At 48.5% G+C, this 71,072-nt stretch overlaps 1 protein-coding gene across 1 annotated transcript; it reads left to right on the top strand.

The window, feature by feature from the left end:
• Positions 1 to 28,027: 28,027 nt before the first annotated feature.
• LOC311607279 (uncharacterized protein) lies at positions 28,028 to 59,807 on the top strand (the record flags this gene model as incomplete). The annotated part of the gene is made up of 19 exons (XM_084798952.1): positions 28,028 to 28,109; positions 29,679 to 29,792; positions 32,966 to 33,060; positions 33,793 to 33,900; positions 34,731 to 34,784; positions 36,183 to 36,236; positions 36,792 to 36,845; positions 37,441 to 37,548; positions 37,631 to 37,684; positions 37,763 to 37,816; positions 38,728 to 38,835; positions 40,278 to 40,331; positions 41,012 to 41,047; positions 42,803 to 42,856; positions 44,991 to 45,246; positions 46,042 to 46,154; positions 50,316 to 50,384; positions 53,882 to 54,115; positions 57,155 to 59,807. The coding sequence occupies 19 exons, from the start codon at positions 28,028 to 28,030 to the stop codon at positions 57,299 to 57,301; spliced, it is 1,848 nt and encodes a 615-aa protein (XP_084655078.1). The 3' UTR covers positions 57,302 to 59,807.
• Positions 59,808 to 71,072: the final 11,265 nt, after the last annotated feature.

Genomic DNA, 71,072 nt, shown 5'->3' on the forward strand with positions numbered 1-71,072 from the left:
CTCATTAAAACTGGGAATAGTACTGCTGGTGCATGATCCTGAACACATGGAGAGCTGTGGAGACATCAGAGCCCTGCACAGATGCCTGGCAGCCTCAGACAGTCAGAGTGCCTACCTCATGGACTTGTTTCTACAAATCTCTAGATATTGATCCATTTGGTTGTCCAACCTAAAACTATAAGGACAAAAGCCACGTACAGGAGCTGGAGTGATGGCTCATTGGTTAATAGTATTTGCTGCTCTCTCCAAGGTTCAACATGGTGCCTAACAATCAACTATAACAGAGGATTTGATTCCTATTTGGATTTTTGCTGGAGCTGCATGAATATGGGAGCAAAGATATACAGTAGTCAGAACACCCATTCACATAAATAAATATAACTCTGAAAGCAAACACCACACCTAAGGCAAGGATCGAGAGCATCTACACAAAGCTATTTCACAACTTGACTTGGAAGGTCATTATTACAGGATATTTGATGCCCTTTGAGCCCTGAGACTGTGAACTGTAAAAGCCTGCTTCTTGTTGGTGTGGCTCATCCATAGCACACACCTTTAATCCAAGAACTTTCTTTTTATTGTACACAGGTGATTATGATGGAGATCAGCCCTAGCACACCTTATAATCCAAGAGCATTCTGTACACAGGATTTAATAAAGACCTCCCCTAGGTCAAGAGGGAGAGTAAGAAACCAGCTGACAGGGATTGGTAGATAGGAGGGACTTTGAGAGAAGGGCATTTAACACAGTGTGGAGAAGAAGGAGCTCTTTAGCTCTTGCTTTTTACCTCCTGGGCTATAGGCATTTTCCTCCTGGGCTGTCAGCTGAACTAGCAAGTTTTGGCCTTGGGCTTTTGGCTTTTCATTCAGGACATAAGCTGAGCTTCTGGGGGAATCTCTCACTGCAACTGCTGTGGCAGGGATGAGGTAGTCAGTCATGGCCTCCAATCATTTACCCCTGCTCTCAGTGGCAGAGGATGCTCCAGAGACTCTGTTCTCAGATTCAGCAAGACCACAATAGCATAATGTGGTTCAGTCACAGGATGGGCAGGGTGTCCCTGGGGAGTCCCAAGAACCCTTGCTCGAGCTGGAGGTGCTGCTTCCATCTCTGAACAGTGTGTCTGGGCTCACCCCAGATTTCCTTGTGTTACTCAAAGGTCCAGGGCTGTCTTCAGCCTCTTGGCTGTAGATGGTGGAAAGCCCTGGGCCTTGAGCCCAGCCTTCAACAGCAGGTGGGTTTGGCCTGCCTCTTCAGATGAGACCTGACCCAACAAAGTTCTCCAGGGAAACTGTTGTAATTGGCAGGATGATGGCCCTGGATGAGGAAGGCCTGTGTCCTTGCAAGGAAGAGGATCAACGGGCAGATGCAGAAGCTGCTAGCTGTGATGAGGAAAGTGGGTGTAATCTGCCAAGCATCCATGAAAAAAGAGACACAAGCCACAAGAAAGCACCTCCCATTGCTATGAGGTCCCAGCCAGAGGCTGACTCAGTGGCTTGCTTCCAGATGTTCACAGACAGGTGGAGGGGACCTCTGAAATATCTGTGATCACTGCGTCTTGGTAGTTCTTGGTTTCCCTTTTGTCTGTGTTATGTTTCTCCAGCCATTTCCATTGCAAGCTGCATGGTATTGGTAATCAGAGTGCTAAACTCATCATGGTGCTCAAAGACACTCAGCTCACCAGGGCTCACTACCTCTGGAGCTCCTGTTCATGGCTCTTTGCACATGTTCAAGGTTTATCTCATCATCCCATCTTGTAGGTGAGGGATGGGCAAGAGAGTAGCTGCAGATCAGGTGCCTCATGGCTAAAACTGTTTCTGAGGTGCACACTGCCTCTGTGTGATGGTGGCTAAAAGCACTCAGTGTGTGCCCAAGTGCAATCTGAGGGTGAAGGGGCTCCTGGTGTGTCCTGTGCCAGAGAGAGGCTCCAAGAAGCTTGTCTGTGGATGACAGTGGGCCTTTCTGGACCCCAGGGGTTGAGCTGGCAGGGAACACACTGTCCCATGATAGTGCCTGCCAAGGTGAGGTCTGGGGACCCCTGGTGGTGGGGATGGGGATCCCCCTGAGCATCACAAGGTAAGATGAGCTGCCTGCTGTTTTCCCTAAGAAAGCTGGCCATGCAGGGTGGAGGTGTAGAGGTCTACACAGGTGGGCGGTCAATGGGCTGACATGCTAGATACAGGCTCTTGTGAAAGTGCAACCAGCCAGGTAATCCTGGAAGCCATCCTCTTAGAAGAATGGTTTTGCTTTGAGGGAAGCAAACAACAGCAGAGGAACAAGTGCTGAAGAAGCAGGCCTTCAGTGTGCTGAGGCTGAGAGGGACAGGGCGGGGTGGCCTAGCAACTCTGTCCTGAGTCTTCAAGGCCAACGACCACTTGGACCCTGAAGCTAGATAGTGTCATAACACCCCATCGAGACTGCACTTAAAGAATCAGGGTTTCTTGCAGACAATAGTGTAGGCAGCCCTGGTGGTAGCTGGAAGCACTGTTCTTGGTACTAAGAACTCTCTAGAGTTTTCCAAGGGAGCCTCCACCATGTTGGTATTGCCTGAAAAGACCCCAGGCAACTGAGTTTGGAGTGAATGTGTTATTTGAATGTGAGATCCCTGCTGTGTCTGCTGTGCTTGGAGCCCCAGCTCCCTTCCTCCTCATCTGTACATGGGAGCTATAGTCTGCTGACCCTCAGCTGATTGGCATGGCAAAGGGTACTAAAGCACAGAAGATTCCCATTGTGGTCTGTAATGGAGGAGCAGCCTAGAGTATCTCAGCCTGTTCTTGTCTGTCCTTAGAGTGTCCCCAGAGCTGGGAAGGCACCTCCTATGTTCTGGTCTGGGGGTGAGTTGGAGCAGACCATTCCCTCCCCCTCTCTCTGACTGCCTTCTGGGGCGGCGGCGGCTGCTACTAGGCATGTGTGGCATTGCTTCATGGAGTGCTTGCAGCTTGCACGCACTGGCCTGAGGGGAATCTTCCACTGGGACTGAGTCGGGGTAATAGATGATGAACTATTCTGGAGGATTCATGCAAGACTGTGAATGTCTGTGCATGTGATCTTGACAAGGTGCATGCTAGGGACTCATGAGCATTTACACACATAAGCTTGTGAGCTTGTGTGCATGAGTCTGAGCATGCATGCATATGAACCTGGGAACCTGTGTGCTGTGAGCCAGTGAGCATATGAGCTGTAAGTCTGTGGATGTGTGTGCTATAAGTTGCATATGTCTGTGCATGCATTTTTTGTGAAAATGCCAGGGGTCTCCATCAGAAGAGAGCAGAGGCTTGACCTCGCCCACCCCCTCTCCTCTAGCCTAGAGTCTAAATGCAGCCCATTCCCATGCAGGATGAGGCCTCTTGCATGTCCAAGATGGGTCTCATCTGGACCTGTCTGCTGGGCATAGTTTCTGATGGACCCACCCAAGGGCCTTAGAGGGTAAGAAAAGACACCTAGGGGACTGGTGTCTGGCTAAAGTTTCTAGCACCTGCATGTGTCTTTGACAGCTTAGAGAGTTGCATCACTCCTGGGCATGAGGTCCTTGGTCACAGCTGCTTCCCCATAAGCACACCAGGGGCATTACTTGCTCCTCTCCAGGGCATAAGGAATTTGTTTTTTAACTTCATTTCAAGGCAAGGGAACTGAAACTAGAGATTGTGTGTGGGGTTATGCAGTAAGAGCCTGTCTGCCACTGTCAGTGGGCTCTGCCTGCTCGCAGTGCCTGGCATCCTGTTTCCTCTAGCTGGGCTCCAGCACACCAGGGGGAAAAGCACTGCTGGTCAGCATAGAGTGGGGCCAGGGGCCACACTGTCGTCATAGCAGTAAGGACATGCTTGCAGCAGACGTCTCTTGGCTTCAGTTTCCCCTATGTGGAAGAGATATTTGCAGGTGACCTCTTCTTGTTATAAGAAGGTCATTCAGATAAAAACATTACAACATGGAAGGCCAAGTTAAGAAAAGCATCTTCATTCCTGCTCCCCAACCTCCCCAACTCAGAACAGCCCCCCACCTCCTGCTCACCCACAGTTCATCTTTATGCTTGATTACAGGTGTGAAGCAAACAGCCCTGTATTTCATATTTCAGGGTGGGAATACAAGAGAAATGTTTAATTTATCACATGCTCCAGGAACTGGGAGGAAAAATAATAATAAAAACTCTGTCTTGAGCACCTAGCACATATTATTTACAGCCCCAAACTGTCACAGCAATTTGAATGCAAAGCAGGATACCTGTATTATAGCACAATGTCCCAATTGCAAAGAAAGGCATCTGTGAGAGAAAGAGCACTTTCCTTTAAACTGATCACTGAGAAAACTGGAAGATGCTTTGCTTTCCCAGGAAGGCTGTGCACTGCAAATGTGCAGCCACTCAGGCAGAGAGAACAAAAGCAGATGAAAACAGCAGGTATTGGCAGCCCCCTTCTTTCTTTTCATTTAAAATAACATTTCTATTTATTCTTATGAATGTCCCTATGAGACTGAGAAAGGAGCTGATGCCAATAGAAAGAGACACCTGAACCTTTGGTGGCCTGGGTAGCATCCAGCCTGCATTGTTTCCACCCTGAGTGGAGTCAGAGAAACTCAGGAGACACAGTTTCCCCACTCTCAGGGACAGAAGCAGCCTTTCTTTTCTTAGGGCTTGAGGTGATTAATGAGGAGCTTTGAAGATGAAAACTCTCCCTTCTGTCCCAGGGATTAATCATCGTACCATTTAATGTGTGTTCCATAGAGCTGTGGCTACTTAACTCCCTACAGTCATCAGAATGATTTTCCTCCTGCACCTCCCAGGAGAAACAGCCCTGCCTTTTTTGAGCCCCAAAGCCACAACCCAGATTCTCATCAGTGAACTTAAGTTTCCCATGGCCACAGAGAAGCTGAGGGCTTTCAAGGATTGAAAAACAAAGAAGCTCAAATAGAAATGCCTACAATCTCAGAAGGCAATCTCAGAAGGGGGACGATATGGTGGGTACGGGGCAGAAGTGGCTCTTTGTCACTTGAAGTGTCCCTTAAAGTCATTGAAGGTGTCCTTGGTCCATCACACAGATGGGCAGGACATAGGACACCTGGGATGTTCACAGGGTTATTCCCTATCTTCAGCTGGCCTGTCCAGGCTCAAGATCTACTACCAGCCTCTCTCCCCAGCTCTGGCCAGTAAGGTAAGGAACTGTCCCTATTGGCCCTTCCTGAAGCTGTGACTACTGGGTGTCCATTCTTGCTTATTTGAGGCCTTGTCACTGAGAAGTATGGGTCAAGGCCTATACTATTTAGTTTATATTATCAACCTGACAGAAACTGACCCCATGAAAAGGGAACATCAGATGATGAAATGACTCTATCAGATTGGCCTGTGTACATCTGTGGGACAATTTCTTGAATTGCTAATTGATGGAAGAGGGCCTGGACCACCATACATAAGAAAGCAGACTGATCATGATCAAGTACAGACAAGGCAGTAAGCGGTGTTTCTCCTTGGTTTCTACTTCGTGCTTCAGCCTTGAGTTCCTGCCACCACCAACTAGTCCTCAGGGATGACCTGTAACCTGTAAGCTAAAATCAAGCCCTTCCTCCTCATTTTGCTTCTGGTCATGGTGTTTATGGTAGCATCAGAAGTCAAAGTAGAACAAAGGCTTTTATCATCTGTGAAGGAGTGCACTGAGCTGGCATGGTTGGATAAGGAGCTCAGTGGGCCTGAGCCAGACCGGCACTTCTCTTTGTGGCCATCTGTACTGGTTACTTTTACCTCACTCTGACCCTAATTCCTGGCATAATGAAGACTGATGAATTGGTTTTGAGTCACTGTGTCAGTGGGTTTCCATCCATCACAGCAGTAGCAACTCCATTTGTGACAGTAGGAGCTTGTGGTAGAACTGTTCACATCTTAGATCCACAGATGGGAACGGAGAACAACACACTCCCATGAACCTGCCTCTGACAACCCACTGCCACCAGCCAGGCCTCACCTCCTAATGTTCCCGCCACCTCTAGGAACAGTGCCACCCACTGGGGATTCAGAGTTCAAACCGCAGGCCTATGGGGACATTTCACACTCAGTTCCTGGCACCATCCTTTAATTCAAATTGGCCCTTGGAGGGACCTGGCACTTCAGTGTCCTGGCCACCAGATTAGGGAGCATTTGGGTGCCTATCAAAAATTAGATCAATTATCTTTTTATTTATTATGTTTGGCCACTGAAGGAATAGACCCCACTGCAGAGGGTTTGGAAAGCAAAAAACTGTAACCCAAACAAGAGAGAAGAATCACCCTGTTTTCTGGACACCCTACAAACATTTCTGTCTTATCTTTTTTGTAGGCACTTGTTTACCCCACATAGCTAAGATTCGTCTGGCTTGACCATCTCTTAGCATTGAAACAGGAAACTTCTGAGAGAGGAGAGATAGGCTCAATGCCTGCCCATCTGCTGTGTGGCTTCTGGTCATCCACACACCTTCTCTGAACTTTGATATTCCATCTGAAGAACACGGCTGAGGCTGCTGGAAGGAAGGCCAGGCAGCCTTCTGGGATAAGAACATATGCTAGAGTTTGAGTTGTGGATCAGCTATCACTTTGTCAGTGGTTGCCTCGACTCCTCTATATCTTGATGAGCACTCTGTCCCCTTTTGTCTTCTCACCCCATCTTATCTTTCTACAAGCACCCAACACAGAGCATGCTTTGTGTTTGCCTCTACTCCCACTCCCAGTGCAGGGAGAAGTCAGGAAGTTTCTAAAGTGGGCCTGCTGATGGCATTCAAAGCTCTACCTCTGAATGCAAGCTCAGGTTAGTGCTCAGTAAATGTGGATGACAGTCCAGCAAAGAGGACAGGGGCAAGTAAGGGCTCCTTGGGAGGGGGTTTCTGGGTCATAGTAGAGAAAATCACACACAGGAAGAGGCATAGAGACCTGGTGGTATGGCTGGAGGAGGCTGCCCAAAATGGGACCACATAGCTGTATGTCCGAATAAGTGTGTGCATGGTGGCAGCAGTAAGTCCTTTCTCTATGCCATATGACGATCAAGGCCATTAGGAATAGAGTCTCTCTGCATAGACAACCCTACTGGGGTCTGTGAGAGATACTGTTGAAGAGCTGTTCACTGGGAGAGAAACCACTCACCTGAGATGAAGAGGTTACAGCTGTTTGGAACCTAACTGTGACTGCAGAATCATGTCCCACCCTACTCCCCTGTCCCTGTATGGTGGTATTATTATTATTATTATTATTATTATTATTATTATTATTATTATTATTATTATTATTATCCTCCTTCTCCTTCTTCTCTTCCTCATATTCCTCCTTCTTCCACTCTCCCCTTCCTCCTCCCCTCTCCCCCTCCACTACCTCTCATTTCCCTTCCTCTTTCCCCTTACCTCCACCTGTTCCATTCCTCCTTCTCCTCCTCCTCTCCATTTCCCTCCCCTCCTTCCTCCTCCTTCCCCTCCCTCTCCTCCTCCACCATTTCCCCCTCCTCCTTCCCCCTTCCCCACTTCTTCTTCTGAACCAGCTTGGAAGCTGTCACAGTTAACCATGATGTACTCAGTGCTCTGAACAACTTGTGAGAGTGGCTGGCCAGCATCCTGCATGCATCTGGAGCCACTGAGCTGAGCAAGAACTCCAAGTTGCCTGACTCTGAACCTTAACTCTGGATCTGGCTCCCAGAACTAGCCAGGTCCAGACATCACAGCCTCATCTGCCCATGCAGGTTACATCCAACCTTGCTTTCCATCCTTAGTGCCATAGGACTCCTCTAGAATTCATTGTAGTGTCTCTAACTGCCATTTGTGCTTCTTCCAAAAAACAGGGATAGGGAGAAATGTTGTGAAGGTAGTGGACAAAACAGAGCCATTGTCCTCATCTGGAACCACGTGACCTAGTTACCACCAAAGCAAGATCTATTCATACTTTTAGCCCCCTGAGTCATTTTCAGGCATGAAAGGACCTCTTAAGACAAATCTCCATCATCCATCCATCCATCTGTCCACAAATCCACCTACTAATCTACCTGTCCACCCATCCATCTGTCCTTCAGTCCATCCACCTACCTACCCAGCTATTCACCCACCCAGCTACCCAGCTACATACCCTCTCATCAACCATGCATTCATCCACCCACCCACCACCAATGTGTCTCTATCCATACATCTATCTCTCCATTCATTTACCCACCCATTCAAGTACCTACTCATTATCCATTTAGCTATCTCCTCACTCACCTACATATCTGTCCTAGTTAGGGTTTCTATACCTGTAATAAAACACCATTACCAAAAGCACTTTGGCTAAGAAAGGGTTTATTTCAGCCTTAAAACCTCATGTCATACTCCATCACTGAGGGAAGTCAAGGCAGAGAACTCCAGGTAGGAACCTGGAGGCAGGAACTGATGCAGAGGCCATGGAGGGGTGCTGTTTACTGGCTTGCTCTTCATGCCTTGCTCTGTTTACTTTCTTATACAACCCAAGATCATTAGCCCAGGAATGGAATAGCCCACAGAGAGCTGAGCCTTCCCACATCAGTTATCAATCAAGAAAAGTGCCATTGGCTTGCCTACAGGCCAATCTGGTAGAGGCATTTTGCCAATTGAGATTTCCTTTTTCCAAATGGCTCTAACCTGTGCCAAGTTGACATTAAAAACTAGCCAGCCCCCTGCTCCTCCTCTCACCTACCCATCTACTTCTCCCTACTGTTTAGGGTCAATTGGGTTCTTTTGGGGCAATACTAATCTCCTTCAACAGCAAACACAGCAAGTAGTCTCCTCTGAGTTGCTGCATTGAAACATTTCTCTCTGTGTATCTCCATCTATCTCCAAACTGCCACACTGCTCACCTCTGGTCTCTCCAAACTGCAGCCCACATGCCACCCTTTCTCCAGGCTCTTTTATTTATGTCCCACAGAGTAGTAGACCACACTCATCTCCATGCCTTAGAAGGCAAGGCTGTTACCAGCTGGCAAAGACCATACCCTGCAGGAGGCAGTTATGATCTGTGGACAAACTAAAGGCCAAACTAAAATACCACATTTGGGGTTAAAACAAAAAGATATTTACATAACATAACTGAATTTACAAAGAAACCAAAACTTCCATTTCAAGCTGGGTGAATGATGCTGCTCCTAGGCCAGGATTCAGGGTTCTCTCCCATATTCACTGCTTAAGGCAAACTAGAAGTGACAGTGGACTTCTGGGCCCCAGGGCAATGAAAACCAAAGGCCTCCTTCTCTGGACCTCAGAAAGTATGTGCTGTGATGAGCAGAGAATTCCCTGGCTAGGCCTAGCATTTGCCAACAAGATCGGGACAAGTTGAGCTGCCTCTGGCGAATTCCCCTTTTGACTATGTCCATTGCTAACATGCCCAGGTGAGGCACTCAATGTTACCCTTGCTTCCAGCACTGCAGTTTGGCTTCAAGAGAATCAGGAAGAGATCTTGGAGGGAGAGTGGGGTGACTTCCATCACTGGCCCAGCCCAAAAGCTCTTGGGACTTGCCCTTTGCTGAAGCTGAACCCAATCTCTGATTTAGGAAAAAGACAGTCCACTTTGGAAGACAGGCTTGGAGGTCTTCCAGATCCCCCAAAGTGCCTAGCAAAAGGCTGTAGCATAGGGGTAGAGGTGCTGGGTAGAGAGCCAGGGACAGGAACATGTCTGGATTTAAGAGGCCATTTCTTTGGTTCCATTGTCCATTTGGAGTTATGTTCAAAGGGAGAAGTGCAAAGTGCTCTGTCCAGATAGGCTGAAGTACCAGGCCTTACATGAGCTGTGACAGGGGCTAGAGCCTCACACAGGGAGTCTTACTGGGGGATAGAAGGCTAGCCCGCATGACCACTTTGGGTAGCCTCTATATCCTTAAAACAAGAGTGATGGACACTCCTCTCTGTGGGCTAAAGAAGGGGCTTTAGTTATGGGAGCCATCCTAACCCCTCACTGAACACCACCCACTCTTCTCAGATCACTAAAGATAATCTATATGTCAAAGATGGTTGAAAGGTATATATGGAATGTCTCCTGCAGGTGCCATTTCTCTGCAGCAACTAACCATGTTGAGGCTTCCTTGTCCCTACATAGGTTCAGGAACAGTGTCTTAGTGATTAAACAAAAGCAACTTATGAAGGCTACTCACAGTTCCATAAAACAGTACATCATCAAAAGCAGTGAGGTTTGGAACTCAATCAGGGTAAAAACATGGAGACAGAGCTAATGCAGAGGCCACAAAGGAAGGGGTGCTGCTTCCTGACTTGGTCCCCATGGCTTGCTCAGCCTGCTTTCCTGGAGAACCCAGGATTACAAGCCAAGGGATGGCTCCACCCACAATGGGCTAGACCCTCCCCCATCAACCTGTAATTAATAAAATGCCTACAGGCACACCTGCACCCTGGTTGTATAGAAGCATTTTCTCAGTTGAGGTTCTCTCCTCTCAGATGAGAGGCAGCCTGAAGCTCTTCATCATGCTTCTAGGGGTCATGAGTCCTCCTCTTCACTCATTACTGCAAGTTACTGGGGGATTCATGAGTTGCTGAGGCTACAGTCCCCCTACTCAGAAGGGATACAATGGCTACTGTTGCTGCACAGGATTGACACAACCTCCCCTGCCTTTTTTATGACTTTGTGTAGAGAGGTAACTACAGTGAATTCACAGTGTGCAGCTCACCACTAGTCACAGGGCATGCCCACCATCCAGTGCTCAGAAAGAGGAACCTGTCACCAGCTTGCACATGGCTGGCATACACCAGCAATTTCCCAAGGGTGTTTCAGCTAAGCCACCTGTTAGAGTAGAGATATCTGGGTTCTTCTCAGGAAACCACAGGGCAGACCAAGGCCTGGTTTCAGTTATTTTTTGCTTGTCCTTTTGAAATGTTTGTTATTGAAAGAGTGTGTGGAAAAATTGCAGAAAAGTAAAGTGCTTGAGAAAGAAGCAGTAGCTTGCTTGCTTAACTCACTAACCAGGTTTGGAAATTTCTGGACGGACTCTCGGGTATAGAGAGATCAATTATCTTGGTTTGTGCAGGACTGGTGGATTTCCTAGATTAAGGATTCCTCAACAAGTGAGTCAGCCTCCTCTAGTGTAAGCATTGCCTTCTCCACAAAGCTCCACGCCTATTCCGTTCAGACATGGTAACCAGCCAGTCAGGGTCTTCTCTAGGATTTTTTTAACCTACAGTGCGTCCAATTCCCAGGACAGGATGGAGCCCACACAAGTTACTCTCTAGCCTGCAGAGAGCATGTGTCTAAAGAGCCTTGGCATGGACTGTGCTCCTGCATGTGTATGTACACCTGTGCGTGCACGGGCCTGCAAGCCCACACACCTGTCCCCTGAATGATGGGGTCATTGTGCTAGAAGAATGGAAGCAAAGCCGTGTGGCTAGGCCTGTGCCATGGCCTGTGTTCCACTCCACAGAGACACAGATGAGTTCCCACACCTCAGAGATGACTGGAGAGATTGCATTTCCATCCCATAAATGTTAATTGCTCCAGTCTTTCTCCCATACAGTGAGTTCATACTGGGACAAGCTTTGTACATTCTGCCCATGTCATAGTCCCCTTCAACAAGGTTAATCCTGTCCTAATGCGAGTTTTCAAATTAAATCCACTTCCGTGAACAAATGTCCTGCACAGCCCCAGCCCACTCCTTTATCCAGAGTAAATGTGTTTCTGCAGTGCCTCTAAAAATGAAGCTCCAGGGCAGATGGCACTCGGGGTCCACACAGCTCCAAGTTCTCTATCCCTGAATACACTGCTGCTTGGCTCATGCATTATATATGAAAGGCATGCTCCACTCCTGCCATGCTGCATGCATGCAGGCAGAGGCCTGTCAGCATGTTTAAATCAAGAGCAAAACAGATTGTGTTCTGGGCCCTGGGAACAAGAGGCTGTGGATGGATTTGGTGTTTTAAGAATGACTATGTTTACTCAGGTGGGGACATGTTCCTGGATTTTTCTGGTTTGTTCACAAGCTTTAAAAACAGGGAGAACTAAGCAAGAACTATCACAAAGAGGAACAAAACCCCAGGAAAGTGGCAGGCTCACTTGTCATATTTGACAAGTCGACACTTTAGAAGGTAAACATGACATTCAACCCAGGCAGAGGCAGAAGAGATTATCATAAGATTCATTTGTTCTGTACTGTCCTAAGGCTTGTAGACTCAATTAGATATTAAAAATAGGATGTGGGGAGCAAAGTTCCTCCACAGTGCTCTGTCTTTTGTGTCTCCAGCGAGCAGCCCAGAACAGACTTCCAGCATTTAAGGGAACATAGGAATCATGGTGTGAAGAGATCCCTGCCTCAGGAGATATAAATTCCAATGTTCTGTGACACAGACTATTATGCTGCAAGCACTGGTCATCTGTCTTTGGGTGCCTGGCATGTACTCTATATCCCATTATTATCTCTGAGAAATTAAAACAGGCCCGGGGTGAGGAATGCTTCCTGCTGAGCCCCAGGTGCATCTGTCTCATGACCTGGGCTGATCTTGGCAAGTCCCACTGGTAGTTTTGCTTCTCTGAGGCTGGCACTGCCTGGTACCTTCCCTCATATTCTCTGTCCCCAACTCAGAGCTGCTGAGCCCTTCCCAATACTACAATGCTGGAAAGTGGCTTTCCAAAGGCAGGGTTATGACAGCATGGGCTCCTGACAAAGGAAGGTGAAAAAAAGACAAGAGAAAGGGAGGGGAGAAGGAGGTGGAAAGAGAGGAAAGAGAGAAAAGAAAGGAAAGAGAAAGGAGATGGGAAAGAAAGCAAAAGGTAAACTCTCCTTGAAGAGAGTGACAAAAGGCAGCACTCTCTTCAAGTCTTCAGTATTGGAACTTGGAAGAGAGCTTAGCCAATAAAGTGCATGATTGCAAGCATGTGTACCTGAGTTCAAGACCCAGCACCTACATAAGGAAAAAAAGAAAAGAGCTGGGTGCTGTGCTGTGCCACAGCCCACGGGATCTTCAAATGGAACCTAGGAGGGGGTGCCTTGTAAGGCGCGACCACACCCGATAATGGCGGCGATCGTTACCACTTAGTGGCAACTGTTACAGTTGCTACAGCTCCCGCACATGTGCAGACATAAGCCCTCTCAATGCACCCCTCCCGACAGGGGTATGCAAATGAAGTACTCCAACACAGCCTCTCATCTGCGGGCATGCTAATGCGGGCATGCTAATGAGACATGCTAATGAGGCATCCAAATGTAACCAATGAGACATTGACACGCCACATCCAGACAGTATTTAAGCGGCATGCTCGCAGGCATTCGGGGTCTTTCGCTTCAGCTTCAAAGGATGCTCCCAATAAAGCGTGATTGAGAAGGATCCTGGTGTCTGTGTCATTCCTGCCGGCGGGAGGACGCAACAAGTGGTGCCGAAACCCGGGAAAAAACAGCAAAACAGCGCACAGACCATTCGACACCTGCGAGGACCCTCGGGATCAAGAGACCCCGGGAGGATTCAGAACTCAATGCGCGGAGCGGCGACGGTACCGGTAAATCTCCCCTCAAGGGCGTGCCTCCATTTGGCATAGACCCCCTTCTGGACGCTGGGTTGATTTTGCAACTATGTTGCTGTGCTGTTTCTTTTTGAGCTGCCGTAGCCCCGGTAAAGAGTAAAGAGTGCTTTTGTTAGGAATAAGAGGCCTGACGAACCAAGGTAAACAACTCGCCGGGCAACCCTTTTGTTAGCCGCTTGTCAGCACTCTACAATTTTCCTCAAGCCAGTGCAGGAGCTTCTTAAACAATGCAAACTGAAAGTCTCAGAACAGACTATTCAGGGATTGTTACAGGAAGTACAGCAAGTTGCCCCCTGGTTTGAGGCCTCTGGCACTTTAAACCTCGCTAGTTGGGATAAATTGGGCCGAGACATAGACAGAGCAGCAGAAGATCGAAAGCTGCGGGCAGGAATGAAACCATTATGGCGCATGGTACGTGCTTGCCTAGCAGACAAGAAATGTGAGGATGTCATCAAAAACAGTCAGCAAATGTTAGCTAATCACCAAGATAGTATGTCAGAAACAGAAGGAATTAACAGGAAAAGGGAGAGGAATAGCAAGAAAAAGGATAAATATAGTCGAAGAGCAGCTCAGAAAAAAGAAAACGAAAAGCAGGAGGAGAAGAAAATTAACAATAAGCTGTACCCAATACTCGATGAGTTCACTGACTTGCATTTAAGTAGTGAATCAGAGGCCGAGAATCATAGTGGAGAGGAAGAGCTAAGTACTGAAGAAGAATAAGATTTGGAGGAGGCAGCTGCTCAATATGAGCAGGAGAGATATGGGCCGTACGGAATAACCCCGTCAGCACCCCCTCCATGTAATCCTCAGTTCATTAGTAAGCAGAAACACCCTAAAGGTGGGCAATATTAGCTCAGCAAGGCATTAAGTCTTGCTAGCCCACTTTGGAAAAATACCCTGATGTCATTATTACTCCCTACAACGCTCAGCAACTGCAAGTGTGGTTAGCCACCATTGATGATTGGGCAATTTTGAGAACAATCTTCCCTGGTAAGATTGACAACCATCTCCCCAAGGACCCATTGCTACATTTTGTGTCTACTCATCCTTTCATTTTTCCCCAGATGACGGCTAATTCACCTATTCTGAATGCTATTGACATTTTTACAGATGGGTCAAAGACAGGATTAGGGGCCTATATGGTATCAGGACAAGAGCCAGTCACACTTCAGTTCACTCCCAATACTCCACAGTTGGTGGAATGTCAAATGGTTTATGCTGTTTTTCAACGGTTCACTGTACCGTTTAACTTGATTTCTGACTCCCACTATGTAGTTAATGCAGTGCGCATGCTAGAAATGGTGGGAAACATCTATCCCAGAAGTCCAATAGCACACCTCCTAAGGGACCTTCAAAAGATTATATGGTCCCGACGCCACTCATTTTTTGTACAACATATCAGAGCACACTTAATGATGCCTGGGCCTATGGTTGAAGGCAATAGATTGGTGGATGCTGCTACCAGATCCACAGCCTTTGTAGTGCTAGACAATGTCAAGGCAGCCAAAGAATTTCACTCCCTATACCATGTACCTACAGCAACCCTAAGAAAGAGATTTCAAATCTCCTGTGCCACGGCAAGGGATATAGTCACCAACTGTGCTGCCTGTGTGCCTTTTCATCACCCTCCTCACACAGGAATTAATCCCTGTGGTTTACATCCTAGAGACCTCTGGCAAATGGACGTAACACATGTCCCACAGTTTGGGCATGTCACTGGGTTACCATACAACCTTCAAGGGCAAGGCATTGTAGAAAGAGCAAATCGGACCCTAAAGGAATTGTTACAAAAACAAAAAGGGGGAATAAGTTCCGGGCTTACCCCCAAGAATCAATTATCACTAGCCCTATTTACTATTAATTTTTGACACTTGATTCTGCCGATCGGACGGCAGCAGAACACCATGGAGATACCTCCTTTACCAAATTCCCTTCCGTAAAATGGAGGGATGTATTAACAAAACAATGGAAAGGCCCGGATCCAGTAATCACTAGATCCAGGGGAGCTGTCTGTATCTTTCCACAGGAACAAAGTGATCCAGTGTGGGTTCCAGAAAGACTTACAAGAATCATCAAAGAGGAGGAACAAGATGCTATGTCACAATACATCAAAGACCAGTCTCCTGATCCTCCTGGTGTTCCTGACAAACCTGAGACAACACAACAGGAGGAGATGAGGGGTGGCCCTGGTTCCAATGGATGCTGAATAACGATGCCGGAGCGTCTACGGACATTTCCGCATTATCGAACCTTTTTGGTCCCACAGAAAGACGTAATCAAGCCAGGCTATAGAACATAACTTATAACAAAAGGAAACTGGACGCTGGAGGCTGAAGAGCTATCCCGACAACTCTTGAGCCAAATCAATCACCTGAATGGAACTCGATTGAAACCTTTGACCCTTGGAGAATTTACCTCTTGGCTGCATTCTGCATTTTCCTACTTTAAGGAATGGGTGGGGGTAGGAATTTTTGGAGCCGTCATGGTCTGTGGCAGTGTGTTCTGTTTCTGGTTACTATGTCGGATGAAAAGAAATCACACCCGTGATAAGATGCTTATGGTCCAAGCATTGCTAGCGGTTGAGCAAGATGCCTCTCCTCAAGTATGGCTTGCAAGCCTAAGAAAATGAGCCTCCCTCTTCCCTTTCTCCCTTGTGTGGCCTTTGCACCCGGCTGAGCCTTGTTGCCATTGCACGCTGGAAGGCACGCATTCCCCTACAATGCTCAATGGCCATTGCACTCCGCGGGGATTCTGCCCATTGCACACGGGATGGCATTGAGTGTTACCCCCACATTGGTCCTCGATCGGATGGCCATGATAATGGTCCAGCCTTGATCGGACTGATTTCCCTTTGCTCATTTCTTATAAAATAAATAAGGGGGAGATGTAAGGCGCGGCCACACCCGATAATGGCGGTGACCGTTACCACTTGGTGGCAACTGTTACAGTTGCTACAGCTCCCTCACATGCGCAGACATAAGTCCTCTCAATGCACCCCTCCTGACAGGGGTATGCAAATGAAGTACTCCAACACAGCCTCTCATCTGCGGGCATGCTAATGCGGGCATGCTAATGGGACATGCTAATGAGGCATCCAAATGTAACCAATGAGACATTGACACGCCACATCCAGACAGTATTTAAGTGGCGTGCTCGCAGGCATTCGGGGTCTTTCACTTCAGCTTCAAAGGATGCTCCCAATAAAGCGTGATTGAGAAGGATCCTGGTGTCTGTGTCGTTCCTGCCGGCGGGAGGACACGACAGTGCCGGAGTGAAAGATAGGAGACATGAAGAAATGAGGGCAAGTATGGATCCTGACCATGCCCCATTTATTGAAAATTTTCACAGGGCTTTTATAGAATTTCAGAGGGGCAAGAGCAGGGTTGCTATAGAAACCTAATGGCAGCTATTCTGCCCTCTAGCCTGGTAGTAAAAACTTCAAGATAAGAAAGTAAGCAAAGGTGATAAGCAAGCGGGTACCTGCTACCTAATGAGGGTGTTCTGCTATATTTCTCAGTAAAAAAAAACTTCAAGGATTGGAAGGTTAGTTCTGAGGAATGCAGCTGCAGAGATAAGGTAAGCAAGCAGCTTCCAGGGACTGGGTAGTGTGGCCTCAGGCTGACCCTCAGCTTGCTATGTGCCAAGCAGAGATGTAGAAAATGGAGCCTATAGGCAAAGTGGAATTGCCTATGTTTTAATCCAAGAGCCACTAAGGGTGGCCCCCCCACAGTGCCACATGCCTATAATCCCAACACAATGGGCATGAGGGCAGGCAGAGCCCGGGGCTCACTAGGCAGTCAATAGAACTTACTGGAAAAACTTCAGGCTTAGTGAACGAGTCTATTTCAAAAATACAAGGTGGTGGCCAGCAAGGTGGTTCAGTGGGTAAAGGCATTTGTCATGAAGTCCAACAACCTGATTCAATCCTGGGCCCACATGGTAGATGGATAAAATCAGCCAATGTCCACAAGTTATCTTCTGAACTGGTAGGAACAATATGGTATTTGAAAGCACATATTAACTCATGCACATTCACACACACACACACACACACACACACACACACACACACACACACATTTATCTAATTTAAAAAAAACAAACAAATAAAGGCAGGGCACTGCTGTACGTCTTTAATCCCAGCAGCCAGGAGGCAGAAACAGGCAGCTCTCTGAATTTGAAACCTGCCTATTCTACATACCAAGCACCAGGCCTTCCAGAGTACATAGTGAGTCAGACCCCTTCTCAAAACAAATAAACAAAAACAAACAAACAAGAAATAAAAAACCAAGATGAACTGAGGAATGACAGCTGAATCGGACCTCTGGCCACTATATGTCCATGACTACTTGTGCATACATACACCACACATACATGAACACTCATGTCTGTAGTGTCTACAGAGCCCTGGCTTGGGTCCCCAGGCCTTCAGGAGGCCCTCTATCCACTTCTTTACAGTCTCTCTACTCTTTAACAGCTGTATTAAGACAGAGTTCACCCATTTGAAATGTTCAGTTCAGTAGGGTTTTGTGTCTTTTGGAGTCACGTGACATCACCACATTATACAATATCATAATAATTTTGTAATTGTTCATCACCTGAAGGACACATCCAGACCCTTAACCCATCATTCTCCTGCTTCCCTATGCTCCATGGGCTCTGAAAGCCACAGTGTACCTTCTCTGAATCTGCCTGTTCTAGGCAATTGGATGCGGAACAGCTCACACAGTGTTGCGTGGCTCTCTCCTGGAAGCCCATTCACAGTGTGGTATAAGCCAGAACCTCACTCCTCTGTAGAACTGAGTCTCATCTTGGTAACCTGCTTATTCTTTCTTTGAGTGCCACCAGGCCTCCCCACCAAAGGGAGGTTGTCAAATATGGGGCACCAGAGTTCATGTCAGAGTAAGTCACTGCTCTCCACTTAACTATGGAGAATGTCCTGTCCATTGGCTAGATCAGAGTAGGGATTCAATGTTTACTACTTTTTGTCCTTGGTTAGTGCAGTAGTTTGAGCAGACCTGGGCCTTGATCCACCCATCATGATGTTCTTCTTGTAGGTTTCTAAGAACCTCTGGATCCTTCTATTTCCCCATTCTCCTTTATTACTCTTAACTAGAATCCCAGTAGGATGTCCTCACATCTATCCCAATCTCCTGGTAAGTGAAGGCTTTCGTGGGACATGACTTTTGGGCTAGTGCCCAATTATAAGTGAGGATATGCCATGTGAGTCTTTCTGCTTCTGGGTTAACTCACTCAGTATAATCATTTCTAGTTCCATCCAATTATACACAAATTTCGGCATTTCCTTATATTTTATAGCTAAGTAGTAATCCATAGTGTAAATGTACCACAGTTTATCCATTCTTCTACTGAGGGACACTTAGGCTGTTTCCAGGTTCTTGCTATTATAAATAAGACTGCTATGAACATGGTTGAGCATATGTCCTTGTTGTGTGGTGGAGCATTTTTTGGGTATATTCCAAGGAGTGGAATAGCTGGATCTTGAGGAATCCCAATTCTCGGTTTTCTGAGAAAGTGCCAGATAGATTTCCAAAGTGGTTGTACAAGTTTGCATTTCCACCAGCAATGAAAGAGTGTTCCTCTTTCTCCACATACTCACCAGCATGTGGTGTCACTCGAATTTTTAAATTTTTTATTAATATATTCATTTTACATCTCAATAGTTACCCAATTCCTTGTATCTTCCCATTCCTCCCTCCCTCCTGCTTTCTCCCTACTCCCCTCCCCTATGACTGTGACTGAGGATGGCCTACTCCCCCTGTAAGTGCTCATAGGGTATGAAGTCTCTTCATGGTAGCCTGCTATCATTCTTCTGAGTGCCACCAGGCCTCCCCATCCAGGGGACATGGTCAAATATGGGGCACCAGGGTTTGTGTGAAAGTCTGACCCCACTCTCTGCTCAACTGTAGAGAATATCCTCACCATTAGCTAGATCTGGATCGGGGTTCGATGATTACTGCATGTATATTCCTTGGCTGGTGTCCCAGTTTGAGCAGGACCCCTGGGCCCAGATCCACCTGTCATAATGTTCTTCTTGTAGGTTTTTAGGACCTTCTGGGTCCTTCTATTGCCCCATTCTTCCATACTTATCTCACCTAAAGACCAAACAGGATGTCTTCTCCTTCATCCCACTTTCCTGATAAGTGAAGACTTTCATGGGACATGCCCCTTGGGCTGGTGTCCAGATATAAGTGAGCATAAACCATTTGACTCTTCCTGCTTCTGGGTTAACTCACTCATTATGATCATTTTTAGTTCAATCCATTTGTCCACAAATTTCAGGAATTCCTTGTTTTTAATAGCTGAGTAGTATTCCATAGTGTAAATGTACCACAATTTCTTTATCCTCAGTTCTTCTACTGAGGGACACTTAGGCTGTTTCCATGTTCTGGCTATTATAAATAAGGCCATTATGAACATTGTAGAGCATATGTCCCTACTGTGTGCCAAAGCTTCTTCTGGGTATATTCCAAGGAGGGGAATAGCTGTGTCCTGAGGAAGCCCTATTCCCATTTTTCTGAGATAGCACCAGATAGATTTCCAAAGTGGCTGTACTAATTTGCATTCCCACCAGCAGTGATGGAGTGTTCCTCTTTCTCCACATCCTCGCCAGCATGTGGTGTCACTTGAGTTTTTTATCTTAGTCATTCTGATGGATGTAAGATAGAATCTCAGAGTCATTTTGATTTGTATTTCTCTGCTGACTATAGATGTTAAGCATTTCTTTAAGTGTTTCTCAGCCATTTGATATTCCTCTGTTGAGAATTCTCTGTTTAGTTTTGAGTCCCAATTCTCAATTGGGTTATTTGGCTTGGGGTGTTTAATTTCTTGAGTTCTTTATATATTTTAGATATTACAACTTTCTCAGATATAGGGTTGGTGAAGATCTTTTCCCAGTCTGTATGCTGTCACTTTGTTCTGTTGACAGTGTCTTCTGCCTTACAGAAGCTTCTCAGCCACATGAGGTCCCATTTATTAATTGTTGGTCTTAAGGCTTGGGCTGTTGGTGTTCTGTTCAGGAATTGTTTCCTGTGCCAATGTGTTCTAGGCTAGGCTCTTCTTCCACTTTTTCTTCTAACTGATTTAAAGTCTCTGGTTTTATGTTGAGGTATTTAATCCACTTGGACATGAGTTTGGTGTATGGTGACAAATATGGGTCTAATTGCACTTTTCTACATGTAGACATCCATTTAGACAAGCACCATTTGTTGAAGATGCTACCCTTTTTCCATTGAATAGTTTTGGTTTCTTTGTCAAAAATAAAGTGACCATATGTGTGGATTCATTTCTGGGTCTTTGATTCGATTCCATTGATCCACCAGCCTACTGCTGTGCCAGTACCATGCTGTTTTAATTACTGTTGCTCTATGGTACAGCTTGAGATCAAGTGTGGAGATTCCTCTGGAGGGTCTTTTATTGTACGGGATTGTTTTAGCTATTCTGGGTTTTTTGTTTTTCCATATAAAGTTAAGAGTTGATCTTTCAATGCCTTTTAAAATTTTGTAGGTATTTTAATAGGGATTGCACTAAATTTGTAAATTGCTTTTGGTAAGATGGCCATTTTTACTATGTTAATTCTCTTGATCCATGAACAAGGGAGACCTTCCATCTTCTGATGTCCTGTTCAATCTCTTTCTTCAGAGATTTTAAGTTTTTTCCAAACAAGTCCTTCACTTGCTTGGTTTATATTGCTTGTGTCTATCGTGAAGGGTGTACTTTTCCTAATTTCTTCCTCTACATGATTGTCATTTATATATGGGAAGGCTACTGACATTTTTTAGTTAATTTTGTATCCAGCCACTTTGCAGGTGTGTATCAGCAGTAAGAGTTCTCTGGTGGAATTTTGAGGGTCATTTATGTACACTATCATAATGTTTGCAAATAGGGATAATTTGAATTCCTCCTTTCCCATTTGGATCCCCTTGATCTCCTTTTGATGTCTTATTCTGCTGGCTAGAATTTCAAGAACTATATTGAAGAGATATGGGGAAAGTGGGCATTCTTGTCTGATCCCTGATTTTAGAGGAATTTCCTTGAGTATCTCTCCATTTAATTTTATGTTGGCTATTGGCTTGCTGTATATAGTCTTTATTATGTTTAGGTATGTGACTTGTATCCCTGATCTCTCCGAAAACTTTAAACATGAATGGGCGTTAGATATTGTCAAATGGTTTTTCTGCATCTAAGGAGATGATCATGTGGTTTTTTCTTTCAGTTTGTTTATATGATGGATTACATTGATGGATTTCCATATATTAAACCATCCCTGCATGCTAGAATGTAGCCTACCTGGTCATGGTGAATGATATCTTTGATATGTTCTTGTATTCAGTTTATGAGTATTTTATTTATTATTTTGTATCAATGTGCATAAGAGAAATTGGTCTGAAATTCTCTTCTTTTTGTTGGGTCTTTGTGGGTTTTAGGTATCAGCATGACTGTGGTCTCATAGAATGAATTTGGTAATGTTCCATCCATTTCTATCTTTTGGAGTAACTTGAAGAATATCGGTATTAGCTCTTCTTTGAAGGTCTGGTAGAATTGCACTGAAACCTTCTGGCCCTGGGCTCTTTATGGCTGGGATACTATTAAAGATTGCTTATATTTCTATAGGAGAAATAGGAATATTAAATTTGTTTATCTGATCTTGATTCAATTTTGGAAAGTGAAATCAATCAAGAAAATTGACCATTTCCCTTAGATTTTCAAATTTTGTGGCATAATGTAGGGTCTTATGATTCTTTGTATTTCTTCAGTGTCAGTTATTATGTCTCCCTTTTCATTTCTGATTTTGTTGATTTGGATAGTGTTTCTCTGGCTTTTAGTTAGTTTGGCTAACAGTTTGTCCATCTTGTTAATTTTCTCAAAGAACCAGTTCCTGGTTTTGTTGATTCTTTGAATTCTTCTCTTTGTTTCTAATTTATTGATTTCAGCCCTGAGTTTGATTATTTCCAGATGTCTACTCCTCTTGGGTGTTTCTGCTGCTTTCTTTTCTAGGGCTTCCAGATGTGTTGTTAAGTTGCTTATGTGGGATGTTTCCAATTTCTTTATAAAAGCACTAGTGCTATGAATTTTCTCCTTAGCACAGTTTTCAATGTGTCCCACAAATCTGGATATGTTGTTCCTTCATTTTCATTGAATTTCAGGAAGTCCTCAATTTTTTTTCTTTATTTCTTCTCTGACCCATGTGTCATTAAGTAGAGAGTTGTTTAGTTTCCATGTGTGTGTAGGCTTTTTGTTGTTTCTGTTTTTGTTGAAGCCCAGCTTTATACCATGGTGATCTGATGGGATATAAGGTATTATTTCAATCATATTGTATCTGTTAAGGCTTGCTTTGTGGTCTACTATGTGATCAATTTTGGAAAAGGTTTTATGGGGTGCTGAGAAAAGGTATAATCCTTTGTGTTTTGGTGAAAAGTTCTGTAAATATCTGTTAGATCCACTTGATTCATGATGTTGTTTAATGATGTTATTTTTCAGTTTAGTTTCTGTTTCAATGATGTATCCTTCAGTGAAAGTGGGGTGTTGAGGTCTCCCACTATTAATATATGTGTGGTTTAAGCTTTGTTAATAGTTCTTTTACAAATGTGGGTGCCCTGGTATTGGGAGCATAGATTTTCAGAATTGTGATGTCATCTTGTTTGATTTTACCTTTGTTGTATATGAAGTGTCCTTCCTCATCCCTTTTGATTAATTTTGATTGAAAGTCTATTTTATTAGATATTAAAATGGCTACACCAGCTTGCTTCTTGTCATCATTTGCTTGGAATATTTTTCCAGCCTTTTACCCTGAAGTCATGCCTGTCCTTGTGGGTGAGATGTGTTTCTTGAATGCAGAAGAATGTTGGATCTTGTTTATGCATCTGTTCAGTCTGTGTCTTTTTATTGAAGAATTGAGACCATTGATGTAGAGAGATATTAATGACCAGTGACTATTAAGTCCCTTCATTTTTGATGCTGGTTACAGGAAAGAGTTTGTGTGGTTGTGTTTTTGTGATGGTGTCGTTATCTATTTCCTGTGTAGTTTGATTGTAACTTGTCCCTTTGGGGTGGAGTTTTCCTTCTAGTAACTTCTGTAAAACCAGATTTGTGGATAGGTACTATTTGAATTTGTTTTTTTCATGGAATATTTTGTTTTCTTCATCAAAGTTTATTGATGGTTTCACTGGATATAGTAGTCTGGCCTGGCATCTGTGTTCTCTTAGGGGTGCAGGACCTCTGTCCAGGCCCTTCTGGCTTTTATGGTCTCTTCTGAGAAGTCTGGTGTAATTCTGATAGGTTTGCCATTCATTATTTCTCTATAGAGCCACCACAGGCACAGATCAAAGGGCAGGGCATACTCCACTTTGTTTCTGGACATGTTGCTGGTCCTACTGTCTGACTGCATAACCCTGAGCCAGCAGCACACTGTCTGAATTACTACTGCTCTGTGGGATGCTTTGCTGACTGGAGGGCAGATCGGTGTCCCTTGGGCCTGCTTAAAAGTATTGTGGCTTTTCTGTGCATTTAAAATCCATCTTGTGCAGTGACCTGCAGGGGAGAATATCCATATCCATATCTATATCTATATACCTATCTATAGCTACCTATAATATGTGGCTCACTCAGGACAAGCAGCATGGCCACCCTGATCCATGAGCACAGAACAGCCTTCCATGAGCACAGACCTCCAAGGTCTTCTGCGAGGACTCTGCACTTGCATCTCAGGGGATGTTTTCAGGCTTTCACTGTTAGGGTGCACCTTTGACTTCTGTGGCCTCTGTGTTCCCTGTCTTGTGTTCTCTTTGCTGTTTCTTGGACCTGTTGTTTTTTCTCCTTTTGATCCTGGTTCTCTCCCATCCTGCTCTAATGTTTATTTAAGTGCACATGTGTGTGCGTGTGCGCATGCCCGCGTGCGTGTGCGCGCGCACACACACACACACATACACACATACACACACACACACACACACACACACACACACACACACACACCTTTTATAGACAGCCAGGCAGATAACTCAGCAGGCAAAAGTACTTGCTACACAACCTGACTACTTGGATTTAACCTCCATGACCACCTGAAGCAGTGAGTGGCCTGCATCCAGGATCTCAGGTCTTCTCTGGAGACATGGGAGGTGAAGGCCGGAGAACTGGCCAGAAGATCTCATGACAGCTCTCCTGAAGCACACAATACACAAGCGTCAAGAGGGGGCCTTCCTCAGAAACTAGGTGGGAAGAGGAAGCTAACTCCTGACAGCCACTGTCTCCTCTCTGCCTCTCCATCTCCCCATCTCTCCCTCTACACACACACACACAGAGAGAGAGAAAGAGAGAGGGAGAGGGAGAGGGAGAGAGAGAGAGAGAGAGAGAGACAGAGAGACAGAGAGACAGAGAGACAGAGAGACAGACCAACAGACACACATACACACAATTACAGAGAGACACAGAGAGAGAGACAGACAGACAGAGACACAAACACAGATACACACACACAAACACACACACACACACTTTATAGAAATCTTGTGCAGCCCAGGATGCTGTTGTCTCCCTTCAAAAAGGCTTCTTCTGACAGTTTGTGGGCATAGGCAACCTGGGAAGACCTGAAGATGTTTCTAGAACTGAGCTTTATTCCTGGCACACACATTCTCAGAGGCAATCTACTGGCATGCCAAGAGCTAGCTCACCCCACTTCTAGATCCCAAATCCAAACTCTTTCCTCGCTCTTGGCACTGATATTTGACCTTTAGCATGGCATAGCTGCCTAGCAGCTTTTGAGTTTGGCAAATTCTTATAACAAAAAGAAGCCAGGATCCTTATTTTCTTTCTTCGAGATTTGTGCTCTCAGAGCTTCACAGTTGGGGCTGTGCCTTCATGCATGTCTGTAAACATTTGTTGTTTGTCCCCAGTCAAATTGAAAGTCCTGAATATTCAAACTGCTGTTGTCAGAGGCTAGTGGTTCTCAGGCAGCCAAATTTAAAGTATTTGGATGTAATAGAAGCTGGCTGTATTTGTCTCTTTTATGTTACCCAGGATCACTTTGGCTCATGACTCTGGGCGTGCAAATTCTAGGGTCTGCATCTAGTGATAGCTGTCTTTCTGGCAGTGGTGACACGGGTCCCTGGTGAAAGGTATGATTGCTTATGTGTGTTTATGTATATGTGTGTGTACAAGTACACATTCATGAATATGTATATACATGCATCAATGAATATGCATATATGTATGTGCTGTGTCCATGTTTGTGCATGTATATATGTACCATGTACAAATGTTCATGTTTTGGTGTGTATATACATGAAGGTATATGTATACACGCATGGGCAAACATGTGGGTATGTGGCTATGCACATGTCCTTCTTCCTACAAAGCCACCAGGACTGACTGTGGAGTTTACTCCCTGACACCTTCACTGTGTGTTTTGAAGAGATGCCCCCCAATAGTCCCAGGCATTTGAACACCTGTTCCCCAATTGGTAGAGTAATTTGGATAGAATTAAGATTGCTGAAGGAGGGCCACTGAGAGCGGGCTTTGAGGCAGAAGCCTCCTGCCATCTCTGGTGCCATCTCTGGTGGCATCACTGGTGTCATCACAGGTGCCATCACTGGTATCATCACTGGTACCATCTCCATTGGTGCCATTTCTGGTGCCATCTATGGTGCCATCTCTAGTGCCATCACTGGTACCATCTCTAGTGCCATCACCAGTGCCATCACCGGTGCTATCTCTGGTGCCATCTATAGTGCTGGCCCTGACACATCTTTATGGGCTCTAATCCTCTGGAATCATAAGCCTCAAATAAACTTTCTTCTATTAGTTGTCTGGGTTGTGATGTTTTATCACAGCCATAGAAAAGTAACCAATACACTCACCTAGTCCCAACTGGTTGCCAGAGGCCCTATCTCCAAACACTATAGAAGAATTAAATTCCTGTTAACTTGCTACCGCACCATGAATTAAATTTCCATGTCCAAACCATGGCAGCTGCACTATCATTGCCATAAGCCACATCTCAGCAGCATTCTCTTGCTACTTGGATGCACTGGTGACTGCAGAAGGAGCAGTGCTGGCAGAGACACTGGCACATGAGGTTCAGAAACTTATTCCCTCTCTCTGTCTTGACTAAACTCCAGGTAAATATCAATCCTGAACCAACTAGTAGCCACAGACAAGCTTGCCTGTCTGAGCTGCAGCCTTGTGCTTCCTGGTTCAGCAGGTTTGGGGGACTCAGAAAAGGCCTGCTTTATGTTTCTCAACAGTGCAGTCTTGAGCTGTGCTCCTTGCAGGCATCACATACTTTGTTAGGTTTCTTTTCTTTTTTCTTTCTTTATTTTTATTCATTTTACAGATTGATCAAAGTCCCACTTCCCTCCTCTCCTCCCAGTCACACCCTCATATCCCTCCCCCATTCCCTCACCCCCTTAACCTCAGGAGGAGAGGCCTCCCATGGGTACCAACCCACCCTGGCACATCAAGTTGTAGCAGGAGCAGGTACATCCTCTCCCACTGAGGCCAGACAAGGCAGCCCAGCTAGGGGAAAGGGATCCAAAGGTAGACAACAGAGTTAAAGACAGCACTGCTCCAATTATTAAGAAACCCACATGAGGACTGGGCTGCACATCTGCTGCATTTGTATAGTGGGGCCTAGGTCCAGCCCATGCATGCTCTTTGGTTGGTGGTTCAGTCTCTGTGAACCCATGGGCTCAGGTTAGTTTAGGCTGTAGATCTTCTTGTGGTGCCCTTGATCTCTCCAGCTCCCTCATTCATTCCCCCGACTCTTCCACAAGACGTTTGCTAGGTTTCTTATCTAACTGTCTCTGTGTCTTCCCTCCTGGCTCAAATAGATCTATGCTGCACTATGGCCCAGAAATTAGCTGTCCCTTAATACCCCCTGCTGACACTCTGATTCCCAGTGATGACATCAGATGGCCACCACTTTCAGATGAGCAACAAACAACAACTTAGGCTTAGGATGCAGGATATAGGGCTCAAAAGACAGAATTTAGCCAGAAGGGGAGGGGGGAATGGGGGATAAGGATTGGCGCAAAAAGTGTCTTCACCTGTAAGTGAGGAGCTGCCCCTGACGTTGCAGGGACATTAGTTCTTTACCTGTAAATGTCAGGTAAGTTCTTTGAGCTTGGTGGCTGGTAAAGACAAGAGATTTGTCCTGTAAATGTACACACAAATGACATCAAATTCTCAATGACCAGCTCATTCCTAACCATCCTGGATCCTACCCAGGATGCTTTAAAACCTCATGGGAAATGGAAAGGGACTGTGGGTCCATGGTTGACTTAAGACACCAACAAGGCATGTCCTTTGTAAATAGAGGTGACCTTGGACTGGGCTCAAATGCTTCTGCAGGGGAAGTGAACCTCAAAAGGCCTCACTGGAAGAACAGACACACCCTTGGGACAATTTCAGTCTTTTGTGCAACCAGAGAGCTCCAGGAAATGACTGTCTCCTGGAGATTAGGACATTGGAGCTTGGGGTGGGGAGCTGGCGTTCCTGCTCTATATAAACAGAGTGCCTCTGCAAAGCTGTAGAGAGAGCAGGGAGCTGAGCAATTATCATGGCCCTGGGACCCACTGCACTCTTCATCTTGACCCTCTACACCAAAGACCTGACCATAAATGCTGCTGAAACCTGCCCAGGTGAGGCTGGCTCTAAGTCCCTGAGAGCAGGGAGCTAACCATTCACTGACCGCTTAGTATCCCTGCACCCACCTCTTCTGAGAATCTCTTGTCAGCTTAGTGTCACCCTCTGAGGACAGACTCTGAATGACCATGACCAGGTGAGGTGGCAATTCCATGGACTGTGACTGCTGACCCTGACACTGTTGTTTTCTACCCTCTTAGGGACTTTGGAGAAAAATGCTAGGATCTTCTAATTGGTGGCTGCCACAACCCTTGGTAACTTTGGTAAAAGTGCACCCCAGAGTCTCATGATACATATGGGCAAGTATTGGAATTGTATAAGACCCCTGGTCAGCTCTGCCCACCCTAGGGATATTGCTCCTAGGCACAAGACAGCCATGCCAATGGTGACATAGTAAGAAAAGGGGCTCAAACGGCAAGGCACAGCCCAGCTGGAAAGAGCCAGCAGGAAAACTGGACAGGGAAAAGCTTATGAGGCCTCAACTCTACACAAAGAACTACAGGCAATTGAGGAAAGCTAGGGGCAGGAGAGGTGGCCCTTCCCACCAATCGGTTGACCAATGCCAGTCAGCCCTGACATTATATGTGAAAAAAGATGCCATGAATTGAAGCAGAGCAGGGAGGGAAAGTACTTACATGAGGGTTTTCAGGGAGGAAAGGGAAGGGGAAATGTAATTATAATCTCAAATTTTAAAAAAAGCCTGGCAAGAAGAAACACACCAAACAGACCTCTGGCCACTGAGGTGGGCCAGGCTCTATTCTTATACCAAGAGTACTTCTGTAAGGGTATGCACTTTGCAAGGCAGTTAACTAACAGTAGTTCTTAAAATGTGGCAACTTCTGTTTGTTTCCAGCTGTGCTTTGGGGAAGGCACCTCCTCTCTCCTAGGAGACCTCTTCTAGCTCAGTCATCCCACAGTCAGCCTTGAAGATCGGGAGAAAATGTTACACTTACTCAATTTCCTAAGTTCAAGAATGATGTCAAGACTTTAGTTTTCATTCTCAAATTGAGTCCTTGCCACAGCCCTGTTCTTTAAGAAAAATTTTAAATGAGTATGGCTCTTCTGTCTGTGTGTATGTCTGTGCACCATTTGCACGCCTGGTGCCTGCAGAGGTCAGAGGAAGGTATCAGATCCTCTGATGGAGTTACAGACAGTTGTGAGGTACCATGTGGATGCTGGGAACCAAACCTGGCTCCTCTGCAAGTATCTTAGCTACTGAACCATCTCTCTAGTTCCCACAACCACTTTGAGCTGAAGAGACAGAGACTCTGGGGGCCTTAGAAGATCTGTCACAGGGCCACAGCTCTGGTGACTGGAAGACTCATTCTTCAGCAGGCTCCCCACATCAGGCAGGGTTCCAGCCTGCATTCCCCTCCCACCTGCCCAGCTTCCCGGGGCAAGGATGAGCCTAGTCTCCATCAAAGGAAGACCTGACTTCAGTCCCATCTTTCCAGAGGAGGCTGACGACTCTGGCTGCAGCCTTCTGTCCATGGCTGACATGGTAGCTGCCCTAGGGGCAGGTGGCTCAAATGGCATTAGTAACTGATGCTTGTGTTATTCTGCAGAAGTGAAGGTCCTGGATCTGGCAGGCTCAGACAAGTTTACCATCCTTCGAGGCTGCCCTGGCTTGCCTGGAGCTATGGGTCCTAAGGGAGAAGCAGGCACCAAGGGAGATACAGGTGTGTGCTGGGGAAGGGATCCATGGAAGGGACAGCAGTGGTGGAATGATCCTGAGTCCGGTCTTCTGAATTTGGATGCCTGCCTCAGGCCCTCTCATTCTGGGTCTTACACTGGGTACATTGACGGAATGGTCAGTGACAAAAACTAGGTCCAACTAGTCTAAAACTGGTCCAGCAGGGTTTCTCTGGGCCATCTTAGGTGCTCCAAGCATGTTTTGCAGCCATGTCTCTTGGTCCCTTACCAATGTTTGCTCCACATGGTCCTAGAAGACACTTAGGCAGCAGGCATTTTTACATCTTCACCTGTAAGTTGTGATGTCACGTTCTTCCCCACCTGCCTCAGATGTTCAAAGAACAGAGGCTCAAAGGGACCAGTACCTTCCTAAACTGGCACTACAGGGAAAGTGGGGCAGCCTCCATCTGGGGTCTGCTTCTGAATATGGTCACTGGAGCTCTGAACCACAACCTTCACAGTGGTGGGGACCTCAAGCACATTTGTTCTCCCCTGGCAGGAGACAGTGGTGGTACCTATGTTTTCTGAATCAGCCTTAGACAGATGTGCTCTGAGGTTCAGCAGGACAGCTGCCTTGGTGACCCTCTTGCTTGAAGATACTCCAGGTAGAGCCTGTGGTGATCTGGTGGAGACAGAACAAACCTGGACACCTCAATGATGCTCCTAGAAGATGCCAGGCTTGGAGCCGATTTGGATGGGCCCAGGTTAAGTCCCACTTCCCAGCTCATCTCTTTGGTCCCAGTAGAGGAAGAGATTTCTGCCCCTAGACTGCTGCAGAAGGACATCAGGGAAGAAGTTGTCCCGTGGCCAAGATGAGACAGACAGCAATGCAGTCAGGGTATTGACCTCTTCCTTTGCTGATTTGACCCAAAGTGGGAACTAGTGTGCCCCGGGGCACTGTAGGGTCAGTGGGCCTGCAGCAGCCTCCCTTCAGTGAAGTTGCTTCTCCGCATCCTCATTGGCATCTGAAGAGGATGGACAGGTCCACTCTGTCCTTGGGCACACCTGACAATGGGAACCTGGAGCTCTCAAGCACTTGCAGACACCAGTAGTGCTGTGTTGGGGCCCAGTGTGGTTCCTGCAATCAGAACCTGAAAGGAGGACCTTGTGACCACCTCACAGCTTCCATCGAGCCAGGAGCCATCTTAGTTAGGGTTTCTATTGCTGTAATGGAACACCATGACCAAAAGCAACTTGGGGAGGAAAAGGGTTTATTTCATTTCACAGCTTGTAGTTTGTCATTCAGGGAAGTCAGGGCAGGAACCTGGAGGCAGCAGGTAATTCAGAGGCCATGAAGACATTCTGCTTACTGGCTTGCTCCTTAAAGCTTTCTCAGCCTGTCTTCACTCTCAGGATCACTAACCCAGGGTTGGTACCACCCACAGTGCCCTGGGCCCACCGATATCAACCACCAAACATGAAAATGTTCACGACCTTTCACACAGACCAGCTGGTGGGGTGGGGATATTTCCTCAGTCCTTATCTCTTTCCAAATCACTCTAGCCTGTGTCATGGTGACATAAAAGCTAGCTATCACAGTGTTCTCCATGGACACTCTCTGAGAGAACTGCCCTCTCCTTGCAGAGACCTGATAGGACCGCATCTCTGAAGACATGCCCCCTGTCCCTGTCTCTCACTGTAAAGCTGCAATGGCTCAGGCCTGGTCCACACAGCTTGGACAAAGGCACATATGAGAGCTTAGAGAGTGCCTTCCTGAGATCCCAGCAACCAGCCATGAATTATGCTATATCCCACCCCCTGCGTCTTCTCCAGCCACTGGTTATACTATACCCCCCACTGTGCCCTCCCCAGCCACAGGTTAGGCTATACCCCACAAACTGTGCCCTCCTCAGCCACAGGTTAGGCTATACCCCACCCACTGTGTCTCCCCCAGCCACAAGTTAGGCTATACCACACCCCCTGCATTCTCCATAGCTAGACTGGCTGCAATTCCAGAGGTCATTAAAGCCAGCACAACAGGGTCAAGAGTTTGCCACCTAGGCAGAGACTTTTCCAGGGGATGATAGTGGATGCATTTCTTAGAAAGTATATTTGGATTTGCAGGAGAGAGAGGCCTCCCTGGACCACCTGGGAAGGCAGGACCAACTGGACCCAAAGGTAACAGCCTCTCAGACACCCTGGGATGCTAAATGGGCACATCCATCTGTCCATGAAGACATGGGAATAAGAGAGAGAAGTGGGGAGGGGCTCTACTACCCGTGGCCTCCCCACCCCCATTCAAGCTGACCATGAGCAGTGGCTGCCTTGGATGGCTAGCCCCCAATTGACCAGATGTTCTAGGCATAAGCATCTTGTTCTCTTCCTCCAGGAGACTGAGGAGAGAAAGGTGTAAAAGGGGAGAAAGGTGATTCCCCATGTTGTGTCTTGTGGGTGTGCACATCACTGTGTAGAGAGAGATCTGCCATGCCCAGACATGCCTAGGGAGAAGGGACTCAGCCTGGGGTCCTATTGTCTGGACAGTAGGTACAGCAGATGGCAGGGGGCAGGATTTTCAAACCTGCCATTGGCCTATTTGGGTGATTAGCAAAACTGATTTCAATTCTTTTGTAATCAACGCTTATTTTTTTTAATAAAACTATGAAACTTTAAGACACAATCTCAAGCTTTCTTTTGATCAAGGGGGATAGCCCTGAGTTCTGAATGCCAATGAAACCTCCTTGGCCACAAGGCCTTCTTGGTAGACAGACATTCTGGCAGAGCATAGCTAAGGCGTGCTAGGAGTTAGGTGGGGCTATCCACTCTCATTGGCCCACAAGGCCTTAACAAGGGTGTTGTCAGGAACAGCACTTACTACAGCTGTGGAGGAAAAGCCAGACAGGTGGACCATGTACCCCAAGAGGAGGGTCTAGGAGAGTCCTGGAATCTTCCAGTTCACATGTTTGTGGGGTTATAGGAGCCAATAGGGTGAAGCTGCTGACCTCACAACTTATAACCAGTGTCTCTTCTCTCCCCACACAGGAGACACTGGGCCATCTCAGTCATGTGCAACAGGTGACCACATCACCTACCCTGTCCCCATACAGATATTCTCTGTTACCTGCTTCCACTTCTATGCCTCTGCTATGTGACCTTGGGCTTTATGCCAATCTTCTCTGAGCTATGCTCCAGTGCTACCTTCATTCTCTGCTTCTGTCCTTAGGACCTCGGACCTGCAAGGACTTGTTCACCCGGGGCCACTTTCTTACTGGTTGGTACACCATCTACCTGCCAGACTGCAAGCCCCTAACTGTGCTGGTGAGTGTGGGCCTGGAGGGATGTGCCCAGTGGGAACACTGATATGGCGCTGGACTAGAAACTTTAACCTTCCCTCAGTTGTCTTCCCCCCAGCCCACCCCCACCCCCACCTCGAAACGGGAGTCATGACCCTACTGTGTTGAACAACATAGAACTATGGTGAGAAAGTGTGGTGCATTGTGGGATGTGAGCTTATGTGTACATATGTGGGGCTGAGCACACATATGTGCAGACCTCGGCACTGACTCCACAACTCGTAACCACCAGGGTCTGCCCTTTCACAGGCTGCTGTGAGTGTGACCATTACTACCTTGTTGATTCAGACTTTCCAGGCTAGCCAGAGAATAGCCAGGCATCTGAAGGTTGGGGTATGGTCAGGCTTAGGAAACCTGTTGGGGGACTGAGATATCTCAGTTTCCTATGCCTGAAAACCGTGGGGCTGGAGGACACTTCAAGTAACCCTAGCTGCCGACCATTAATCCAGGAGCCATCCCTAACCTAGAGCTGAACCTAGGCCTTGGAGCTTTTAGAAGGGCAGGCCTCTTTGCCTGCCTGGTGGTACACATGGGGTTGCTATGGAGACTGGAAGCAGGAACAGCACCATCCCCATCCTGGGGCCCATGGGATGCTGGGAAGGAGCTGCCAATGAGGTGCAGCAATGAGTCCACGGATGTAGATTAGCACCTTCTAGGCTGGGCTCTGAGAACTGAACCTTAGCCTCTTCCTTTCCAGGGACCCAAAGGAGAAAGAGGGGAGAAGGGAGAGGCCGGCCCCTCTGGTGCTGCTGGACCCCCTGGACCCAAAGGCCCTCCTGGAGATGACGGTCCCAAAGGCAGCCCTGTGAGTACTGTTAGATGCTGTGGTGTCCAGGCAGTGTCCCTGCACTCAGGCCATTCTGAGTCCCTGTGGTACCTACAGTGTGTGCACTGAGCTCTGGGAACAGCTGTGCAGATGCTTCGTGTCTTAGGGGTAACTTTGTCTATTCTAGAGGTTTCCACACCCGCTACTGGTGTGCAAGAGGGGAGCACGGAGGCATGGGATAGAAGAAACAGCCAGTGTGTTGGAGGGTGGGGTGGGGGTCCCCTATGAAAAGCCTTCAGGCTCCGGGAACGGCTTGTCCCTGTTGGCCTCATCAGAAGTCAAAGGGGCCACCAGAGTGGATGTGTGGGCAGGATGCCTGCCCCCACTAGTCTCAGAAGATCAGAATACTACTACCCCGTGTCTGCCTCGTGGGTGGGTTCTATGTTCTGTGGACTCTTCTAGTTAGATCTCTCCTGATCAAAAGTGCTGAGGGTGTTGAGACTGTCCCTTGTCCTGCACCCTGGGTGGTGGTGGGCCAGGCAGGGTGTGTCAGGGTACTGAGAGCTTGCTTATCTCTTCTCAGGGCCCTGTGGGCTTTCCTGGAGATCCTGGTCCCCCTGGAGAGCCAGGCCCTGCAGTAAGTGTCTACCCCATCTCTGATGCCCCTTGCCACCCCCAGTACCCTTGCTCTCTGCGTCTGTTCTATACCGGGTTCTCTAGGGCACATCATCTCTCCACGTTGTTCCTGTTCCAATGCCCAGCTTCTGGGCACAGTAGGTGTGTCGGGTTTGGGAAAGGATCTGAGGCTACACTAGGGTTGGAGGGTGAACTTGATCTGTCCAGTGGAAGCAGCTTTCTTGTTCCCACAGGGTCAAGACGGTCCACCTGGTGACAAAGGGGACGATGGTGAACCTGGACAGACGGTGAGTGTGTGGTCTGATGGCTTCCTGGTGGGAGCCTCCCTGTGTTCCTGGGTCTCTATAAGAAGCCCAAACCTAGGTCCCTCTTGACTGTGGCTGGAACTGAGGAGCCCCAGGGTCCTGATGAAGGCTGGGGCCCTTTCTCAAAAGGAAAGATGCATATGCAGCCCCACCAGAGGACCTGTATGAAGCCCCAAGGGCTCTGCAAAGTGCCCCAGATCTCACTCTGAATCTCAGCTAGAGCTGCCCCACAGGTGCACGCCAGTTGTCACAGGCCCAACATCCCTGTGACTGAGGTCATCTGACCTTGGGCAGCTGCTTTAATGCAAGGTGGTCTCTTTGGGGTGGGGCCAGGTGACCTTTTCAGCTCCCTGGGCTAGAGTGTGAGTTCCTCAGAGGTCTCTCAAGCCCACCCCCAAGGTGTGACCAGCTCCTAGGAATGACTGCCTAACTGGGACATTTTACTGCTGATGTGATAATGTTGCAGGCTAGGTGAATTAAAACAAGATAAATGCGTTTGGCTTAGGGTGCTAAAGGGTAGGAAGTCAAGAGAGAGGGACCTTATCGGTTGGGGTGTCTTGCTGTGGCTTCACAAGGCAAGAACAGATCTGGTGGCTCCTGCTTCTGATTTCAGCATTCAGGAAACTGAGGCAGGAGGATTGCTGCAAGTCTGAGGCCTTTCTGGTCTAGTAATGAGTTCAGGGTTAGCCTTGGTCTCGAGTAAGACCCTGTCGCAAACAACAGTACTATAGTGGATGTCATCACGAAGCTCTGGGAAAGGGGGAGGTGAGCTTAGCCCCCACCCCAGCTCGTTTCTGTGAGTGGTGCCACCTGTGCACACTCATATGATCTCACAGGCCCCTCCCATCAGTCCCAGCACAGGAACAATTTGATATGAGCCTGGGTTTCGGAGGCCATCCAAAACATATCCCTGACCCAAGGGCAAATACTTGTCACTGCTCTGAGACAGGCAGCAAAGGAAATGAAAGGCCTCGGACACAGGCTGTGAGCCAGCTGTGTTCTGTGCGTGTCCCTGCTTCCCCAGCCCTTGCCTTGGCCTCCTGGTTTGCTCCTTCTGCAAAGGGGATGTAGGTGATGGTAACATGGTGGAAGGCAGACAGCTGGCGGTAGATGCAAGCATACCCCAGGGCGGTCTCTTTGATCTAGGTGCAGCAGCTGTGGGATGTGAGTTGGAGTCTTTGAGTGCCAGCTGCAGGGCACAGGGTGTGAAGGCTGCAAGGGCCTTGTTGTGGACTTGCTGTGCTCATATCAGAGAGGGGGCTGTGCAGGGCTGGCCATGGAAAGGCCCGAATCTTTGTCCATTTCCTTGGCTGTGGGCAGTACAGCCTTGTGTCCTGATGGGACAAATTCCTAGTGCTCTGTGTTCTTTCTCCCAACCAGGGATCCCCAGGCCCTACTGGTGAACCTGGCCCATCTGGGCCCCCAGGAAAGAGGGTGAGTCCTCCTGCCCTGCTTGCTGGCTGCTTTCCACACAAAGTCTTCTACCCTTTGTGAAGCCCCTGGTGCCCTACATGGCCCTCAGGAGGGTTCATGGATATCTGAAATGTGGGACATTCATCAGGTGTGTGAGGTGACACAACTGGGTGGAGCAATGTTTGAGGAAGTAGAGTCTAGACCAGGGGTGCCCTAGGATGACCAATGACTGTCATATGAGGGCAAAAAAATCTTCAAAAGCTGGACTCTCCTTGTCCCTAGACCAGACCATTATGAACAGAGGAGGTCCAGGACTAGAAATAGATGTCTGTATTGCAAGCTCCAGTGGGGGTCTGTGCTGTGACACTTGAGCCAAAGGGTGTACAGGTTGGAGAGGGACGTCCATACACAAGGCACCCAGGGCATCCCTAGATCCACAGAGGTCTAGCTGGCCCTGTATAGGCCCCTGTGTCTTCACTGGTCAGTGATCCATGGTCCCCTCACACCCTGTAGCCCTCTCTGGAGTCTGGGCCTGGTCTCCAAACTCACATATTAGTTGTTATATTGTTTTTCTAGGGTCCCCCAGGCCCTGCAGGCCCTGAAGGCAGGCAAGGGGAGAAAGGAGCCAAGGTAAGTTACCTTGGTGCCTGTGACTTCTATGGGCCTGGAAGAGGCTGGGGCAGTGATAGGGCACAGTCTGAAGGCAGAGCATCCAGGGATGCAGGGGGAGGTGGGGAAGGCCATGGAGCATAAAGGTGGGAAGGAGGCAGAGGCTGGAGGCAGAAGGAAGCCAGGGCAAGATCACACCCAGTCTTTGGCCTATGACAGAGGGTAAGACAGCACACACAGGAAGTGGGGCCTTAGGAGACTGGGATGTCCTTTACCTGAGTGGTTCATGTACTGCCCAGCACTGGAACACGCAGCCACTCTTGCCGTGAGGTGACTCACATGGCCTGTATGGGAATATTTGCCATCTTTCTCTGAGACTTAGTGAGCTCTGCATCTGGGTTCTATGGAGCCTGGCACATGGTGGGTGACCCTCTGGGGTCAGCAGGAGTCAGGCCACTGCATTTGGATGTTAACAGAATAGAGCTCAGACCAAGTCAGTCTCCAGAGGAAAGGGGGATGTGGCACCACCCAGGACATATGGGGACACCTCTGCAGCACCCCAGGGGTCTTGATCCCCATGCCTCGAGCATCTGAACATCTGCATCCACCTCTGCAGGGAGAAGCTGGCTTAGAAGGCCCTCCTGGGAAGACTGGCCCCATTGGCCCCCAAGGGGCCCCTGGGAAGCCTGGCCCTGATGGTCTTCGTGGTATCCCTGGACCTGTGGTAAGTAAGAGGCCTAGTAGGCTTTGGATGAAGGAAAGCTGCTGATGGAGACACAGATTCTCACCCAGGGACTCTGTTTCAGGGTGAGCAAGGCCTCCCAGGATCCCCAGGCCCTGATGGTCCACCTGGTCCCATGGTGAGTGACATGCATTGTCAATGTGTCTGTATAGGTGAGGCACTGGGGCAAGGATGCTGACTCCTCTTTCTCCTGCAGGGTCCTCCAGGACTCCCTGGCCTCAAAGGAGACTCTGGTCCCAAAGGTGAAAAGGTGAGCTGAGATCTAGGAGACCCTAACATTGCAATAAGGGCACCCTTGACTCAGTCACTGGGGTTACTGACCCACCGCCAAGAACCTGTTGTGGCTGTCATGGGACCCTGAGGTAGATCGACAAGAGAGAAATGCACATACATACAGGGCTCTGAGACTTGTGATTGTATGCAAGGAGTCCTAGAAGCTCCAGGATTGACAAGACCTTTCCAGAGCCCTGGTGGCTGCATTAACTTGGTGACTTTTTTCCTCCTTACATTAATTTATTTATAAATAAACAGGCTCCCAAGACAAATAGCTGTTCATAGGGAAGTCAGCAAGGGACATCCTTTTCCCCTTTAGTATCCTTCACCAACATAATGAAAGCTGGAAGTCCTTCCAGAACATTCTAGAAGCTCATATGAATCCAAATGATGTATAAGGCAGATATGGGGAGTTTTCTCTTGAAAGACGTTCAAGACAGTTTCTATTCTGTGTCAGCCACAGGCCTTGTTGGAAAAGGCTACATGCATACCAAAAGTCAGAAAGTTTACTAGGTAAAAAGACAACCGCAAACTATCCCTCAGGAAAGTCAGTGGTCTCTGGGTCTGAGTGCCACTGTGTGCTTCATTTTTGTTATTATTGGGGTTCAATGGCAGGGGTGGTGACAGTACTGTGGAATTAAACCGAGGGTCCCACATATGTTAGGTTTCTAGCTGCTCAGTCACACCCTGGCTCTCCCTGTGTGTTTCAAGTACATTCCTTACAAGCAAGTCACCGTGAGACTTGTCACCTGGCCTGTTCTTTGTTGATTTTCGCTCCTTGACATGTTGGCTCTGACACATTTCCCTGTGTCACAGCTGTGTGCCAGGTCACCTGGCCCACTGTGCGGTGGTAGCATGCATACCTCTCACACCTTCATTTTCTCACAGGGCCATCCAGGCCTCATCGGACTCATCGGACCTCCGGGTGAACAAGGTGAAAAGGGTGACCGAGGACTCCCCGGCCCCCAGGGCTCATCTGGTCCTAAAGGAGAACAGGTACATACAGTCACCGACATCACTGCAGCAACTTCTGGTTTCCCCTGGAGCCTGGGAGGGTTTCCTCATTGCCATGGAACCCCAAATCTCTCTTTGCAGATGGAGCCAGTGGAGGCTTGGACTTAGCTAGGTCCCCGAGGCACAAGTTAGAATACACCACAACTCCGGGTGCTGGGTGGAGGCAGGAGCTTTCTCCTCACTGCTGTGAGGATCCTCAGAGTCAAGGGGTCTTAGCAGGCAGATCTTCGCCCCTTCCACGTCCATGCAAATGCCTCAGAGCTGACTCGCTGGGCAGAAGGTCGTGGTGGTCCAGCAGCCATGTTCTCTTGTGGAGAGAGGCAAAACAGCGGCACTAACACGCTTGCCTCCACCTTGCCACAGATGCTCACATCTGACCCCAGACTTGCCCTGGAATCCACTTAGTCGGTTAGCATGCAATCTTGGCGAGCCTGAGTGTACGTTGGTTTGGCTGCTGGAGGTGACGAGGGGTAGTCTGTGTACAATGCAGGATAGAAGACCCGCAAGTCTTTGCGTGGGAAATCCCTATTCATTGTAGTGGGACTCCCCACTTTGTGCCCACAGCGTGACAGCACTCACACCTGTGGATCTTTGCTTATCCATACCTACGTCTATCCTTAAAGACAGCAGGATGTGGGGGTGGCAGGAGCCTTTGGAGGCTGAGGAAACAGCAGACATCCCTCTCTAGGTCATATTGGAAGTGGGTGACATCAAAGGATGAGGCTCCGTGGATGCCCCATCCCCACCCCCGCGACAGCCACAGTGGGCAGTTGTCTGACTGCCGAGTGTTCCCAGGCTTCAGTGGCGTTCAGATCTGTGTGGCTCTGTGCATGTATGTTTACTCACTTTGCCACAAATTGTCATCTTGGCCATGTTACAGGGAGAAAGTGTCACCAGGGTGCAGGCTTGAGAAACATGGGACCCGTTAGGGACCCAGAGGCCCAGGCCCTGTGAGCTGATGGTAGAGGGACATTATCCCTGTGAGTCTGGGCTGTCAACTGTGGCCGGAAAGGACATTCATTGCTTTCCCCGCCCACTGTGGTGAGACCTAACACCATGAGCCGAGATATGTGGCCACGCTGGGCAGGAGGTTGGAGCTGAATACTCTGAGTTCTAGTAGTGTATGGGGGGAGGGGGGTTTTAATCCACAGTTCCCTCCAGCCTGGGCAGGGAGCGGGGCCTGAGGACTTCAACCTGTGGCTGATGTTCCGGTCAATCAGTCTAATCGATTGAGGAGACATGGTGGCCCTCACCATGATGTAAGGTCCAGCCAGAGTGGTTGACTATAGCTGCCAGCCAGGTTTCGGGGTCCCTGGAACAGGCACTATGAGGGAATCTGGAATCATGGTGCGGTCACGGGGGTCACCTGCCTCAATCCCACCCTCATCTAAAAGCTGGTAACCTGCATTTCTGCTCCTTTCCAGGGTATCACTGGTCCTTCTGGCCCACTTGGGCCCCCTGGACCCCCTGGCTTGCCGGTATGTATCTAGGATGGGTGCAGGGGTATACAAGGAGGGAAGGCAGATGGACGAGCCTGGTTAGAGAGTCACAGGGTGTTAGGAGAGGTGACTGAACCAGGGTTGATTTGTATATAACACAGCATTGGGGGCCCTAGGGACAGGAGCAGGAGAAGGGCTGTTGGTCCCCTGGTTGTCTTGCCCAAGAGGAAGGAAGAGGCAAACTTTAATCCTTGGACCCCCTCACAGAGAATGGTGAACCTTCTGCAAGCATCTGAGGAGAGGGAGGGGCATGGTCTTCCCAGTGTGCATAAGTAGGGCCAGCCCAGTCCAGGCTTGAAAACAAAGGACCTGTTCTCTCAGTACCTGGGCCGGGGTGTCCCTTGTGGTTTGAGGGTCCAGCACTCCAACATTATCCCCACATCCCCACTCTGACCCATCTGTGTAGGCTGGGCCTTGGGCCCACATGGCTGTGAGTGTCCAGCATGTAGTTCCTCAGGAGCCTAGGAGCTCCCTTGGCTTTTAATGTACAAATGTCATCCCCCAGCTGAGCATTGTGGGTAGGGTGACCTCTCATTGGACACCCTCCTCCTGCCTACCAGCCAGCCAGGTGCAGAGAGGACTCTGAGGGGGTTGGGGACAGGCCAGGGAAGACTGGGACCTGAGAGGTTTCCTCACGTTGTGACTTCTGCTCTCTGCAGGGCCCTCCAGGTCCCAAAGGTGCTAAAGGCTCTTCGGTAAGTGACTCTAACTTCAGGGGGCTGTGGTGCCAGAGATGACCTTGGAGGTGGAGGAGGAGTCCTCTGGGATGTGGGTCATCCCAGACCTCCCCCCTCAGCCATGGCAGTCCTCTCCACACCTCCTCTCTTCCACACTACACTGTGTGCTATGTCTGCTCCTTGTTGTCTTTAGGGTTTTGTTGTTGTTGTTGTTGTTGTTTGTAAAATAACAATTCTACTGCTGGCTGCTTTTAACTATTATTTTAGTTGTAGCCATTCATGGGGTGAGGCAGGAGAAAATCAAGCGAGACCAGCTGGCTCTGCCAGATCCTGCAACACCTTCACACTTTTGACTAATGTACAATAATTCCGTGTATTTATGGGCCTTTGTGTGGCCTTTCACTATGTATACGTGACATGTCCTGATCAAACTGGAGTCGTTAGTGTTTCTGTGCCTTTATTGTTACTGTGTGTGTGGAGCCCTCCAGCCTCTCTAGGTATTCATGAGACCTAGCAGGCTGTGTGTCAGCTGCTCCCCACCCTACCATCCATCACTGTGTCACAGAACACCCCCCTCCCCCATCATTGTGTCACAGAACACCCCCTCCCCCATCATTGTGTCACAGAACACCCCCCTCCCCCATCATTGTGTCACAGAACATCCCCTCCCCCATCATTGTGTCACAGAACACCCCCCTCCCCCATCACTGTGTCACAGAACACCTGGTTTTATTCCTTCTGTGCAAACGTGTTTGGTGCCCATCATCTCAGCATCTGTCCTCCCAATGTTCCAGCCCCCTTGCCCTTCCCCCAGCCCCTGGAAATCACCATTTTACCTTTTACTGTCTATTAACTACTATTGTTCAAATTGTTTTGCATTGTGTCTGTTAGTGTTCACTTGGGAGTGCCTTTAGTCTGTCTGTCGCCTCCTCGCCCTTGCCCACACTTCCCCTCCTCACCCCTGCCCTCCCCTCCCCACCTCCCCTCCTCACCCTTGCCCCCCTCCTCACCCCTACTTCTTTCCCCCTCCCCTCCTCGCCCCTCCTCTCCTCCCCTCTCACCCGTGCCCGTGCCCTACCCTCTTCATCTCCTCTCCTCGCTCCTCTCCACCCTCCCCACTCATGCTCCCCTCCTTGCCTCTGCCCACCATCCCCACTTCCCCTCCTCACCCGTGTCTACCCTCCCCACCCATGGACAAGACAAGATGGCCTTCTTTGTGACTGAGCAAGGCTCCTGTGTGTATAAGACACTTTCCTTACTCACTGGATGGAGCACCTAGGCTGACCCCCATCTTAGCTGTGTGATCAGTAGGTGTTCTAGTGTCATTCAGGTACAATGACTTGCACACACACACGCAGAGGTGGACAGCAAGATCATGTAGTATGTCCATCTTTGTTTAGTTTCTGCCATGGAAGAGCTATTCTGCGTTCTCAGCAGCAGTGTCCCTTCCGCTCCAGCACTTCTGTCTCTCTGACAATGGTCCTGCTGGTTGTGGTGGATGAGGGCTCACATTCCCCGATGGCCCATGCTGGCATACTTCCACAGACCTGTTTGTTGGCGGTCTTGTTTCTTTTGACACCTATCTCATGTCTTTCCAGCTCATCTCAGGCCAAGGCATCTAGGCTGCTTGCTCCCTGCTGAGGAGGGTGCCAGCCTCAGGAGCAGAGATGTACTGCCTGCCTGGTCCCTTTGTCCTGACCTTTCAGAGCTAATAGTTCCATCAGATCACAGTAGGCCACATGACCAAGTAACGGTTTGTTCTTTTCTTCCCAGGGTCCCACTGGCCCGAAGGGCGAGGCAGGCCACCCAGGACTCCCTGGCCCACCCGTGAGTAGTGTGTGAAGTGTGAAGGGGAACTGAGGGAGTGTCTGTTTGTGGGGCTTGCTCTCTGTGATGCAAGGGAGGCTCACATGGCACACCCAGGGGCTTGTCCCTGGGGAATCACAGGGCGAAACAGTGGGTCTCACACACTTATCTGTGGAGCTCATGGGCTGCCCTGTCTGGGAAAGATCATTGGCCAGCCAGGGAATGTGCATGTATGTTTGTGAGTGTATGTGACTATGTAAGTGCTTCATTTGCTGTACATACATATGTGTATTTAATTTTATGTGCATGTATTCATTTATGTAGGTAACAGTTTGCATACGTGTTTGTTTGCAAGAATGGACTTGTGCATTTGTATGTACTCTCTATATATGTGTGCAAACATGCATTAAGTATATGTGTAAGTGTTCACATATGTATGAACATACATGCATACATGTGCAGGTATAAATGTATATTTCTCTGCTATATGCATGTGTGTGAACATATATGCATATGTGTGTTTACATGCATATGTGTACATACAGAGGAGTATGTTTGTGAACATGATATGTATAGATATGTGTATATGTATTTATGTGCATGTGTATGAACATGAAATGTATAATGTATATTTCTATATGTATATTGTATGTGCATATATGTATTGTGAACATGCATTCATGTTCACAATATATGTATTTATATTTTATGTATGTACATATATTTATACATATGTATAAATATATGTATTTATATTTTGCATGTGTCTGTCAACATGCCTGTTTGATGTGCAATATGTTTCTATATGTTTATGTATGTGTTTCTCTGTGTATTGTTTATGTGTGTATGTACGTATATGAATATGCACATATAAATGTATAGGTGTTTCTAACTTGTATATGTATCTATATGTGTATATGAATTGTGTATTTCTAGGTGTGTGTTAATGCGTATGTATGTGTATAAACAGGCACGTGTAAACATTTGGGCATGATTCCATATGTGTATTGTACATGTGTATAGTTGTATGACTAAACTTTTCATGGGCAGTCACAACACACATACATCCAAATAGACCAAAGTGTGGATACTGCGCTCATGTCCAGCTTGGTGAGCCATGACTTTTATTGGGCTTAGTTAAAAGAAATGGGTGAGAGGTTACTTACAGGAACAGAAATGCCTGAAAAACAGCTGCATCTTCCAAGTCCACCCCAGCACTGATGACAGCAAAGCTGGGAACCTGGAGCACACTGTACAGCCTGCAGGCAGCTCAGCAGGTCGCAGAGTGTCCATTCTAAGTGAATGGACCCGTTGGCCTGGGTCTCTCTCAGGCAGCTTGGCTGATTTTGCTTTTCCAGGCATCTGGTCTGGTCTCAGAGTCTTTGCAGCTTGGTTTACCTGAGTTTGGCGCTTAACTCAGCTTCTCTCAGAAGGACTCTCAGCTTTCATTGCTTAGTCTGGCAGGGAGGAGCCTAGTGAATCTAGTCAGTTTCGGGAACTTCCTGAAGCTGTTTTGAAGCGTTTACCTTCCTTTTTAAGGTACTTACCTGCGGGATGGAATGTTTCAGTCTTGGAGGCAACTTTTACACAACAATGTATGTATGTGTGAACATGCATGTGTGTGGGTGTGTATATTGTGTCTGCGTATGTGTGGTTCTGTGGCTGAATGTACATGCAGGAAAAGCTTGATGTGTCCTGGTGCTGCCAGCCTCCCGACTACCTCAGTCATCCTGCTGGGGCACCTGGACATGAGCCACTCTCTGTACCAACTGGCACTTAAACGGCTCTCTGTGTTCAGTGCCAAGTGGGGCCACAGAGATAAGATGGAGCTTTGATTGCTTCCCCACAGCTTGGCTTGTAGGCTAAGAACAGGGCAGCAGACGTAGCTAAGGCGACTGCATTCTGAAGAAGAGGAAGGGCCTTGGGCTCAGGGAAGAGAGAAACTTAGCCAGGCAGACACCTGGGGGATAGGTGGGCATGGAATATTCAGGATATAGGAAGGAGATAAAACACCAGGTGGGCCGGCAGCTGTCCTTCCAGCCCAGGACACAGGCTGAGGGAACTAGACTTCTGGCTCAGTGCCACTTAGCTCTGCCCTTGGGACAGGATCATCCTTGTCCTCTCCTAAGCACGACTGCTCTCTTCTGCACCCCAGGGCCCTCCAGGTGAGGTCATCCAGCCCCTGCCCATCCAGGCATCCAGGACTCGGCGGAACATTGATGCCAGCCAGCTCCTGGATGACGGGGCTGGGGAGAGCTACGTGGACTATGCGGATGGCATGGAGGAGATCTTTGGTTCCCTCAACTCCCTGAAACTGGAGATTGAGCAGATGAAGCGGCCACTGGGCACACAGCAGAACCCCGCCCGTACCTGCAAGGACCTGCAGCTCTGCCATCCTGACTTCCCAGACGGTGAGGGAGGGTCACAGTGCGGGAGACACATCCCCACCGTCCATGGGAGGAAGGCGAGGCTGGACCCCTCATTCATCTGCTGAAACACCAGAGAGTTAGTTAACACACCAGGGGAGGTCAGACAGGGCTCAAGTATCAAGGCTTCGAGGCTTATTAGGCATCTTCCTGCTTTACTCCAAGTCTCGCTGTTCCTGATTTGTAACATGAGGACAGAAACACACACCCTGTAAGTGGTACATGAGCAGTGTATAAAAATGCCTTTGGCCTGGCCCTTAGCTGGCCCTGAAGGCAGCTTGGTGCCAGGTTTATGTCCACTGCTGTGCCTGGGAAGGTGGGTTTTAAGCAGTGGCAGAACCGTAGAACCTTGTCCTCACCCTCTTCAAACCAAGGGCCTGTTAGCTGTGAAGTGAAACTGGCATGCCTTTCTCAGGAAGTAGGGATGTTCCCCCTGGTGGATTTGAGGGGTGTCTCATCTCAGTAGATTCTGGCCCCATGCTCACACATTTCCAGGTTCACTTGAGAGCATCCTTTGTCTGTCCTCCACCCACAAAGGTCGGCAGACACTGACACGGCGCGCTTCATGCTCCGGCCGTGTTCTTGTGAACAGGGCCGTCCGCTGGTCTTTATGCTCCCCACAGGAAAAGGACAGCACTGTGAGATGAGCAGGGAAGGCTGTGTCGGTGGCTTTGTGGCCCTGGCTGTGCGTTTCCCAGCTAAACTGAAATGTTGCAGTGACTCCTGCAGTTGCCCAGGGAGCCTTTCTCATGAATCGGCCTCTCTGTCTCTGAAATCCAGGTGAATACTGGGTCGATCCCAACCAAGGGTGCTCCAGGGACTCCTTCAAAGTGTATTGCAATTTCACAGCCGGAGGGTCCACGTGCGTCTTCCCTGACAAGAAGTCTGAGGGGGTGAGTACCCCGACCAGCTGCCTGCCTCCACTTGGACCAGGGTGTCAGTATTTCAGCCTTAAGGCTGAAAGTCAGAGGCCAGTCGGTTTCGGAACCAAGAGGCTTCTCCCTGAAGTCACTCTTGAGCTGTCTCAGGGTGAGATATTTCAGGTGTGCAGTGGCAGGTGCAGCCTCAGTTCCTTCATGAGGCTACTGCTCTGAGTGTGTTGTGTGTTCCTCCAGTCATCCACAATAGGATTATCCTGGCAGAGGCAGCCATCATTGGGGCTCAGCAGCATCACCGCCCAGACCAACCTAAAACTCTGGAAGGCCTTTGGGGCAAGTGTGATAAAGAGCCCAAGACACCTGGAAGGAAGCTGCTGGGTGCCTAAACTGGGAGTGCCAGCTTATTTTTGTGGAACCTGTGCCAGGCCTCTCAGGTGCCAGACAGGGGTCTGTGAGAGGATGTGCCGGGTTCTGACTCAAGAGATTTTGTGAGGGGTGCAGTCACCTTTGTGGCCTTTCCAGAGCTCACTCATGTAGGTAGGACTGTGTGTGTGTGTGTCTGTGTGTGTGTGTGTGTGTGTGTGTGTGTGTGTGTGAGAGAGAGAGAGAGAGAGAGAGAGAGAGAGAGAGAGAGAGAGAGATAGGTGTCTAAACTATGCCAAGGAATCTGTGGCAGAGGCTACAGGACAGGCAGGCAAGAAGAAAGCCTTCTCTGTGTCTGAGAGAATAACCATGACTCCAGCCTCAGTGTCCCTCCATCTGGCCTGGGATGGCTCAGAGTTGTCCCATGCCATTTTTGGGAGACCACAGCAGGGGTCTCTGTGTGTGTGTGTGTGTGTGTGTGTGTGTGTGTGTGTGTGTGTGTGTGTGTATTCCACATCACAGCTGCCTAGTGACCTGCCTAGTGATCTGGGAAGTGAGTCCCTGCTGGAGAGAGCATAAGGGCTCCCTGGGGCTTCCAGCCTCTCTCTAAATCACACCATAAATGTGGTAAGTGCCCGCATGCCCTTGGGTCACACCCTGCTGGTGGCAGCAGGGGCAGGGCAGGGATAAGAGATTCATAGTCTTCTGCGTCCCTCCATCCCTCCAGAATTCTGAGATCCTGGGCTTCAGGATAAGCCAGAGCTTTGAAGAGGTCTGAGACATGAGGACCCACTGTATGGGTCTTGGTGTATCCCTACATCTGGCCATAGCTCTGGGGATGGGACTGAGCTAACAGACCTTTCTCACCCGTCTTGGTGCTCTGCCCTCTACAGCCAGCCTCTGGTAGCCAGCCTGTCTCTGGGACTGTGTCAGATGGCGTCTAGACAGACCCTGCATTCTGCTTCTTTGCTTCTCCCACATGTATGGACTATGGGCTGGGCCAGAGATGACTGCCAAGGATGGAGGGACCCTCTCCCAGAGTCCTCGAGAGTGAGGGCTCCAGAGCCTGGAGCAGTTTGAGCAGAAGTCTGAGGCAAAGCCTGTGTTCTCTGTCCCTAACTTCGGGGGAACTGCTCCTACTCAGTTGGAGTGTGGCCTTGACTGACATCTGAAAACCACAGGGAAAGTCAGGATTCTGGGGGTCAGGCAGACGGGATACCTCATTTCCCCAGCAGCCAGCCAGCTCAAAGGGGACAATCGACAATGACTCTTATCTCTGACTCTTTCCCCACTTGACCACTGGGCTTGGGTCTGAAACATGGGTCTCTCCTGTGCCTGGTCAGCCCAGGATGTCCTGAGGACTTCCTTTTTCTACACTAACAGTGAGTCAGCCCAGAGACACCACCCACCACCCTCACCCTACAGAGGCTCAGCCACCCACTCCTTCAGCCCACAGTAGCTCTGAGCCCCCTCTGTTGGCCAATCTTGCATATCTGCATCCTTGGCTTCCATAGACACAGACCCGAAGTGAGACTCCCTAAGGGAGGTACAGAGGCAAGCTCCATGATGAAGCGTGTTCCTTTAGCTCTTCGATTTCAGGAGGCTTTTGGGGCAGCCTTTGTTCCCTTGTCATGGCAGATTACCTAATGTACAAGTCCCCAGTGAAAACCTTAACACATACACAACATACACACACACACCTCTGTTGTATGATATTTTTTTGGGAGACAACAAAAATCTTTCCACCTCATATTAGGGCACTGACAATAGTGCAAAGAGCAAAAAATGATTTCACCCAGGTCTATCTGAGTGAAGATATGAGTTGATTGGGGTTATTTACAGGGACATGGCTGAGTCAAAGGCAGCTGTCTCACTAAAAAGACCAGCCCAGCAGGTTTACAATTCACAAAAGCTGCATCATTGGAGTTTTGTGACTGGCAGGCAGCTTGGCTGGTCAGAGAACCTCTTCTTCGCACTGCTTTTATAGCCTTCTAAGGTGCCTTGTACATACTGTAAGTCTGAGCAAGTTCCTGAGACTTGTGAGTTGTGTGTACTCTCTGAGCCTTAGTAAGCTTAGCTCTAAGAAAAGATGTTTCCACTTGGAGGCCACAACCACACAACACTTCACTCCTTCTTCTAAAATTCTTCCCACATCTCCTGTTGTGGAACATCAATTGATTAATATAAACTAACTTCTTCCAGTGACCAACTGAGAAAGCAGCAGTACTGTACAGGCCTAAACACCAAAGATTAGAAGGCAATTTGATAGCTACATCATATCCATTAACAGAGCAATAAATAGCAGCAGCCTTTCCACTGGAACCCGTCAACTCCCCAGCCGTGAGCTTCTCCCCAAGTTTATAGTTCCTGATGTTAGCTCCCTTCTGTGAAGTGTACCTTACACCTGTTGAAGAGCAGCTGGTTACATCATGGAAGTGGTACCACATTGGCACCTGTGTGTACATCTGCCTGGCTTATTGGAAGCATCGCACACAGGACCCACAACTAAACAGGACTGTTGGGGACAATTCTCCCCCAGCAGCCTACTCGGTACCTCCTGATGCTAAGGAAGTCTACCAGAAGGGAGGAAGTGTCCCGCTCAGTCTCAGCCTGAGTTTTCCATGGCCTGCAGCGAGCCAGCATGGAGGGAGCTTCTCATACGGGTGCATACTCGACACATGCCATAGCCACGTACCTTATGCGTACTCATTATGCATATATGTCACTCCGTGTCCGTGTCTCCTCTTGATAGCCAGCCTGTGCACTCGTCTGGAGGGAGGGAGGAAAGCTTTGCCAGGGTGGCTGGGTACAATGCAGGGCCTTGGTCGACAGAGAGTGATTGGGTAAGGAGCACACACACCTGGGAACAGCTTTGGAAAACTATTTCAGTTTATTCGGGGGGCAGGGATATTTATTTTTCCCAGGGGAGGTGGGCCAGGTCTCTGGGGCAAGGTTTGTATGGTCATGGACAATTGGCTGGAACTGGGGCGTTGGAAGATACTTCATCTGCTTACTTAGGGGCTATGGTTCTAGGGAATTGGGGAGCTTTATAAGGTCAAACAAGGAGTAAGGCTCGATACCTGTCAGGGTAGTAAATTCTTACTTGGGTTCACAGTAGAGCAACTAACTCTCTAGTGCCAGGTTGGGAGAGAGGAAGGAGCAAATGTGACGTATCTGGGGTTAAATCTTTCCTTGACTCTCTGTTAATTCTGGGCCATTACAGCACCACATAGGTACACTTGTGCACACATACACACATACTATACGTGCATACACACTGACACCCCACATGCACAGTGGCTCTGCCCAGGTTGCTGCAGTGCCAAGTGACAACTGGAGAGCCTGAGCCACTGCCTCTCAAAAGGAGAGTGTGCTGAGATGTCCACACATCGCTAAACCAGCAGTCATACTGGCTGCAGCTTTCCCTTGTTATTTACTGCCCTACTCTTAGCTTTCGGCAGTCACTTGATGCCTTGGCATTCAGGGTGTAGCCTGCAGTCCTGGCATGATCTGGACACCCTACAGAGCTGTTGTCATCCCATGTCAGCTCTTAGGGGAGGAGGCATGGGCATCTTGGCAGGACAAAGGGGCTGGGAGAACTGGGAAAGTCTGTCTATGGGGATAGAAGTAACCCTTTCATTTTCTGTTTCTCTTCCTCCCCGCCATCCATGACTGATGTGTAGGCCAGAATCACTTCTTGGCCCAAAGAAAACCCAGGTTCCTGGTTCAGTGAATTCAAGCGTGGGAAACTGGTAAGGTGACCCCACGTCCTTTGCGGTTGTCACTTTAAACCCGCCATCTCCTATCTTGCAGAGTAAAATGGCCCGCTGGCCCAAAGAGCAGCCTTCCACCTGGTATAGTCAGTACAAGCGGGGTTCCCTGGTAAGTGGCCGCCTTGCGAAGCCTGCTTGCGGCTCCGCCTGGCTCTTGGCGCTGCATGGCACTAACGGCAGCTGGGGCCACACCTGCTGCTGCCCTCTAGGCCAGAATGCTCCACACGCCTGACAGCAAGGCCCGGATGGGTGTAGCATCTCTTCTTCTTGCCTCCTCTTTCACCTAAACCAGAGTTCCTTCCTTCTGTCCTGGAAGTCGGTGGGTAGCTTCCCACTGAGATTCAGGGCCTTCACAGCAGGAGGTGAGCACCCTCCATTAAAGCCCCCTGCTGCCTATGGGTGATGCAAGCTGGCTGGCAAACCACAGGTCAGAGATGAGCAGAGAGTAGGTGACCCTTCCTAAGTCCGTGGGCATGCAGGGAAGTTGGTTTATTAAGGGTTCATCCAGGCCCCTGACATTCACACCCTCTTCCTGGGCTCTGGCTGTTGCTGACCTTGCAGTTCACAGTCACACCCCACATGGCTGTATTAGTCTGGGTTTAACTTATGGGAGGTGTATCTCAGAACACAATCCATCTCAGAGGTGAAAAGATCTTAAGACATCAACCCGAAGGCCCTTGTGATCAGCATGGAGGCCCAGGAACTTGTTTAGATCCATTGCTGTGAGAGCAGGGCTCACCCCCTCAGAATGGAACGTTTCCCCCCCACACTGTGGGCCTTAACTGAAGTCAGCTCAAAACTTTGCGAAGCCCTGCTAGGCTTCAGGTTCCAGGTCCCGAGGAGAGTCCACACCGTCTTTTGACTCATCAATATAGTGGGGTCTCATCCCACGAGTCCTTGCTCACACAGACTCCATGGGGCTTCCACTGCCTCTCAGCGCTGCACCAGCCTCTGCCCCTCTAGTGAGCACAGTGTGTGTGGCTTCCAGGACCATCCTGCCCCCACCTCTCTGTCAGCCCTCAGCCTGGAGGCATGCCTGGCTCTCGGTCAGGGTTCCGAGGAGCTCACCTCTGCAGCCATGTTCTTTAGGCTTCAGCCCTGAGGCCCTCTCTTCCCCTTCTCTTCTCTGCCTGGCATTGTTTCCTCTCTGCTTCTGTTGCTCTCTTCAGAGGAGAGCCGCTGGCACACAGAAGGACCTGTGGGGAAGAAGGCCCAGTGAGCAGTGACAGGAGATCTGAGGAGGATCAGGCAAAAAAGGAGCTGTTGTGGGAGTGAAACTGCCCAGGGCTGAGATCCATTGGGGTCCTGTCTGCCTCAACTTGACCTGGCTTCTCCCCTCTTCCCAAATGGCTTCCACCTGGTGTAGTCCAGGTTCCCCGAGGGGGTGCCTGACCCAATCACTATCCTTCTTAAAGGGGCAAATGGTCATAGAATACCCATGTCTAGGCTGCCACCTCTCACCTTTATCCTGAGTCAGTTACCAGCGACAGAGGCGCAAGGACCATCCAAGGCAAACCAGACTGCCTTCGGGCTCCACTGCTGGTTCCCAGCTCCCAGTAAGAACCATAATAACCTAGGGGATCAAATCTTCATCTTAGATGCCTAAGATGGCCCCTCACACTGAGGCTGCAGGGAACCAATCCCCTAGGGCAGGGCCACTTGAAGACTCCAACATGGGACAGTACTAGGGCTTCCGGTCCTTCTGTGGTGCCATCCCTGCCTCTGCTGTGGCATGTGTGCCCTTTCTCAAGTCAGTCACGTGTCCTCCCAGGAGCTCCAGATGCCTGGACTGCCGGTTGGTATGCATTTTCTCCCCTCTGCAGACTCTGACTGTGTGTTTTCTCAAGCCGTCTCCAAGGGAGTGGAGTTTGCTTGACATAACTTGGGGACCCCCAGGTATTCCACAACCATTGTGAGAAGGAACAGGGTCCTGGGCCTGGCTCCACCATCCCATTCTTTCCTCCTGTTACTCTTGAAAACGTGGGCTCTGAAGTTGCCATGTCTTTTTGGTCACCATGTGCAAGAGCCAGCACTGCCCCAGCATTCCTTCACTGACCACATGCCCTTTGGAATGGCCAACACAGAACAGTGTTGGAGCAGACATTGCTTGGAGCAGAGTGAGACACTTCCCTCTGCCAGCCTCTTTCCTTGATGCCCAGCGGAACCCTGTTAGTCCTTGCCTGGAGAGAGGCCTTCAGTCACATCCAGGCGCCGGGAAGCAGTGCTTTGTCCTACAGCTGAGTTTTGCACCCCTGATAATACTAATGGCTCAGAAAGTTCTGTTTGCAAAGAAGCTGTAGACAATAGGACTCTCCTCTCAGGCGCCCATGTGGAGCAGAATGGCTTGAGATCCTGATGACACTGTGGAAGCCACTTACAGAGTGGCATTCTCTTTCCCCGACGCTGTCCCAGCTTCTTGTGGAGAGTGGGCCTTCCAGTGTGGGTCCTGTTTCCAGAGCCATGCACTACTTGCTTGGTCTGGGCAGTGGGCAGTGGATAGTGTGTTGGCTGCCTTAGAAGCCTGTCCCTTGGCAGAATAGGATGCCCTTGCACCTTCGGGGTACACCTGGTCACTCCAGTACCCACACACTCAGATCCTACTTAGGCTAGTCCATCATGCTCTGCCATTTCCCCACTGTCTCTTGGCCATTCTAGCTCTTGATTCCCAAGCTGGCGCCTTGGACATGCTGACCACTAAGCAGGCAACCTTCCATCTGTCTACAAGAGCTCATGCTGCCTTCCTTTGCTCAGCACAGTGGCAGGAACAACAGGATAGGCTTGTGGCATACATGGTTCAAGGAAGGTGACAGGTGGGACACAGGACCTGATGGTGCAGAGGGAGGCTGGAACACACAGCCTCAGGGCTGCATTCGAGGAACAGTGAAGAGCAGGGACAGAGCTGTGACCAAAGGTGACAGTTGCAGCATATCCTGCCTCTGGGCATGGACCTAGCAAAGAGGAGAGCTTCTGTCAAGGCTCAAGGTCAGGTAGAACACTCAAGAACACCCAGGAAAGGCAGGGAAGGGCGTGGCCAGCAGGTGCCAAGAGCATCTTCTACTTCCAAGGCTTAATACCATGCATCTGCTCCAGGGACTCGGGCCTTGCCTCTTGCTCCCAGCATCCTGACTCATCGATGGGATGGGAGTGTGGTGCCTTCTATGACCCATGGACCAGAGGGCAGGTCTTAATGGAACATATGTTTGTTCAGTGCAGCAAGCCAGGCAGATCCCGTGAGAAGGGAGGAGGTGACTGGCTCCTCGGAAGTGGCCTGGGAACTAGAGGCGGAAAAGAGGGTCAAGTGCAGGAAAACGTGACCTAGGCAGGCTTCCTGGAGGAAGCAGTGCAGGCACTGCATCTAGAGAGGTAGGGATGCTGAAGGGAGGATGCTAAGCAGACATTTAGTCTCTGAAGAACACAAGATGTGTTTCCCTTGGCTCGTGTTCCTGGAGCTCCCAGGAGATCCTGTGCATTAAGGGCAAGGATGACGGAAGCTTCTAGGCAGCAGCCTTAGGAAGATGGGCTTGGGTGAGGCCCTGTGGATGTGGGAAACTCCGTGACCATTGCTGTGTCCACCCTGCTGATTCCCCGTGCTGTGCCCACCCCCAGCTCTCCTACGTGGATGCTGAAGGCAACCCTGTGGGCGTGGTACAAATGACCTTCCTGCGGCTGCTGAGTGCCTCTGCCCACCAGAACATTACCTACAACTGCTACCAGTCGGTGGCCTGGCAGGATGCCGCCACAGGCAGCTACGACAAAGCTATCCGGTTCTTGGGCTCCAACGATGAGGAAATTTCTTACGATAACAACCCCTACATCCGTGCTCTAGTGGACGGCTGTGCTGTGAGTATGACCCCTTTGGGTGCAGTACTCGCTAGTGCAAATTTGTGGAGTATGTTCTGTGTGCTATTCTCTGGGCTGTGTGTTGGGGATGCATGGAGGGCCAAATATGCCCCAGCCTGGCCATATCAGAGTATAGCTGGCCTGGTAGGTCTGGGTTGGATCATAGAGAGCACTCCCACTTAAGTAGCTCTTTTCTGGGTCAGGTGTGATCACCGTGTGTGTGTGTGTGTGTGTGTGTGTGTGTGTGTGTGTGTGTGTGTGTCTGTATTTGTGCCTGTACATTTGTATGTATGAGTGTGTGAGTGTGTGTTTGTGCACGCATGTGTCTGTATTTGTGCCTGTGCTCTTGTATGTATGAGTGTGTGTGTGTTACATACGGATGGGACAAGTGGCGGCTATTCCTGTAGAAAGGCAAAGTGTCTCACTGGCTTTAACTTACCAAGTAAGCTAAGCTGGCTAGCCAGTAAACTTGAGGTAACTCCAGGAATCTGGCAGGCTTCCCACCCCCACCCCCTAAGCACCAAGGTTGCCAGCATGCACCACCATTCCAAGCTTTAAAAAAATTTGTTTATTTATATACGTCAGTGTTCCATTTGCATATATGATGGAAGAGGGCATCAGATCTCATTATAGATGGTCATGAGCCACCATGTGGGTGCTGGGAATTGAACTCAGGACCTCTGGAAGAGCAGAGAGTGCTCTTAACCACTGAGCCATCTCTCCAGCTCCTCCAAGCTTTTATGTTAAGGATTTATTTCATTTTCATATTATGTGTGTTAGTGCTTTGCTCACATGTATGTCTATAGACCACATGCAAGCCTGGTGCCCACGGAGGCCAGAGGAGAGCACTGAATCCCCTGGAACGGGAACCACGGATGGTTGTGAGCCACCATGTGGGTGCTTGAGACTGAGACTGAGCCTAGGTCCTCTGCAAGGACAAGTGCCCTCATCTACTAAGCCGTCAGTCCAGCCCAGTGGGTTCTGGGGATCAGACTCTGGCCTGCATGCTGGCATGGCAAGAACCTGTTATTCACGCATCTGGGCATCTGAGGGAGGATCTGAGTGTACTGGGGAGCTCTCAGCGCACCTCCAGGGCCAGGCAGACCCTGAGAGAGTGTGGTAGCTGAGGTGGGAGTTGTCCCAACTGCAGCCCGCATTGGCCACCTCTTCATGGGCAGTGTTCGTGCTTTCATGGCAAACACCTTAACCACTGAGCCATCTCTAGCCCCTCAGATATTTTGTGAGGTAAGTTTCAAGAAATGACCATGGAAATGGATAGGTGTGGCTATGCCTTTGGCCAGTCCCCTTATGACCTGCCTGGCAAGATCAGTTATAGTTATCCCTCAAACGCAACCATGTTCAAGGCAGGCAGTATCTGTGCTGGACTCCTGGTGTTTCTCAGTGTTTCTAGGGGGCAGCCAGAAAACTACAAGTGACAAAATTCTCCAAGACTCCCATTGAATAAAATGCAGATTCCACCCCAAGTCAATGCAATGGGAAGAGCGTGCAGTGCTCAAATGCTTCTGGAACACTGGCTATCCCTACCCTGGCTCTGAGCACAGGACAGAGGCATCCAATTAGGGTAGCTGTGGGCAGGTGCAGTCTGGGGCATGTGAGGGAAGGTGAGGACAGTGAAGGCAGGACACTGGATGACAGCTAGAAAAGGTACTGCCCACCCCCAGTCATCCCTGCACTCTCAGCAAGCCATCCACATTCCAGATGGAGACATCAGGTAGCAGGCTGTGTTATTTGCTGTATGTAAAAAGTTCTCCCGCAAAGCTTAGCAGTTGTAAACAAAGAAATTTCCCAGTGCACTCAGGCCTGAGGTGGGAAACCTACCAATGGCTTAGCCTCCAGCTGTGGCTCAGGGTGGCTTGGGTTGGTTTGGCCGAAATCACCAATGACTGTCGCCAAAGTGGCTTTATAAACAGCAGGAACTGCTCACAATTCTGCATTCAGAATGTTCAAGGTTGGGACCATCAACCCAGGTTATACACAGACACCTTTGCAGTGTTACCATAAGGAAGAGATGGAGGGTGGGTCTTTCTGGGGTCCCTTCATAAGGGGAGCAAGCCCACACATGAGGGGGTCCATCCTCATCTTCCCACCATCACCTGGAGCAATGGGGTTCTTATTTAGATTTTGGGTACATATCCAGTCTACACTCAGGGAGAGTAAAGCCCCACAGCTGGGCATCAAACATGAGAGTTTCAGGACTGACATGGGGTTACTAGGAGACCCTCTGCTGGGCTGCACCCCAGGGCGTTGCATCCACAGTTACATCTGGGGTACTTGCTGCCCACCCACTTTCTCCTCATGACATCAGCCAAGGGATAGGCAGTAGAGGAGACCATTCCCAGGCCAGACACAGTCTCCTGTAAGTGCACTCTACATCCATGGGTGTGGACATCCTGGCTCAGGACATGGGCCAGTGTGTACTGGCTGGAGGAAAGATGGATGTCAGGAACCATTGAAGGGCATTGGCAGAATAGCAGAACCAGACTGTCCTCTGTGACAAGTGTTCCTGACACCTCAAGTTACACTTGCTTGGCTTTGGGGACAGAAGTGGTGTCTTCCTCCCTATATTCTGGCAGAAAGAGATGTCTCTGTTGGCAACTCCCTCTCCTGGCCGAGGCCCAGCCTGCTTTTCCTAGGAGAACCCTGTCCCCTCTGCTCAAGAGTGCTGGTCTGAGCACAGGAGGAGCACTGACCTATCTATCCAACAGGCTGTTCATACTGCACAATTGTGACCCTCCTGTGCCTCAGTTTACTCAGTGCATGCTGGAGCAGGTAGTAAGTACAGAAGGTCCCCTTGCCTGGCCACACTTGTGGAGGGGCCTGGCACGGCTGCAGAGCTCCACCTGCCTCTCTGTGTGAAGTCTTACAGGAGTCCCATCACTTCTCTGCCTGGCCGTGGTTCCTCAGACTTGCTGCTCTGCTGTCTTCCTGGCTCAGGAGTTGATGGAGCCTTGGGGCAGAGGGAGACCTGGGCCAAGGCTAGACTGCCAGCTTTAACTGCGCCCACTTCCCCCTTCCTAGACCAAGAAAGGCTATCAGAAGACGGTGCTGGAGATCGACACGCCCAAAGTAGAGCAAGTTCCCATTGTGGACATCATGTTCAACGACTTTGGTGAAGCCTCACAGAAATTTGGATTTGAAGTGGGGCCAGCTTGCTTCCTGGGCTAGGAGCTGCTGAGCCCATTGGTCTCCAGAGCAACCTCGTGACCTCAGCACCCCACCTGTGGGTGTCCTGTGCACGGCCCATCCTGGACAGTGAACATTTCTCACCCCCACCTGCCCGACTCACCTGCGCCTCGGGCACCCCTTGGCGTTGGACCCCACGCCCAGAGAGAACAAAGGGAAAGAGCCGTGTCCCCACGGAGCCGAATCACATGACCTAGCCACACCACAGCCTCTTGCCTCCCTATAGGCCCTGCTCCCCAGCTTTCTGGATAGGTTCATCAAAGGTGTTAATGGACCATTGGCCAGGGGTGGGACGGGTGGAGCAGTATTTGGAAATCACTTTTAAAAATTGAACATGAAGATATATATTCCCCTGACCTTCAAAGATGTTCTGAGGTGGTCTTGTAAAGGTCGCTAAAGCCTCCTTTTTTTTTTTAAACAACCCTCAACACATCCACTCAGAGGCCAAATGTCATTCCACACGTGCCTTTCCGATGGATTAAAGGTGCTTATGTTTTTGTGAGAATTTTAAGTAAATATTTGTATTGTATTGTTATAAATGTTGAGTGTGCCTGGCTTTCAGTCTTGCATGGAAACCCAACCTCAGGCCCATGGAGAGAATGGGCACCTGCTCGGCCTTGCAATCAGGCTCTCAGCAGAGGGCATCTCCTCACCCGCCCCAAGAACGTGCAATACATTGGAAATTTGCCCAGTCAACAAGAAGCTGCATTGCCACTGCAGGTGCCTGGGCCCCTTTCCAGACTCTTAATTATATATATTTTTCTTTTTGATTAGCTCTGAATAATTTTTATGGGGAGGGAAAAAGAAAGGCATTTGATAGCCTGCCTTTTCTACGTGCACTCAGATAAAAAACACAGGCTTAAATTAATTCTGATTGCTTCCTTTTTCCGTGTTCCTTCCTGCAGAGGCTGATGGGACAGTGTCCAGGCCTGGAGAACCACGTGTTCTGTAGATGATAAATAGCTATGAACATTGGTGCTGACTTTTTTTTTTTTTTACCGTAGTCTCTTGTGGTGCTATGTGTCCTGAGATCCCTAGAGGCAGCACCAAGTTGCCTGCCATGTCTCGTTCCCCACCTTTCTTTCTCCACATTCTGAGATTTTCCCCCCAAGGACCTGAAGATCATATTGGTGCCAGAGACCTTTCTTCCTTGCCAGTACCCCGTGCTTATGATGGTGTGGAGTCCTTCCTGAAGCCTGTCCCCTACTCTGGGCTCTACTTATATCATTTGAAAACACATGAGCAAAGCAAAGATTTTCTGCCTGGTACCTGGTGCATCAATGGTCTTGTTCAGTCGCTGGATGTTTGTGGTGCTAATTTCTCTGTGTGTGCCAAGAAGGGATGGAAGCCACTGGGTGCCCATGCTGACAGCCAGACTGCTTTGTGAGCAGCCAGTGGACTGACAACCAGTGCAATGGATTCTGGCTCCAGGCTCCTCTGTTTGGGTCTCCAAAGAGGGGTGTCCTGGGTGCAGGCCTCAGTGCGGGGGGGTTTGGAGGGCAGTATGGATTCCTCTGTATGCTGGCCTCTGCCGCCTCCTCGTGTGTGTGTGTGTGTGTGTGTGTGTGTGTGTGTGTGTGTGTGGTGGTTGGTGGGGGTGGGGGTGGGGCCTTCGTTCGGATGCAGAGGTATCCAGGACCAACAAGGAACAAGGATGCCTCACAGCGAGTGTTGCCCTCTTGTCACACCTCTCCTTCCACTATGAGAAAGCTATGGTGCCCCGGGGAGCCAGCCATCACACTCGGCTCCGGTGCTGTGTCCCCACCCCACCCTGGAAGTGATGGCAAACACAGCGAAGCACCAGGAGTGGCTGGGATTGATGAATGCCACCAATGTGCATCCCCAATGTCCCCCGAAGAACAGTTTTACTCTTGCCAAAGAAATGCCTGGCTTGGAGAGTTCTCCTGAAAGCCAGGATGCCATTGTGAGCCAGGGACTGCTGTGCATGCCTCTGCACAAGAAAAGCCATATTGGAAGATGGCCATATGCCCCGTGGATTCTGTGTAGGTCATGTGATTCGGTTTCTGCCTCTCACCCCATCTGATTTGTCTCTTCACTCTGTCCTGTTCTGCTGTCGGTCCCTTCCAAGTTGGAATTTGTACTGAAGTCCAAAACGTGTCCTGTTCTCCTCAGGCCACGCCAGCTTCAATATTTTACAATAAAATTACTTCTTATATTTGCAGAAAAGCTTCTGGCATCATTCTGTTTCATTTTCTCTGGTGTGTGCGTGTTCTCTCCATATATATAATTGGGCAAATGCTGTTGAAAATACACAAAAAGTAAACAGAAGGGCTGTGATAAAAACCATAGGAGCTTGAGTTCTTTAAAATTCCAGGCCAAAGGATACATTGTGTACTTCCCAGCAGAACAATCTAAGCCTCCTATTTTAACTTCTCCCCTGGAAGAGTGTTTGAAAATATTTTAAAACTGTGTAACAGGAATCATTGTAACCATGTCTCAATAAAGGAGTTTACTGTTTACATCCCCAGAGACTTGACTGGCTGTCTTCTTTCATGGCCAGGCCCTCCACTTGGCTTTCCTGTTGCTTTACAGCCCAGGAGATGAGGAGCTGTGAACCTGAGGGCGATGGTCAGGAGGCATGGAGAACGGCTGGTTGGTCGTGGCCTCCCGTTGTTGTGGGACCACCAGATCACACCCCTTTGATTCTTGCATGTGGCTCACATCAGCTGATGACCTTTTGCAAGTGAGGTATGTACCTCCAGCCTCTGAAGGGGTGTCCCCTTTTTGTATGTCACCAGTCATGGCTACATCCCAGCAGGTTCTGGTGTCATACCTACCAGCCTGTCATCAACTTGTACCATCACTCCAGGAGGCACATTTTGCTACTTTGAGCCACCTCAAACGATGATTGTTATCACAGAGCCCCAGGCCAGTGGAGCTCACTGTGGTCCACAGTCCCACAATAGGGTGCCAAGCTGAACTACAGATGTTTTGTGAGGAAACATAGCTCCGAGGGTTGGAAGTGTGGATGATGAAGCAGTAACCCACAGCCCCAGGTAGGAAACTGCTGGCTTCAAAGGATGGTTGCTCCTACTTGCTTTGGAAGGTCATGACAGAAACAGCCCTGAACTGTATGTAGAAAGCAAAGCCCACAGAGTCGGAAATCTGCAGGCTGGATGAAATTTCTCAGCATCCACTACTGACATATCCAACTGAGAGAAGCCCTAGGGGACACACCAATCACAAGTTGGCCACTGTAGTTGAGCATCTGGAATGCAGCCTTGAAGTGGGAGTGGGTGGTACTAGATACATCCTGTGGGTTACAGTGAGTGGCTTGGGAAAGGGACACCAATAGTGTGACACTGTTAAAGGCCAGTAGATGTAAGATTCCACAGGGGTGTAGGAGGTCCAGGAATCATGGTGGGAAATGCCATTGGTGGGACTTCCGGAATGCACAGGTGGAGAGCTGACTGTCTCTAAGAGATGGGATTCACAGAAGACCTCCAGCAGGGTCTGTGGCACATGGCAAGAAAATGGCCCAGTCATCTCTTTGGGAGCTGTGCCTTCAGGTTATACACTTTCTTTTCTAATTAATTAATTTGCTTTACGTTCTAGTCCTTGCTCTCCTCCAAGTCTCGTCCTCCCTTCCCCTTTCCCTATTCCTCAGAAAAGAGGAGCACCCTCTACTCACTCCCTCGCCCAGCTCATAAAGTCACACCAACCAACCCACAAAAACTTTGATCCAAAACTCACCCTTTATATAAGACATGCATGCAGCTCTGGTGCCCCTTTTCTGACCACATCCCCTGGATGGGGAGGCCTGGCGGCACTCAGAGGAAGAATAGCAAGTTACCAAGAAGAGACTCGATACTCTAAGAGCATATATAGGGGGAGGAGGTCTCCCTCAGTCACAGACATAGGGGAGGGGAGAAGGGGGGAAGTGGGAGGGAGGGAGGAATAGGAGGAAACAAGGGAAGGGCTAACAATCGAGATGTAATATGAATAAATTAATAAATTAATAAAAAGAAAAGCAAAGAAAAAAAAGACATGCAGAGATAAAGATAGAGCAGAAATTGAGGAAATGTCCAACCAGTGTCTGGTTAAATACTTCTTAAGGGCAGAGTTTTCTCCAGATTAGAGTGGACCAGCTTCTTGACTGTGAACGGGAGGGCCTGGCACCAACAGGGGATTCCCCAGTCTAGGATGCCCATAAGCCTGTGCTTGGCCCCAGACCTTGACAGACAAAATGCCTTCCAACAATGGATTTAGCGATCTTTCCACACCATGCAGGTTAGAGGCCCCCAGACTGAGGGTTCTTTCCTCTGGGGTAAGTTCTAGAATACTCTAAAGGACTAGACTTCTGCAATGCCCCCTGGCTGTGGTGCATACAAAGGCATGGTCCATGAGCTCATTCTCTGAGCCAAATCTACTATGGCTGGGGAATGGTGTGGGGTCCCACTGAGGCCATGACTTCCTCTACTCCTGACCCCTGTGAGGACAGGGACTCTCTCCTAATTTGAGGCAAGTTTCAGCATTCCATCTCTGCCTCCTTGCCTTGCTCAAAGACACTGCTAGAGGTCAGAGCCCTGCCCAGGTGGGCCCTCTGTGGTCCTCCCTTCCTTTGGTCAATGGTCCTTGGGACAAAGCCTCATTTGTCAGACATTTGGGTCTGAATGGCTGGCTGGGTAGCTGGACACCATGTAAGGTGTTGGAACCTTCTTGCCCCACTGCAGTGTGGTGAGAGGACATCACCAATCCAGCAGGAACCCAGCCTATATCCTCAGCTTGGCGGCAATGAGCTTTGATCCTGAAAGACTCCAGCTCAGCCCTTTGCCCTATCTCAGCCTGTGGAAATCAAGATGGGGTGTGAGGCCCAGGCTTTCACCTGCTTTTGACTCCCCTAACTCCCAAAATATGAACCACAAGCATCTGCCACTGCCTGCCACTGCACTCACATGGGATCTCTGTCAGATACTGCATCTGTTCTGTGCCCCAGGAATAAAACACAAAAGAAGCCACACGTGTGTCCTACCAAACACATGCCACTTCCCTTTTTTCCCATATTGACAAGTGAAAATCACATCAATTTGGGAGACATCCAGTCCCCAGGCATATGTTGTGAGCCAACATATTCAGCTATGCAGGAATCCACTGTCCTCAAATTTGTTTCAAACTAGAAGCCAGGGTTGGAGCTGTTAAAGAGACTCTTCCCCAAGATGGGAGCATCTGTGGGATTCACTGTGAGACCTATGACCCCAAAACGAAGAGGCTTGAGACAGCACACAATTTACCGCACAGCTTCCAGAAAGAGCTTCAGCATGCCCAAGGCACAGATTGCTCCTGACATCAGAACCAGGTGTCTTCGAGGATCCAGGTCTTGTTCATAAGGTTGACCAGAGAAGGTCCTACCTGCAGGTGCCCTTGGTGGTAGCAGGATTCAGGTCTCTGGGTGCTGTTGATTGGCGGCCACTGCTGACCCTCATCCTCGGAGCCTCTCCACGTGTGGCATCCTACTTCACCACACTGGTGAGTGGAAAGTGGCTAAGAAGATAAAGAGGAGCTCAGCACACCTAGAAGTGGTCCCCTGCCACCTGGGTTAAAAGAACCAGACAGCCGTGGTCCAGCGGCTGCCACTTGACTCCTAGAGTCAGACCCACTGCAGTTTGCGTTGTGAGGTGGTCAGAAGCCTTTGTGGGTCAAGAAGAAAGTGCTTTGCTGTGGATCTTAAGCAAGGCTCAGACAGTGGCCCGTGGCACTACTGATAGGTGGTGGAGCCCAATGAAAAGACATTGGGTTTGGACAGAACACTCTCCACAGTAGAGTGGAGAGTGGGATATGACTTTCTCACATACTCTGGTGCCTCACCTTTGACCACGTCCCCTGGAGGGGGAGACCTGGTGGCACTCAGAGGAAGGACAGCAGGTTACCAAGAAGAGACTTGATACCCTATGAACATATACAGGGGGAGGCAATCCCCCTCAGGAACAGTCATAGGGGAGGAGAATAAGGGGAAAATGGGAGGGAGGGAAGAATGGGAAGATACAAGGGATGGGATAACCATTGAGATGTAACAAGAATAAATTAATAAAGGAGAAAACAAAACAAACAAAAAAAGACATTAGGTTAATGAGGATATGTCTTTGAAAGGGGAATAGGGACCCCATTCTCTCCTTGATGCCATTTTCTGTAACCATTATAATGAGATTTCTATAATAATTCCTATTTCTCTGAGACACAGTGACCTCATAGGTCCACGTCTAACAGAGACTGACTGTGAGCTAAACCCTCAGAAGCTGTAGGTTAACCCCAGGCATTTTGTCACAGCAGTGAAGCTGATGAACACAGGAACCTTCGTCCAGGATGGAACTTGAGTGAAGAGCAACTCCCGAGAAGGAAAATGCAGAGTGGAAGCCTTTTTGCTGCTGGAGGCCAGTGTGCCATGATTTCACCTTTCACCTTTTCATCTTTGGGTGGGGGGGGGGAGGGAGTGGTCACATCCCTCCTGCCTGCGAGGTTAATGGCTGCTGCCACGGCTGAAGAAGACCAGAGCTAGATGGTGGTTTGCTCCACTCTGATTGACATCACAGGGTCTCTAGTGCCCAGGAAAAAGAACGATTTGATGGAAGAGGTTTATAGATTGACAGAGGAGCACATTTCCTGATGGGAAAGCCATGGGACTGGGGTTCAAGGGCAGAAATGCACTGCCTTTCTCCCAGCAGCTCCCAGCCAGAAATAGCACGAGTGAGTCACAGAAGGCCACACACAACACTAGGCACAGCTAGAACATGGCAGTAGCTTGGACCACTTCCTGTATATCTAGTCTATTTTCAGCATCCCATTGCTGTGACAAAATACCTGAGAAGATCAATTTATGAAGAAGAAAGGTTTGTTTAGCGTCTATCTCTGAAGGTTTAATTTCACAGCAAAGGGACATCTAGGGAAGGGACTTGAGGACAGAGGGTCACGTGATGGAGGATGTGGCTGGAGTGTGGACTTGGCCTGGAGGGTAGGCTTGGGATGGGCCACAGAGCCCTTTTGGAAGATAATTATATGGTCCAGTGAAATACAGAGATTTTAAATGGAGATGTGGCCATCACATGCCTTTGTGACAGTGTCTGGATGGACCAAGAGTGGGTATCACTCATTTACCTGCATGCTGATGTCTTTGTGATCTAGGACCGGGTGTCACACACCTGTGCAGTCAAACTCACCTTCACTCATTCTTTCCAAGGTCTTCACTCACTGTCCTCTGGTGACTTGCCCTTCTTACTATGTCTGGAATCCTCCAAGGTTTCTGCCTCTTTCTGAGCCCCACCTTGTACTTGTTACTTTACAGAGCTGAGGTTGTGAACACTCCCCAGACTCCTGGCATCTTTGAGGACCATTTGTGTCTGTCTTTAGCACTGTGACAAACAGCAACTTTGCTTCTAAAGAAAACTACTGAGGACTCAGAGCAGCAAATGCAAAGTGTGTTACTCTACTGCCTGTGAACACATCAGTTGTCAGCCTCGACACTAGAAACGAGTATAGGCAAAGTGGCCGACACACCAACTTGGTGAACAGTGTTTTTTTAAAAAAAGATTTATTTATTATGAATACAGTATGATCAGATCACTTTATAGATGGTTGTGAGCCACCATGTGGTTGCTGGGAATTGAAGTCAGGACCTCTGGAAGAGCAGTCAGTGCTCTTAACTACTGAGCTATCTCTGCAGCCCCAAGAGAACAGTGTTTTTTATAGCCCCTGATCATGATAAGTTACTGCCCTGTTTTTCCCAAAGGTTGATGCTCCACCCCTACTTCCTCATCCTCCAGGCACTCCAGGTTGACCTTGTTAGCATACAGGCATTCCCACTAGCCTGCCTTTTAGGGGCCTAGCAACCTCTGACATCATCACCTGCCACTGCCAACTGTGTGCCTGATAAAAAGGACCCATATTGGCCCTAGATCTCTCTCTCAGTTTCACTCCCTCTGTCTGTCTTTCTGTTTCTTATTTTCTTTCTATCATGGGTGCCCTCCTCTCTCTCTCTTCCCCCTCTCCCTTTCTCACAACAAACCACCAATTCCAAATATGTTGTGGTAGCTTTTTAATCATTATTATTCCACACCCCACCCCCATTTTCAGACACATGGGTTCTGAGGGTATGATCACAGAGCAGACTCGGTACCTTTTCAGCCCTGAGATAAACTAAAAGGCCCCCAGGCAAGCAGAAGCCAGCTACCAGGTAGGGAAGACAGAGGCCCAGTGCCTCCTGCTGAGCTATGGCTTTCTGATAAACTCTAAATTCACCTCACTCTGAAAATGGACCATAAAGATTCCTTTCTCACATATTCCACAATGATAACCCAGGGCATGGCTTCCTAAGTTTTTTCTGGTTTTGACCCATTTTCTTCTAAGAAATTTTATGACACTGCAGTCATATAGATACATAAAACAGATACACATACCAGACATTTATTGATAATAAATTTTAAAGAAATTTGTTTTAAAATAATCTTTTGGTAGACATATTAATTTTATCATTCATTAAAGACAAAAAATTGCCTGTCAATGCCTGGCTGTGCTTATCTTAACATAATGATCAAATCTTGCCTGAGTATTTGATACTAGGAGACCTAGAGACTCTTCTTTATTTTTCAGAGTTGATTGATATTTCCATTTTACAACAATCAATTCCACTTTTCATAGAAATGTAGTACAAGGTGGCAGGAAGATACTGAAAACTGTTTCAGAAACTGTTAGAAATTCTGCTCCATTGAGCATTTAAAAAAATGGAACTCAAGTCAGCAACTCAAATAGCAATTTTCTAAAAATCTAACATCCTCTCATATTTGAGGCTGTGAACCTAGCATTTAGTGGCTGAGCCCTCTCTTCAGACCCTAAGTCTAACATTCTCAATCCAATGACATACTAGGCTGATACTTGCATGCTAAGGAACAATGTGGGGAGAGTTAAAAGCCACTGCATCTCTCTAAGAGCCCAGACCTGTGTATGTACAGTACAGACACACTCTGCAGCTCATAACAGCCAACTCTCATGTCTGAGTGGCAGTATTTCAGGAAGCTTGATGACGCAGCAGCCTGCACAGTGCTCATTTTGAGTTTTATCACAGGCTGTCACTGCCAGAAACACATGGATGCTGGGTGAGTTTGATCATGAATCCATCAAGTACGCAGAGATCTTTTCCTATGGACAACCTTTTCACCATCCCAAGTCAGTTATGAGACCTGTGGGCATTGTGTCTCACAGTTGCTTAGGAAACTGAACTGGAAGGCCGCTGTGGACCACACCCTTTTAAGGCACAGCAGAAAGGATGTAGATGTGTCCCATGTGAATGAGAATGGTCCTGAGGCTTGTATACTTGAATGTTTGGTGCACATTTGATGGCACTGTTTGGGGAGGATTAGGACGTGGCTTTATTGTAAGAATAGTGTGTTCCTGGGAATGGGGGTGGGGGGGGGTTTCAAAAGATCTGTGCCATTTCCAGTGTCTTTCTCTGCCTCCTGCTTGTATAAGGTTTGAGAGGTGAGCTCCTGGCTGTTCTTGCTGCCTTTGCTCCACCATCATGAATTCTAACCCTCTGCAACCATAAGATCACTTAAATCCTTTCCTTTTTTATAAGCTGCCTTGATCATGGTATTTTATCAATAGAAAAGAAACTATTACAGTGGGTGAGCTGTAGAAGGGGAGGCAGTAGAAGGTGTTAAGGCTCTGCTTCAGTCTGCCTACCTGTGATGCTTTTGGTTACCTGCCATGGGGGCATGGCCCTACCCAGGGCCATATAAAAGAACAGACCTTCCAGGAAGTCTCTCTCTACTTTCTTCTTCTTCTTCTTCTTCTTCTTCTTCTTCTTCTTCTTCTTCTTCTTCTTCTTCTTCTCCTCCTCCTCCTCCTCCTCCTCCTCCTCCTCTTCCTCCTCCTCCTCCTCCTTCTTCCTCCTCCTTCTTCTTCCTATTCCTGTCTCTACCTCTCTCTTTCTGGGGTGCCCTTCCCCCCTTTCTTTCTTTTCCTATGCTCACTTAGTAAACTCTACAACAAAATATCTGCTGCCTGGCACATTATTATCTTATATCTTATATCTTTATATTAATATAAAATTAGTGGCCCTGTACAAGGAAGGCTCTTCCATGACTAACAAGTCTGGAATCATTTATATCAAACTCCATTCTTCCAAATTTCTTCATTCTAAACATCCGTTCATTCTGTCTTAACCTATCATCACCCTGCCTTCAGACCATGATTCTAAGCTGAGACAATTTCTGCTGCTTTGCTTTCTCACAGGACCAGAAAGCAGGTAGTTCACTCTGCTTCAGGCTACACCTCCCCCAATGGTGCTGTTCATGGTGAACCCCATCACAATCAAGGGACTGCCACTGTCCAGCACCATCGTTGTCATTGGCCCTGCCAGACCAGTTTTGGCAAGCAAAAGGCTACTACAGAGTGTGACCAATTTTTTGACTTTGGACTGGCCATGCTCTGCCAGCTGCTTACAGTACATAGGTGATTCCCTTCAGCCACCCTAGCTAGAGCCAGCCTCCTGCAGATCAAGATCACAGCTCCTAGCCCTGGTAGCATTGCAAGAGCTTTAGCTGTCATGGGCTCCCTTTTCTTTCTATGATTTTGCCTAAATGGATCAAGGGTCAGGAGAGATTCCTCATTGTTGTGATGAACCAGCCAGAGGATAAACTGTACTAGCACGCAGTTGAGATTTGAGAGCAGCTTATTGTATGCACAGGGGGTCAAGCCAGAGGAACAGACCCACCATGTATTGTTAGAGGGTACCAGATATTGGTCTGTTCCTACTTCAACAGTAGAGACTGCTTACAAAGGCTCTTATGGGTGTCCAAGATTGTTCCTATACAAGTCCCATTTCCAGAGACCAGTTGGAGGGTAAGTCTGGCCTGTGGGAGTTGATGCTATCTGCAACCAGTCATATCTGCAGCAAGATATAAAGCTATGGCTTTATAAAAAGGAGGCTGTGCATCATAACATAAACAACAAGACTTGGTGATGTCTGGGCATGCCCCATTTAGAGCCTTATAGGTATTGCACATTAATTCTCAGAGGGGATCAGACTGGGGTTTCCTGTCTTGATAAGGCTTTGGAGGAGGGGTAGATGGGGAGTTAGGGCTCCCTGTTGCTTGGGGCACTTTGGAAGTAGTGGAGCCTATAAGGAAGGGATGCAGGATAGTCTTGGGGCCTGTGAGCACCCCTTTTAGCATGGTGTTATGGACTATAGCCTTGGGAGCCTCTTCTGAAAGAAGTAACTTAAGGCAGATCATCCCCTCAAGCCGTTCTATCTTCCACAGGCGTAACCCAAAATTTTTGCCTTGTAGCCAATTAGTTTGCCTTTTACCCTGGTCCATAAAAGAAAGTATGAGTTGATTTCAGGTCTTGGCTTACTTCGAATGCTATCAGTGACTGTCCATTTACATTTATCATATTTGGGGTCTCTCAACAATTGGATGAGTCCAGTGGAAATAGGTTGCCAGTCAGTGGCATATTCCTCACATCCCCATTCTGCACAGTGCATGTCAGCCATGATCCCACAGTGTTCCCACCACCAAGCAGAATCAAAGAGGGTAGGACACATATAAAAATATACCTTGGAATCTTCAGTCTTATGTCTCATTCATGTCTCTGATGGCATGGCAAAGGCCAGGTCAAAGCTTAACTTGGGGAACCAAGTGTTTGGAAGGACTACCCAAGATGCTGTGGCCAAAACATTGCCATATTCATCCTACAGGACCCAGGTATTATTTATAGTGGTGTGTGGATTCCAGGAAGTGGTATATAATATTAATGTTGCTATCATGAATGTGATAATTTTAGCTTGAGTAGTGAAGGTCCCTTTTTTTATTTTCCATTCTGTCTTAGTGGGAGTCAAGTGGTCTTGAGTTGAGGAAGGGTTGGCCAGCTTAGCATGCATGTGATGTACCCATGTAGCAATGCCATCAACCTTCAATGTAGTTGGAGTTGTCAGCAATACCACATATGGTCCCTTCCAATGTGGTTCCAGTGACCCCTGGTGATGTCTTCTAACGTAGACCCAATCTTCTTGTTGGAATAGGTGAGGTTCTCGTGGAGGACCTAATTCATAAAGAATTCTTAGTCAAGGCTGAACATTTTTGTGAGACCACTTGAATTCTGTGATGACCTCAGCCTGGAGGTTGGGGATGTTGGGCCCCAAACATAATCTCAAAAGGGGTGAGTCCCATTAGGTATGGAGAGTTTCACACTCGATAGAGCATGAAAGGAAGAAAAGCCACCCAATCCTTGCTGGTCTCCAGGTCAATTTTGTTAAGGTCTCTTTTAGGGTTCTGTTCCTCCTCTCTAACTGCCCTGAACTCTGGGGTCTATAGGCACAATGTAGCTTCCAACCAATCCACAGAACCATGGCCAAATTCTGACTTACCTTGGACACAAAAGCTGGTCCATTGTCTGACCCTATCAATTGAGGGAATCAATACCTTGGGACAACGTCTTCTAATAATTTCTTAGCTACTATCTGAGCTGTTTCATGCTTTGTTGGATAGGCTTCTGTCCACCCTGAAAAGGTGCCTATAAAAACTAACAAATATTTGTAACTGTATTTACCTGGTTTCACTTCCATGAAATCTACTTCCCAGTAGGGTCCAGTTCTCTTACCTCTCAGGTGGGTGCCTGAACTTCTTTTTTTATTTAAGTAATTAACTCAGATCATGTCTCAATTGTTATTGTCCCACTTGTGTCTTCTCATTCCCCTCTCCCTTATTCTTTCACCTTATTCCACTCCCCTGGGTCTGTAACAGAAGGGGGCCTCCTCTCCCACCATATTATCATAGCCTATAGGGCTCATCCTGGTAGCCTGCTTACCCTTCCTCTGAGTGCCACCAGGCCTTCCCACCAAGAGGAAGTGGTCAAATAGGGGGCACCAGAGTTCATGTCAGAGTCAGTTCCTGCTCTTCACACAACTGTGGAGAATGTGCTGTCCATTGGCTAGATCTGAATAGAGGTTTTATGTTTACTGCATAAATTGTTCTTTGGTTGTTACAGTAGTTTGAGAAGAATGCTCTGGGTCCAGATCCACCAGCCTTGGTGGTCTACTTGTAGGTTTCTAGGATACTCTGGATCTTTCTATTTCTCCATTCTCCCATAACTCTCTCACTGGGAGTCCCAGGAGGAAGTCTCAGCATCTATATCAATCTCCTGCTAAGGGAATACTTTAGGGGACAACCCTGTCGAGTTAGTGTCCAATTATAAGTGAGTATATATATATCGTGTATGTCTTTGGGGTCTGGGTTAACTCACTCAGGATAATCATTTCTAGTTTCATCCATTTGCCTGCAAATTTCAAGATTTCCTTGTTTTTAATAGCTGAGTAGTATTCCATAGTGTAAATGTACCACAGGTTTTTTAAATCTAGTTTTTTGACTGAGGGACATCTAGCTTGTTTCAAGAGTCTGGCTATCTCGAATAAGGCTGCTATGAACATGGTTGAGCATATGTCCTTATTGTGTGGTGGAACATATTTTGAGTATATTCCAAGGAGTGGAATAGTTGGGTCGTGAGATAGTCCTATTCCCAGTTTTTTGAGAAAGGGCCAGACTGATTTCCAAAGTTGTACGAGTTTTCACTCCCACCAGCAATGTCCCCTTTCTCCACATCCTTGCAAGCACGCATTATCATTTGAGTTTTTGATCTTAACCATTTGGACGGGTGTAAGATGGAATCTCAGAGTAGTTTTGATTTGCATTTCTTTGATGACTAAGGAAATTGAGCATTTCTTTAAGTGTTTCTCAGCCATTTGATA

This window comes from Acomys minous (assembly GCF_964271855.1).
Source record: "Acomys minous genome assembly, chromosome: 10".
Lineage (NCBI taxonomy): Eukaryota > Metazoa > Chordata > Mammalia > Rodentia > Muridae > Acomys > Acomys minous.